At 36.7% G+C, this 71,207-nt stretch overlaps 5 protein-coding genes across 10 annotated transcripts; 3 read left to right on the plus strand and 2 right to left on the minus strand.

Moving 5' to 3' along the window:
• The first annotated feature begins 2,007 nt into the window (after positions 1–2,007).
• mier3b (mesoderm induction early response 1, family member 3 b) lies at positions 2,008–16,441 on the plus strand. Of its 5 annotated transcripts, none has more exons than XM_073816208.1 (13): positions 2,008–2,032; positions 6,902–6,926; positions 7,125–7,270; positions 9,317–9,451; positions 9,592–9,715; positions 10,707–10,780; positions 10,897–10,969; positions 11,078–11,217; positions 12,358–12,439; positions 12,522–12,616; positions 12,725–12,852; positions 12,957–13,108; positions 13,248–16,441. In XM_073816208.1, the coding sequence occupies exons 3-13, from the start codon at positions 7,172–7,174 to the stop codon at positions 13,700–13,702; spliced, it is 1,557 nt and encodes a 518-aa protein (XP_073672309.1). In that variant the 5' UTR covers positions 2,008–2,032; positions 6,902–6,926; positions 7,125–7,171; the 3' UTR covers positions 13,703–16,441. The 5 variants fall into 5 exon arrangements, with proteins under 5 accessions (XP_073672309.1, XP_065102731.1, XP_065102732.1 ...); XM_065246659.1 differs by lacking the exon at positions 2,008–2,032 and adding an exon at positions 6,126–6,155; XM_065246660.1 differs by lacking the exon at positions 2,008–2,032 and adding an exon at positions 6,140–6,155 and having other exon boundaries at positions 7,096–7,270.
• Positions 16,406–19,081, minus strand: kgd4 (alpha-ketoglutarate dehydrogenase subunit 4). 2 transcript variants are annotated; one of them, XM_065246664.1, is made up of 5 exons: positions 19,001–19,081; positions 18,426–18,569; positions 18,012–18,075; positions 17,650–17,855; positions 16,406–16,815 (listed from the first exon to the last, which is right to left on the minus strand). In XM_065246664.1, the coding sequence occupies exons 2-5, from the start codon at positions 18,474–18,476 to the stop codon at positions 16,798–16,800; spliced, it is 339 nt and encodes a 112-aa protein (XP_065102736.1). In that variant the 5' UTR covers positions 18,477–18,569; positions 19,001–19,081; the 3' UTR covers positions 16,406–16,797. The 2 variants fall into 2 exon arrangements, with proteins under 2 accessions (XP_065102736.1, XP_065102735.1); XM_065246663.1 differs by having other exon boundaries at positions 18,426–18,488; positions 19,001–19,075.
• On the plus strand, positions 19,081–21,809 carry cenph (centromere protein H). The gene is made up of 10 exons (XM_065246662.2): positions 19,081–19,212; positions 19,662–19,781; positions 20,315–20,370; positions 20,464–20,497; positions 20,576–20,644; positions 20,723–20,779; positions 20,856–20,919; positions 21,043–21,094; positions 21,345–21,502; positions 21,591–21,809. Exons 2-10 carry the CDS (start codon positions 19,672–19,674, stop codon positions 21,675–21,677), a joined length of 687 nt encoding a protein of 228 aa, XP_065102734.1. The 5' UTR covers positions 19,081–19,212; positions 19,662–19,671; the 3' UTR covers positions 21,678–21,809.
• Positions 21,810–21,930: 121 nt separating this feature from the next.
• On the minus strand, positions 21,931–29,579 carry pola2 (polymerase (DNA directed), alpha 2). The gene is made up of 19 exons (XM_065246657.1): positions 29,456–29,579; positions 29,117–29,240; positions 28,685–28,809; positions 28,402–28,487; positions 27,336–27,393; positions 26,503–26,612; positions 25,844–26,037; positions 25,679–25,767; positions 25,446–25,598; positions 25,278–25,340; positions 25,129–25,183; positions 24,923–25,047; positions 24,794–24,832; positions 24,631–24,704; positions 24,422–24,530; positions 23,212–23,318; positions 22,498–22,554; positions 22,247–22,373; positions 21,931–22,162 (listed from the first exon to the last, which is right to left on the minus strand). Exons 2-19 carry the CDS (start codon positions 29,196–29,198, stop codon positions 22,010–22,012), a joined length of 1,806 nt encoding a protein of 601 aa, XP_065102729.1. The 5' UTR covers positions 29,199–29,240; positions 29,456–29,579; the 3' UTR covers positions 21,931–22,009.
• Positions 29,580–30,036: 457 nt separating this feature from the next.
• On the plus strand, positions 30,037–36,181 carry dimt1l (DIM1 dimethyladenosine transferase 1-like (S. cerevisiae)). Its single transcript, XM_065246665.1, has 12 exons — positions 30,037–30,205; positions 30,414–30,487; positions 30,629–30,715; positions 30,808–30,869; positions 30,958–31,051; positions 31,132–31,181; positions 31,920–32,043; positions 33,857–33,949; positions 34,330–34,394; positions 34,485–34,548; positions 34,726–34,832; positions 34,927–36,181. Exons 1-12 carry the CDS (start codon positions 30,148–30,150, stop codon positions 34,967–34,969), a joined length of 921 nt encoding a protein of 306 aa, XP_065102737.1. The 5' UTR covers positions 30,037–30,147; the 3' UTR covers positions 34,970–36,181.
• Positions 36,182–71,207: the final 35,026 nt, after the last annotated feature.

Genomic DNA, 71,207 nt, shown 5'->3' on the forward strand with positions numbered 1-71,207 from the left:
TAAATGAAGTGAATAAATAGAAATGTTCATTTACTTTTTTCTATGTACTGTTGACTCTTCTCAATTATTACGATTTTTTTATGAAACCTTATTTTCTATGGTGGACTTTCATGGTGAAAAAACAACTAAACATTTTGACCAGTGTTGCTCACACGATGACAAAAATACTTTATATTTTGGTGCCCTTGGCCAAATTACTGACAAGATAACTAGGTTTTGAAGCATGAATTAAATGTTTTGGGTGTGTAACTTCATTTTGCAGACATGCAATTAAGTTCTGAAGTTCCAGCAAACAGTTGTGAAATTTGCACTCAGTTTAGAGAATAATAAGACTGTTGCGAAAAATGTGCCAAAGCAATTGAGAAAAACTGTATTGGCCACCGGGCCACGGTGGGTGTCCCAGGCCAGTGAGGATGCAATGTAACTATGTGTGCTGCCATATCTGAGAATGGTGTGGCCACTCACATTCCCAGTCTTGGCCTATACTATACACAGAAGCTCCTCATATTCTTGGACCGCCTTCATTTTGATTTGATCCCTCAAAATAAGAAAGGTCTCATAGGGCCTCACCTACCACAATATGTCATTGCATGGGACAATGTGAATTTTCACTGTGGCCCTGTCATCAGGGCCTGGTTCACTACTCATCCAAGGATGGTCATGGTGTTCCTACCACCTTATTCTCATTTTCTCATCCTTATTGAGGAGTTTTTCTTTGCTTGGAGGTGAAGATATATGAGCATCAGGCTCAAGATCAGAGGTCCCTGCTCCATGCAATGAACACTGTGTGTGAGGATATTACAGGAGATCATTGTAGGGGAGGGTTGCGACATGCACGCTGTTTCTTCCCTCATTGCATCAGAAGGGAGAATAATACGCTGTGATGTGTTGATGAGAATCTGTGGCCAGATAGACAGCACCGTGTGGATGGCTAGGAGGGTGAGGATGGTGGCCAGTAGAGGAAGGATGAGTACAGCGACCAGTGAAGAAAAATGTAGGCTGCATATAATTTTCATTTTTGTGTGTATTTATATTACAGTATATTATGCTGTATTTATTTTCTATGAGTGCAATGTGTAATGTCAAATCTTTGAGGCTACTCTACCCTAAAATACTATGTTCATTTTTTTTTTTTTCAATTTTATACACAATTGTATTCTGTTAGCTAGACAAAAAACAGCACAAGACAAGACTGAAAGGTAGACATAAGGGATATTTCAATGGTCCTCTGCCATAGTGACAAAACATCTAAACATTTCGACTTGCAGTGCTTACACAATGCCAAAGGGATGAAGCATTTTGGGGGCACTGACTGTTTAAATGAGAAGGAAATTTAGTTTTGACACATGAGTGAACTGTTTTGGAAGAGGTATGAGCTTTTGCAGGTGAACCATGGTGTTGTGCCGAACCATCCAGGTTATTTTGACAAAAGCACCAAGAGTGTTGAGAACGTCCGTCTGTTTCAAGAAATGAGCCAAAGCAGTTGAGAAGGATATTTGCCATTTTTGTGGCACTGACGCTTTATATGGGAAAGGAATTTAGTTTTGAAGCATGAGTGAACAGTTTTGGGAAATATATGAGCTTTTGCAAGCAAGCTATAGTGTTGAGCTGAACTGTAAGACTGTTTTGCCAAATGATCTTAGAGTTTTGAGAATGTAATTTCTGTTTCAAGAAATGAGCCAAACCAATGGAGAAAAACTGTAATAATCATTAATGCATGCATAACATTGCGAAAAGTTAATAAGATCACCAAACTATCGGTACCGGCAGATATCAGTCTGAATAATCGGATATTGGTGGAAAATTTACTCTTGTAATAATGCAATATTCAGTATATACTGTACATTCAATACACGTTTGTGGTTTATATAGTTATTTTGATTTTTTACAAAGCAATTCAAAAGAAAAATTACTGATGAAGACTTTTCAGTGAGTCTGATGTCATATGTGACACTTGACGTGTGAAGATAACCTCTGCTGAGGTCACCAAACACTGGGCAAAATGTCCTGGGACACCAAGGTCCAAGCTCAGGTCAGTGTAATACATTACAGCAGGACTTCCTGGCTTCCTCATAGAGGAGACTTTTGAGCACAATGGTGTTAAACAGATCCAATACCCAGCTCTGTACCCAATGGATGCATTTCGTGACTGAATCTGAATCTTCCATGTAAGACATGACATCTCAATATTGTCATTTTTAAAGCCTTATTAAATTACAATTGACATGATTTGGCTTTTGGTTCATGTTTGTTAGTTTGGAAACCATATGTATGCCAGCACAAAATATAAACAAATACTAAGAGAGGAAATGGGCAACACAACTAGCAATTAGTGTCTAAACCTGGTGAAAGAATCTTGTTGCTAAAACAGAGACCTCCTGTTTCTCACGGATAAGGGAGGGCATGGTCTATATTTAGCGCGTCTGACGTAAAATTGCATTGTTTTATTTTAAGCAGATATGTAGATACAACGACAGAGACTTGATTATTGTGATATCCTCATCGTTTGATGTAGATTTGCTACTTATGTTGTGTGAAAACTTTGCTTTCCACACAGCTTTGAACATGGATGATGCCTTGCCAATATACGTGTCCAAGCATAAAATTAAAACGTTTTAGTTTAGTAGAAATATTTAGTTTTTTTACATGCATTTTTGTCATTGATTTTTCTTTAAAAAATTACATTGTTTTGGCAGAGTTAAAATTATTTTCGACTACTGTAAAGGACATAAACCCAGTATAACTCAGTGGTTGAGCATTGCATTAGTAGCACAAGAGATCATGGGTTCAAACTCAGAAAAAACACATAGGCCTACTGATTTACAAAATGCATATCTTGTAATGCACTCCAAGTCAGTTTGGATAAAACCATCTGCCAAATGCATGCATGTAAATGTAAGCCTTTATCCAGATTATGTAGTATGCATGTTAAAAGGATCCATAACATTTTCTCTTTATAGATATTTGGGTCTAATTACATGTTATGGCTCTCATTCATATTGCAAGAGCAATGTTATTCTGTTATGCACGAATGAAGGATATATCTGCATCAGGTGTGCATGACCTTGTACAACTACAGTCTGGTACTGACGTCAGTACAGAACACAACACAATAACATGTCAAGTCAGTTCCTGTGAGCTGAGGGTCACATCCACAGATCACATAAAAATAATAACCAAACCAAGCACAGAAAAAAATTGACAATATTATGGGAGTGATTTTTAAATCCTTAAACAAAATGAAAGGGAAACAGATGAATACATGAGTCGGTTAATGAACAACCTACAGAAACATGAATTTACAAATACATAAACTGCTTTTTATGGAGAACATATAATAATATGTAAACAAATAAATGTTTGCTTCATGTGCAGTGTAATGTTTGTGTAATGTTTACTACTGCCACCCTGTGGTATATTTCTGTAAGTAGACTTTCATGAATTACAGCAGTGCATTGTTTTTATGTAGTCCAACAGCCCCATCAGTAGGACACAGTTCCCAATTATGGAAACCACACCAAAATATCATACTAGATATTATCAATAAGATTGGACATTATTACAATGAATCTTTGTATGAATTAAAATTTCTAGTGTTTTGATTAACTTACATTTGAAGCAGGTCTCATTTTTAGGGGGTCATTGCAGTATCAATGGTAAAATAGCTTAAAGGTATCGTTCTTTCTGTGTTTTTGAAGCTTTGATTGTGTTTACAGAGTGCAATATAACATGTGTTCATGTTTCACGTGTAAAAAAACGCGGTATTTTTTACACAATTTACTTATCTGTATAGCGTTGTTTTCACTGTCCTCAAAACGGTGCTGATGTCTTCCTTATTTTATGAAATCCATCCTTCAGAAATACGTATTGAGTTCTAATTGTGTAGTTTGTTTAGTGTGATGTGATTCGATAGCAGCTTAGTTTGCGTTAGCTTAGCTGGCGACTGACGTAATCCTGTGGGCGGAGTTTAGTAAAAAACTGTTCTACTGACGTCATTAAAGCAGGAAGTAGAGGGCTGTAGTCCAAACCGGCAGTTCGCTGTAGGCTTTGAAAGGTGAATTCTGTTAAAGAAAATATATCGCCTGACAGTGAACTTTGAGCTTTATAATTTTACAGGTATTATTTATGCTATTATAGCAACATAACACACTAACTAGGGTTTAAAATATGGAATCAAGAAGAAAGTGACCTTTAAAAATAGCAAACCTTATATTCATATGAATTAAACATTTTCTTCATGAAAAATTTCAGTAAAATGCATTTTGTGCATGATTTGGTGAAGGATTTTGCATTTGGAAAACACTTTTATTCTTAAACAACTTACAGTTCTGTTCATTCAAAACATATACATGTTTTTAATCACCTAGTAGGCCTAGGTGTGCTCTCTGAGATCTGAACCCATGAACTTTGCATTGTTAGCTCAAATGCTTAAGGGTTACAAGAACAACATTAAAATGTTGCAGACAAGACACCTAAGGGCACCAAACCAAAAATATTTGTTACTCTAAGAGTTTTTCTCAGTCGCTTTGGAGCTTTTCTTAAATCGTTCTTAAAGTTTGGAAAATAATAATTGCATTTCTTAGAACAATTTGTACAAACTGTGCAACATCTAGGATTTCCTGCAAAAGCGTGTAACTTAAAATCCTTAATTCATCTCTCAAAAATAAATGGTTACGTCAGTAAACGTGTGAGTCCCATCAAAATGGCAAGTCCTTGTGTCATTGTTCATGAACAAAACAGTCAACATGTTTAGCCATGTTGTCAATATAACAAGAGTAATTATATGTGTCAGCCTTTTCTGATTTGAACTGTGTACTAATTCACATTTAAACATTTAATTTTCTTCTGTAAACAAATTACATTGTGATACTGGAAAAAAAAGTCAAATTATCCATATAAAATTCAACTTGTTTTTATAATTTATTTATGTCAACTATCAAGGTCAAAACTTAAAATCGTATATTGAATTGACTTGCAAAACCAAGTTGTTTCAACTTTATGCTGCAATTTTTTACAGCTAAAAATTTTCACCTAGTAATGGACATCCTGAGGTACCAGTCTGTCAGGCAGATTTCCCATCTATAATGTCTTATTCAGTGATCTACACTTCACAAATTTATTCCCCTTCATTAGTGAAAATTAAGATTCATTTGACAGCAATTTATCTATTCTGTTCACATTTACAAAAGAAAAAAAATGCTTACAGTAGCAGATAATGACACAAAGGTCAACCATTTTGCATGACGACAAGACTTGTACGATAAACTAATTCCTAAATGTTTTCAGGTGTAAAAATTTTCAACTAAGCAGCTGTAAATAGCAAACAGCAGAAAATTTAGACTCGGTTAGACAAAGTGATTGAAAAATTAATTTCTGATATAAAAAATACTCCAAAACGACTGAGAAAAACTGTAATTCACATTATTCAGGATATCATCAGTATGATTAAAATGTGACATTATTACAATGTATCACTGTGAAAGTACCTTTGTACAGTTTTTAATAATTTACGTTTGCAGCAGGGTCATTGCAGTAGCAATGGGAAAATAGCTTAAGAATAGCAAATCTTGTTTTTAAATGCCCAAAACATTTTTCTCATGAAACATTTTAGTGCAATGCACTTTGATGCAAAGAGTTTTATATATTTGGCAGATGCTTTTATAAAAAAAAAAACATACAGTACATAGGCATACATGTTTGTGTTCCCCAGAATACATCGATCAGTGTGTGTGTGTGTGTTCCCTGGGAATCGAACCCATGTCTTTTTGCATTGCTAACTTGCTAGCAAAATGATTTACCAACTCAGTTACAGGAACAATATGAAATTCTTGCAGTCAGAACCAGAAGTAGTTTAGTTTTAGATTGACAGCTGTTTGATTACAATTACAAGTACACACATACGAGTTTAAATTCATTAACATTGCTATATAACTGCGGAATACAATGCATTAAAACGACTGACAATAAATTTCTTATGTGATTATTAAATAAAACCTATGCAAAAAGTTAAAACGTGTATAATCAGTTCACATTCAAAGCACATATGTGCTTTTTGAATAGCGTGGCAAAATGTTTGCCTCTCCCATTGGTTTGTGAGAACATCCGGGTACTGCACCACAGCAACCTATGAGGCCGAAGATTCCAGTATGGCGGAGGTAAGCTGGCTAGCAGGAAAAACTATCCGATTTTAAATCGCTCGTTTTAACGATTTAGTCGGATTGTATTGGGATTCATTGATACGCTCACGTAAAGCAGAGTCACATATGTATCCACTGAAGGTTTTAGCCAAATACATGCGAAAAAGACGACGGTAGACGGGTTTAAGTGAGCAGTGATCTATTAGGATCGGATAGGCCGCCGAGTCTCATCCCCGTTAGCTCGGAGGAAAAAATAACAAACACGAAATCGTCGTCTGTAATTGATAAATTATTCGATGTAAACGTCGTTTTCACCTTTCTTTATAAGCTGGATTGTGTTGACTATATTAGTGCACATGAATATAGCGATTTGAAGTGCAGTAAAGGTTTGTTTACGGTTTTTGCAATGTTTGTAGATGACAGCATTTGTGTAGAAATGATAGTGATCTGAATTATGTCATTCATATAATTTAGTTAGTTTGTTTATATAAATATGTTTGGCTTATACGTATATATTTGTTGTGATTTTATCACACGTTGGTTGATGTTTGTAAATGCGTCCAGTTATCACTGCATTGGAATTGATGTATATTTGCAGTCCTTTTACTTCCATGTCTACTGCTTTTAATATTTATATGCAACAGATGTGAAATTATGGAGTTTAATTTGTGTCACATGATATTTTAAAACACTATAATATATTTTGCAGCATGTTATAACCCAATGCTATCTTCTTCCCTTTTTATTGCTTTGCATCTGTTTAGGCTTCCTTTGGGAGTTCGAGCCCTGGTAGGTGTCTATTATTTCATTCTTTTTAATGTATATTTTTATAATTTAAAGACTCAAAATGTGCATTACCCAGTGATAAAAGTGTCACATTATTTTTGTAATTGTTGATATGTTTTATTCATGTTTATGTCTGGTGTTTTTAATTTAACTGTTCATAATTCATTCATAGCTTAAAAACTGTCCCATCCCTGTCTGCAGTTGGCTCTTTGTCCTCAGAGGATCATGACTTTGATCCAACAGCAGAGATGTTGATTCATGAGTATGATGATGAAAGAACTTTAGATGAGGAGGAACTTTTGAATGAAGAGAAGAATTTCAGTGCAGAATTGGCAGACTTGGAGAGGGTAAACTACTTTTTGCATTCGTGATAATCCACTTTAGTAGTTGTTAATTTTGGTGCCATGAGAAAATTGTGACCCAGTCTAAAATCAATTTTTATAATATCTTTAATATCGAGTAAGGCCATGTCAAAGATTGAAATCAGCGATAGAAATCAAACTTGGATTCTCCTAATCTCAAAATTCAATTATGAGACTTTAGCCTGGATTTCACAGCAAGGGTCACAAATCACAATTTATTGAATAATAAAACATTCAGGTTTATTGACATTAATTACATGGCTCTTTGAAAAGCTTGACTCTGATTGACCAGTTGGGACATTTGCAGGTTTGTTATTAAGGAAATAATTGTCATTGAGTTATTCGAAAATAAAGCACATTTAAGGTAGTTATGCCGTTACACAGGTGTGCATTATTTTCAAATAATTCAAAGGACCAGAGTAGGAATGCATAATGATTAATCGCATTTAATCTATAGCATAATAAAAGTTTTTGTTTACATCATATATGTATGTATAAATTTAAGAAAAAAATATTTATTAAGTATATTTATGTATAATTAAATTTTTTTAAATTATAAAAATAAATTATTAAATATATATATTATATAAAATAGATAAATAAATATACAAATGTACACATTTCTTAAATATATACATGCATGTGTGTGCATTTATTTGTACGAAGTTATTATACATACACAGTTCACACACATGTATGATGTAAACAAAAACTTTTATTCTGCTATAGATTAATCGCGATTAATCGTTGTGCATCCCTATAACCAGAGTCAATTATTACTCTTATACCACGGTTACCACAGATATTGCTTTGGTGGTTATTTTAAGACATTTGACAGGTTAGGTGTGCGTTTTACAAAAAAATAATGGAGACTTTCTCAACCAATCAGAATAAAGAATTCAACAGCCCAGTGGTATAATCTAGGGATGCTATAAGATCAGAAAAGTGACCAGGTGTAAGGCCCTAGAATGACTATTGGAATATAAAAATTTTTTTTGTTAAATAATGTGAAATAAATATAATAAAATAGGACATTCTGAATGTAACTTATGCAATGGTGAGAGAATTGGCAAAATAATTAGGAAAATAAAAAAATCGGCTGAGATCTTCATTTTATTTGGCTTCGCCCAAGAATTTTCCTTTCGGTGCATCCCTAGTATAATCCAAAATAATAACTGCTCAAAACTAATAATACTCTGTAACCCAGATACTGCAAAAAAATTGAAAGTTACAGTTTAATATTACTCAAAAATTAAATATCAATTTGAGATAGTTCACTTTAAAATGAAAATTCTGTCATCATTTACTCATCCTCATGTTGTTCTAAACCTGTATGATTTTTTTTCTCTGATGAACACAAAAGAAGATATTCTGAGAAATTATAGTAAACACACAGCAGTAAGTGACCATTGACTTCCATAGTAGAAAAAAAATATTTTGGAAGTATTGTGATAAATGACTAAGAAAATGTTTTGATAAATGATGGTAAGCACACAGTTGACAGTACCCATTAAATTCTATCATATTTTCTTATTCCTACTATGGAAGTCTATGGTCACTTACTGCTTTGTGTTTACCATCATTTTTCAAAATATCTTCTTTTGTGTTCATCAGAAAAAAGAAATTCATACAGATTTAGAACAACACGAGGACGAGTAAATGATGACAGAATTTTCTTATGACATTATATTAACAAATGATTAAACCAAATAGTGTTTTTGTGAGTGACATTTGAAGTTGTTATCTTAAAATGGAAAGTAAACTAGTTTTCCTCGCAGAAGGTCTGCATTTTTAAAAATTAGCAAATAAAATATTTCAAATCAATATTTAATGTTCCTTACTTATAAATAGCCATGTAATAATAAGCGTGATAGTGTACAGGCAGCCGGTTGCTATTGTGAATCTTGCGAAAACAACCGGCTGCCTCTACATTACCCTAACTTATTGAAATGTACACATTCTGTACTGTAACCATCTTTGGATGAAGGCTCTATTACTGCCACATGACACATTTTTCTTTAACATGTACAGGAAGGAAACATGCCGATTGAGGAGTTGTTGGCTATGTATCGTTATGAAGCATCAGATAGTACAGGGGCGGGATCTAGCATTGACAGTTCTTCTGTTGAACTAGCAGATGATCTGCCTGACATGACGTTGGATAAGGTAAGCAACATGATTCAGTGCCTAGTGAGATTTTTTGTTCATACTGTTTAATGCAGTTAAGTGGCCATTTTACCGGACATGTTATTTATGTAATATACCGTAGTAAGCTCAATAAAATGACTGATTATCTTCCGATACAGGAGGAGATTGCGAAAGATCTCTTATCAGGAGATTATGAGGAGGAGACCCAGTCTTCTGCTGATGATCTGACCCCTTCTGTTACCTCACATGAAGCCACAGACTTCTTCCCTAGAACACTCAGATGTAAGAAAAACACATTTTCACTGCTTTAATAGTATAAATAGTGTTTATTAAAGGTGCAGTTTGTAAGATATTTGCAGTAAAATATCCAAAAACCACTAGGCCAATATTATACACTTTGTCCAGCTGATTACTATCAATATCTATAATGTTTTCAACTACTTGTAAATCGTGAGAATATTGCCATTCTAAACAGTGACACGGGGCAGTGCAGTCTCCTGTCAATATCCACGTGACCCTTTGTTACCACCTTTACTGACATAAAAACCACAAGACAACAGTGTCGTGGCAAATGCGGAAGTGTGCGTTAGTGCCTGTCGGGCTACGCGCTTGTTTATGGAGTAAGATTACACTTTACCGTCTGCCGCTGGTTGTGTCAGCAAAGACAGCTCCCGTAAGCGTACGGGCCAACCAAACGACCCAAGAAGAGTTTGGGACAAGACGAGAGAAAGAATGAGGATCAATATCGATGTTGCATTATCTGGATGGAGAGAGCTTCGTGACAACATTTAACTAGACAGAGATGCCGATCTTGCTTGTGTTTAACGCGACGGGTGAGTTGTTTTGATTCGTAACCCTTCAAAACTCGTATGCTATAATATCGATTACAAGATTGGTGTGTAGGCTAATCAGTGCATCTTCCCGCGGGTGATATAATGCACATCAAGAGGTATTGTACTGCAATGTAACATTCAATGGTGTCAGGTCAAAATGGTCATTTTCAGACACTTACTAATAGAGTGAAACGCAACATATATAAGACTTGATTACCTTAACCGTCAACGTGATTTCTCGTTCACATCTGATTGATGTGATGGCCATCAACGGTTGAGTTAAAGACTACAAATACCATCATTCCACGCTGCTTCAGAGCTTTATTAATCTATGCCACCTTTAAAAATATATATATATATAAGTGTTAACTTGATTTCAAAGTTCCCATTCAAATTTTCTCAATTGAATCTCTATTTAAAATGTATTGCTATATTTACAGCTAATGTGACCTATGATGGTGATAAAGAATCTGATGGGGAGGATGACGGGGTGAGCAGTGAAGATTCTAGAAAGGTTAGTAGTATCACATTACTTGTATTTACATTTTCCTCATGATACTGTAATAAGGTCCGTTTTTCGTGCATTTTAAATCGAAAACAAGCCAAGACTTTGTTGTTTCTGAAACACAGGAAATAATGGTTGGGTCCCAGTATCAAGCAGAAGTACCTGAAGGGCTCAGCTACTATAATGATGATGAAAAGGGTGAGCGTCTTATTTAAATGGATAAGTTTGACTTTTAAACTGAAATTGAAGCACTGGATTCTCTGTAAAAGTCACAGATTTTAACGTGTGTGTTTGTTGGGTTTAAAGTGTATGAGGATGAAGATCAGCTGCTGTGGTGTCCTGGTGTGCTCTCGGAATGTAAAGTGAGAAACTACCTCAGAGAGGCCATGTCAACAGATGGAAACATGGATGACTACACATCTGACCACATACAAGATAATGAAGAGGTCTCCAAGCACTCTATTATTAATAGAATAAAGAGCACCTATTTTCCGATTCACGATTTTAAATTTCCTTTGGTGTGTAAGTGTGTATTAGTACATGTTAACGATATGTAAAAGGTTATCGTCTCCATCGTAAATCTCTTTTATTGGACTACAACAAACACACGGATTGTAGGCAACAGTTTACTTCCTGGGATTGGTGATGTAGACAAGACCGACATTCTCATAATTCCTCCCGCTTTGGAATCCTTTAAAGGGATAGTTCGGCCAAAAATTATATTAAACCCATGATTTACTCACCCAGCCGCCATCTTAGTCTCGTCCGCATTCAGGATGAGAGCTTACGCAGCCTACGGAGGCTACTCTACTGCTGCTCTGTGCCCCCGCCTTCCGAATTTGTCATACGTCACTAAGAAAAGTGCGTAGACTACATTAATACTCTCTCCTGATTACAGAGGAGTCTAAGATGGCAGCGCTACCAGAAGGTAGTTATTTACGTTAATAAAGTTTTTTAAATATGGATATTTCTACAACAACACCGCGCGGATTACCCTCAGAAGACCTTTGTTTATCATCCTAGAGCCGTTTGGATTTAATTTGTGAAGGATGGACGCACTTTTTTTGGACTTGAAGGTCGTGGACCCCGTAACATTACATTTATTCAACTGAAAGATCTAAAACATTTTCTAAAATATCCGAAAATGTGTTTGTCTGAAAAACGATTGACATATGCAACTCGGACAGCTTGGGGGTGAGTAAATCATGGGTTTAATATCATTTTTGGCCGAACTATCCCTTTAAGTTAACTCCTGTTAGCCACCAAATCTTTCAAACATGGTAAGGAGCGTCACATTTTTGGCTGACGTCAGAGGTATTTAGGCCAATCACAAACTACAGATTAGCTGGCCAAATCTTTTCAAATCAGTGCATTTCAGGAAGAGAGTGAAAATGTATGGTTTGTGGAAAATAATTTGTTTTTTTAACCATAAACCACGCGAACACATTGTATTATACCAAATACAAAAATAACATTGTTTTTAGCAATGAAATAGGTGCTCTTTAATATTAAAAAATATTTTGACTGTATGCAATCTGCTTTAATGTTTACTTACATTAAAATAACCTGCTTCTTGTCTTTTTCAGGCCTTGTTTGAGCTGTTAAAATGCGATTATGACACTTGTGAGGCGCTTGCGCGACACCGCAGAAATGTGAGGATGTCGAAAGGTGAGAAGTCGTCCTGAGTTCGCTTGAAGTTTGTTGGACCTGTAATAGCTAAATGTTGACTCTGTTTTCTACTATTTGATAGAAGAGTCACCACCATGGTCAGAAGACGAATGCAGAAACTTTGAACATGCGCTGCAGATTTATGAGAAAAACTTTCATCTTATTCAGAGACATAAGGCAAGTAAAATGTATTTGATGTTGAAAAAATTTAATTGTGATTCATATTGTAATACATGGTGTAGATAATGTACGCTATTCTCATGACTTTGTTTTCGTCTGTTTCAGGTTCAGACACGGACTGTTGCAGAATGTGTGGCTTTTTATTACATGTGGAAAAAATCTGAACGGTTTGACGACTTTGCTCAACAGAACCGATTTGGCAAGAAGAAGTACAGTAGTTACCCGGGTGTGACGTAAGTCGATGCAGTGCTGTTATCAGGATCCACCTTTGTGTCTTTTTTTGAATTATTTATGTTGTTGTGGCTGTTGAGTGAAGGTGTCTTGACTTTGTCTACAGAGACCTGATGGATCGGCTGGTGGATGAAGCGGAGGGTCTTGCAATGGACAGTTCGTCCTCTGTGTGTTTAGGTGGAGCTGGAGGAAGAATCGAGGGCTCAGCAGAGCAACAGCTAGGACTGCTTAACTCCATCACTGCCAGCGATCTCACAGGTGAACTCACCACAAAAATCTGTTTTTGGCTTGAAAATATAAAGGCTTGTTGAGCTTTGTTGTAAATACAGAAATCTTTCTTAATTTAATGCAAAGTATTAATATGTATTAGAAATACTCATCCCTTTATTTTTTGTAGCCCTTAGTAACAGTGTAGCAACCGTGTGCAACGGTCCTGCAGACGTGAGCTGTTTGGACACATCTTACTTCTCCCCTCTGGAGAGTTTACACAGAGGATCCCTAAACCACGATGAACAGATGAGCTACGTCACCACAAACGGAGACGGCAGCTGTTTTAACGTGTTAGATTCTGCCTTCTACCGCTCTGACCTGAGCCAGATGAGCGTGTGCGGCACCAAAGACTGCGAACGGCCCTCCAAGAGGCTCAAGATGGGCCTCGCCGAGTCCTTTATTAACGATGTGTCAGTTTCGAACCTGGCCATGGAGTTCGAGGGCAGACGAACGCATCGCATCACGGGAACAACAATGGCGGTGTCGGTCACAGACTTCGGCAGTATAGGGGGCAGCGACCCCAACGGTTTCATAAGCTCTCACTCACGACATCACCAGCACACCGCACTTCAGTCCGACTGACTTCCTTTTGCCATTCAAATCTACAGTCACCCGCTCACTGACTATTAGTGTTTTTTTTATTATAAAATATATGAATATACTTTTTGGTCGTTTTTTGTTTTCGTAATATGACATCAGTGATGTCTTTATTGTACAGAGCTAAGAAATCTTGATTTCTCAAGAGTTTAAATAGCCATTTATTTTTCTGGTTTTCAGATATTTAATATTTTTTCGTCTACGATGATATACAGTCAAACCTAAATGCTGGAGCAGAGAGTTGTGGACTCGTACTGTAGTCATCTCAACGCCTGCATCTTACAAGATTTACTGTCCTGCAAAAAAAGTCGCTGCAGCTAGAACTGCATTCTTTTTTTGTTGTCGTTTTAAGAGTTTCCATGTATGCGTGTCTGTTTCTGAATTGGTACTTTTTCAGTGTTTACAAAACTAGAGAATGACTAATCCTTGGGAAATGTAGCATTTTGTATATCAGAAACCTGGTTTTTATTAATTGAAATGAACAAAGAGTACATACTAAAAACAAAGAGCACTTCTGGCCGCTGTGGCGTTTTCATGTATAAACCCTGCATGGCCGTTGTTCGTAAACCCTTAATGTTTTTGCAGTTTGAGTTAGGTTTAAGCTTTCTGAACTTCCAAAAAACTTTTTGTTTTTGGGTTTGATCAGATAAAAGAACAACAGGGCAAAACCCTTAGTATTATATTAGATTTTGCAGAAAGGGGCTTGATTATTTTGGATTTTGTCTCAATATTGTTCTCAAATTTTAAGTAACAACTTGGTGAACAAAGATTGAATCTTTCTGAGGTGATCATTGTTGAAAACCTGTTAGGGGGGTTGATAAGTCCTCTATAGATTGATGCTTGTTGGTTAACTATTAGGACTAAAAACCATGAGTTAGATGGTGCTATCGAGTCAGTATTAGCATAAATGAATTAATAATTGTACGTATGAAACTGTGAAGTCCCCCTGGAGGATGTAAAGCTGTTTAAATTCTATTCATTACTAATCGCAGGTGATTTTTGCAGATGCGAGTGAAAACTGTCAGACTTTGCTGGTGCTTTTAACAAGCTTCAGTGCAGATTAAACCAGTGTTAATGCTTTTTAGCTATGCATTATGTATATTTGGTAGCTGCCAGGGGTAGTGAGAAAACTTAATTGAGCTAATTCGTAAATCACTCGTTCGTTTTTCTTTGTTAAGTTTACTTTTCCCCTAATTTTGCCAAGTTTATTAATAGTCTTGTATGCATTAAGTAGATTGGACTCTTGTTTGACCTTTGCGATATTACAAGTTGATTATTATTTCATGCCAAAAAATTGATCTGCTGCTCAGCGCTCAAGTCTCAAAACCGAGTCCCTTCTGCTCTTTGCATGCAAAAATCGAATAGAATTCATTTGTAAATGCCCTGAGCTTGATTAGTGCAAAAATGATGGAAAAATATTATGGCAATAATTTGTAGATATGTAAAGATTGTTCAAAGTTGTTTTTTACTGAAAAAATGTTTGTTGCCTTTTGTTTACTGCATTAAGAGACATCAAAAGCATGCATGCCATTGGCGATTGTTTGCAAAAATACCAATACGTTGTATTTTCGAGATGCGTTGAGAAATCATTTTGTGTGGCACATCCTTTTGGACACCCTCATTTAAAACTTTAGTTTTCTGTCCACAAGTAGAAAGGTTTGCTGTGTCGAGTTTAACCTTAATACTTTATGGCTGCTATCAGTAATGTGAAGAGTATATTGAATGCACTGCAGTTGCAATTATAAGTTAAAGATTGAGTCTTATGTATCTATATAGTTATAAAAATACATGGTAAGAGTACTAGCATGTTTGAAACTGCGATGACATTAATTGGAATGGATCCATGAATATCATTATTCATTGACTGGGTTAGAGAGCACTACAGAGATCCCCGTCAGTATTCATTACGGTCATAATGCAGATTATGTTCTTTAAACAACACCAGAGAACACAACAATGTAGTACTTGGTGCTCGTATAAACGAAATTCTTTTTTATTTTTGTATTTTGTAAGTGTCTGTGTTCCTATTATTCTGTATAGCTATTAGTACTTTTATAAGTGACATGGTGAACTGCACATTTATGTTAGTTCATGTTTGCTGAGGTACAGATGGAAATGTAAAGGCAAACTAAAAGATCAGATTATACAGGTTGTTTTGGCCTATAGAAGTAACATTTTGCATTTTTAAAAATTGATATAAAAATTTGGTAAAGTGTTCTCAGTGGTTTTGGGTGTGTGTGTGTTGTATTTAATTGAGAAATTTAAATGAAATAGAGGTTTTACATTCAAACAGGAAATTTATGACCAACAAATTCTATAAATGTAAATCCATATATTACAGACAATCATAACATTTATCTCAAACAGATATCTTTATTGTTTATAAAATGTACATATAATTGTATTGCTTTTGCTTTGCTTTCTTTTGTATTTTTGTTATACATTATCAAGCTCTGGAAACATGACATTTGTGGTAATTCGGGGCAATTAAATGCTTTCTTGTTGACGTGGCCCATTTCACTTTACTATGTTTATTTGTTCCTTTCCTCTTATATGATTTATGGGCAGGAACCATGGTTTTCTTGAGCTTTTTGTATGGCATTTTGTTTCTTAATGTTTGTATCTTACGCAATGTAATTTCGTCTCGTTTGTATGTCAATGCTGAAAAGCAACAAAACTGACAACACATTTTCAAAAATTAGTAAATATTTTAATTGTTCAGATCTACAATACTTGCAGTGATTCATTTCTATCAGCATGGATTACTGGCTTTGATTTTTGTGCTTCATATACAGAATGGGTAATATGAAATGCAAGAGAAAACTACAAAAAGGTGAACAGTGGTGTATATTTAAATGGCAAAGCTCCATGTTGAAAATATAAAGCACCTCAATAAGTAAAACAACCAGTTGGGCTGTGCAATTATGTTAAATAATAATCTTTTTACAATACAATAGCTAAACATCTTTAATTTAATTAGTTTATTTGATGTGTTGTATAACATTGGTTTTGACACATTGCTTCTTATTATAAAGGAAGTTTCCAATAAGTATGCTGACTGAAAAAAAAACAGACCGCTGTTACTCTGGTCCACCACGCTGTAAGAGAAAAAAAGTTATTTAAGTTATTGTATACAAATTGTGTTTATGTTCTTAACATAAAAATATTATGAAATAGGTCTACATCCTTATAAGCCCCACAAGTTACAGAGAATAAATGATCAATTGTGACCTTGGACAACAAAACTTTAAAGGAACAGTATGTAAGAAATGTATATCAATTAATCATAAAATGGCCCTGACATGTCACTAGACATTAAGCAATCATTTTCATTTCAAATACTTATATCACTGACAACAGTGGTCCGGGAGAGGATATTGTCATTTAAAAAGAGGAGTTGCAGCCATCGACTTATGTTAATGTTGTCATTTTGTGTATTAGCCACCAGTTTTGTGATTGCTGTACCAGTTTTGGCCACAATCCTACATACTGTTTCTTTAAGTCGCATGCGTATATTTGTAGAAATAGCCAACAATACATTTTATGAGTCAAAATTATACATTTTTCTTTTATGCCAAAAATCAGTAGCATATTATGTAAAGATCATCTTACATAAAGATATTTAGTAAATTTCTTACTGTAAATATATCAAAATACTATTTTTGGATGCCATTGCTAAGGACTTCGTATAGACAACTTTAGAGGCGATTTTCTCAATATTTAGATTTTTTGCACCCTCAGATTCCAGATTTTCTAAGTCTTATCTCTTCCAAATATTGTCCTATCCTAACAAAACCATCAATGGAAAGCTTATTTATTCAACTTTCAGATTAACATTTCAATCTGACTGGTTTTGTGTTATCCTTTATATGTCAGGTGTAAATTCATAGCTCTGATCTTTCCATTTGTGATAAGCAAAAACAAACACTAACCTGGATATAATCCATTTCTTCTAACGCAAGGGTTCGTCTGCGATATTTCTGGGGAAGCTCTTTAACTACAGAAATACTATCAGGGGTTCCTAGCGGTCGGCTTATGGGTCCTGGTGGTCTGGATGGAGGTGATATTGAAGCTGCTGATGGTGGTGCAGATGAGATCTGTGGTATAGTAGCTGCAAGCACTTTCATAGCCTCTTGAACTGAAATTACAATAATAAAAAAAAATGAACTTACCGGTAAGATTAAAAGTAGCGAACTGCTACTAAGCCTGCTTGCAAAGCAGTGTACCAGAAGTAAATAAAATCACAAAATAATTTAGTAGGTACTGTATATCAACTCAACATATTTTTACTGACCATTTGGCCTAGGAATGCCCATTCTATCTGGAAACTTTATTAAAGGTGTATGAGGTCGCACAACCTGCAAATGAAATAAACTTTGTTAGTAAACTTTGTACACAAAAGATTTATTCATCAGAATAAAACACATTTTGAATATTCAAAGAAATGCATTTTACTGTATAATTAAATACGGATTAATCTAATGCTGACATGACATGGGTTTACAAAAAAATAAAATAAAGAAAGAGCTGTAAGAGAACTTGGTGTGTCCACAAGGACAAGCAACACATCAGTTGATTTAATGCGTCAGGCATAGAAACAATACGCATGAGAAAACTTTCCGCCATGTATGCAATAAAGGTGACAACAGTTTTAAAAGTGATATTAAAGGAACGAGATGTCAAAACCAGACAATCTACGGATATTTACCTGCACGACCCGACTGGCAGCTGCCATCTTGCCACTCACTTTGCTTCCCATGACACCCGAGCACTTCCGGTTAAGAAACACAAACACGCCCACAAATCAGTACATTAACCAGCACACCAGAGGACGCTGTTGACATTACCTTAACTTAAAAGGACAAACGAAACCAGCAAATGCTTTTAGACTTGGCAAAATGTTCGGGCATGCAGGTACAATTATAAGGGTTAATTACATTAACATATATCATATTAAAATACAGTAGTATTCAGTCTTAGTATTTAATCCCGAAAACAGTGTGAGTCTGGTGCAGAAAGCTTCCACATTAGTCGCTGATCAAGCGTACTGAATGAACTTGACATTGGCGTACATACATACGCGAATTCATGAAGGATGAATTAGATATTACTTTAGAAAAACTATCCCCTATAACAATAAGGTTAAAGCAGTCACTCCATAAACATTATAGTTCTGCCTTTAACAATTACGCTATAATGAACATCTATAAAGTCAAATTCACCTATAAAGACAATAAATATTCGTTCTTACCAACAGCATTCTATTTTGCTATGTAATATTACCTTATTTTCCCATTTTGACCTCCGAAACACAGACTCTCAATGTACTGATAGTGGGCGTGGTTTCATGAATCTAAGTGTCACGTGACTGTCGCGTTGACTCGCGTAACCTCGCGACTTCCTGGCGGCAGTTTCAGAGCTTCTAGACGAGACGTTTGAATCGCAAACATTATATCACAACTAAACATTTATAAACAAAAAATCACAAGCTCAAGGTAAGTCAAACGAGTTCTTTACCGTAGTTTATATAGAGATGAATGCATTAACTGCACAGTCACTTCTGCGAACGGTCGTGGTGTTTTGAAATTTACTCCACAGTTCGTTTGGGATTTCAGAGAAATTTTTAAAATATTATGTTATTAGATTTAAATACATATTTTGTCAATTGTGCACAACAATCACGAAATCAAACGTGTTGTCAGTGTTATGGAATTGAACGTTTGTTTATTATCAGTTCTGATTAGAAAACGTCATTACCTATAAACACATACAAAAACATACGTATAAGAACAATGTTAAATGTTTTTAGCTTTTTAAATATATTAGGATCTTTCAGACCCAAACAGAACATTTATGAGTAAACGAGTACAGTAGATATTAAAAAAATAAAAAATATATATATATATCACATATGGATAAAAGTACTTGTGTTTTTGCTGCACAGACACACAAAGATGAGTTCAGATAATGACGGGCTTTCTTCAGATGTTGATCCTGTGGCAACAACTAGCAACCAACCAGAACCATCAGCTATTGAGGGGGTGACACCCACACGTTTATTAAAGTAAATTACCATCCTTTCTGTATTTATGTGTGTATAGACCCTTTTACAGCTCACGTGATCAAATAGCCTGCGCGCGCATTTGGGCAACAGAAGTGGTGTTATTCCCCATTGGTTCTAACGTGGTAGCAACTCAGAAAGTTTATTAAAACGGTTTCTCAACATCAAAATGTCCAGTTGTTGCGTTTGGTTGCACTAATATAATATACTAATATACGTATATATGTATCTGTCAACTTTATTTTTGGCCATCTGCTAACGTCTTTTATCCACTCCACTATAGTACACGGATCTGGTAGCTGTGTTAAAAATGTTGATAAAGTCAACTTTTTTAAAATAACTTACTGTTTGTGTTGCTTCACTGTTGATTCTTACGATACTTCCGTTGCCTAAATGCGCGCGCATACGCTGCCACGTCATCATTGTGTACAAACAGTAAAAGGGTCTATACAATTTCCCTCTTACATGGATCCATGGACAGAGAATTTGCATTGTAATATTATTTACCTGTTTCATGTGTTGCTTTTTTCCTTAAGAATGAAAGAAATAATGGAAAACCAATGTTTTGAGATGAATGTTAAAGTCAGCATGGGTAAGCTCCTATTTGTCTGTGTTGAAACAGAACACTTGTTGACATTAACCACTGCATGTTTACCTGATACTAACTGTAGCTTCTTATACTTAGGAAGACACAAGGGATCATGTGAAGATGCAGATCTGTAAGTACTTGGATGTGCATGCGCATGCTGTAATGGTTGAGTTATGATCTAACTTTGTTTTCTTTCAACCATTTACAGATCCAAATATGAAAGTGAAATAGAGCAGGCAAGGCTCTCACACTTCAATAAAACACTGGTATTAAACAGGTAACCACCATCCAGTAATCCTGTGAATCTTTGTTATTGTCTATTTCCTTACTTTAAAAATGTTTGTCTGTGTTCAAGAATGCAGATTTGGAATGCCGTCATTGACAAGATCATTCAGAATGACGAAGATGCTCAGTAAGTGAAGGCTTATGCGTTACATTTATGTTTCAAATCTGATATACTCCCAGTAATATGACATTTTGTCAAATAGGCCACTGAAGGCATTGACTGATGAGAACACAGAGCTATGTGAACAGACCCTGAAGATTTTAAAGGTGGGATATTCACTACTCTGCCATAAAGCATACTTGAGAATGTTGTCTTACATTTTTAAATACCTCACTAAGTAACATGTATAGCCATTATACTAATTTAACACAACTTATGCCCTTTTTCAGGAAACACGAGAACTTCAGGACCAGATTATAGATCTCCAAAAGGAAAGACTTGGTACACACTGTTTTGGGATGTTGAAATAATTGTAACTTTGGAGCAGTGAAAAAAATGCAGGACAATCTCAAACCTAGAATTTGAATTAAACAATATACTATATAAACTATATAATGTAGTGCTGTTGGTTAGTAGCCTTATTTTTCTGAGGTTTAATGAAACAGAATTTATGATAACGAATTTTAAAACTAATGCAGGAATGCATAGTATTCTTAGTATGCTAATAAACTGTACTTCATCCGTATCTTAGAACTTAAAGGACAGATAAAGAAAAAAATGCAAGAGATAAACGAGTGGAAACAGGTGAAGGAGAATCAAGGAGAAGTACAGCAGAGAGCCAAAGAACGAGCTGAAGCTGTGCTGGAGAAGTATCAGAAGGTCACCACCATTTTACAAAATGTGCTGCGGGTATGTGCCTTCTCAAAGCTTGGGTATTAGCGACCTCATGCATTTAAAATCAAGTTTGTTTGTCATAAAACAACTTGCATGTTTTCAGGGAATTATACTTGCCAGTAAAGTGAACTGGAGAGATGACCCTAAATTAAAAGACATCGCGATGGGACTGGAAAACATACCTAACTGAAGAGGACCTATTTCAACAGTTCTCCTGTCATTGTAAATACTGTGTGTATAATGTCAATATGGGATAAAACTTGCTGTTTATTGTTCCAAGGTCATTCAAAAATGTTCATTGTTGTTTTCTGGGCATTTTTTATTTGTCTAATAAAGTTTTGTTTTATGAACTTGAGAATGATAAACTGAGTTTAAGGTGGTGTTTAGGTAACATGGTAACTGGACATGCTTTGATTTACAAAGAAATTTATTTTCTAGGCATGTCAAGTGAAAATATTTAATACAGATATAAAAATACAAACATGTTTTCAAAAGCAGTAATTCAGTAAGACAGGTACACTATCATATTTTCACCACCTGTCCAGCTATACACGGGCTCACTCTTTTGCCGTCCACCGGCACAGGGTTCGGCTGAATGAGCAATCGCCCGTAAGTCCCGCCCACTTGTCCTTTAGTAAGGCGACCAGGATTGACACATACACAGCCGGTCACGTCCTAAAAGAAAAAGTAGAGAATTATTAGCACTATAGTTTCTTTGATAGTGATATTAGGTACTTTTCTAAAATATGATTCATTCACCTTGATGAAATAACGCAGTTCAGAAGGAACAATAAGGACATCGGGTGTGAGGGGCATTTGTCCGAACTGTTGAAACTTCTCATAATCCATGTTAACCTCCTCCGCAGGAGGATAGAGTGGATAGTAGCTAAAAAAAAAATAAAGAAAGCCTTGAAATATGTAATTGTACGTCTCATAAGCAGTAGAGAGGATACTGCCAATGTCTGGTAATATCTTTTATTAAATATCAGATACAAATAGTTTCCACTAACCTTCTCTGAGTCAATATGTGTTTCATGATCCGTGAGAAACGTTCAGTGCCTGTGCCACTGTAAAAAAAATAATAATAATAATTTTTAAGTTATGCCTTTATTGGGACAAGATAGTGAAGAGCTGATGTGAAATTGTTGGACTGAGAAAGAGGATCAGGATTGGCAAAGGAGCTTTGAGAAACTAACTCCGGTCTAGCCTAATTTTTAAACACTTGTTGGTTTAAGTCGCTGTAAAGTCAGATAATAAATTAGTTCAGAGTTTGTCACACCAAAGAAAAATGTGTTATTAACCACCAAACCAAATGTGAATGATTACCAAAACACCCAAGTAAATAAAATAAGTTATTAAAATCTTGAAAAATTAGGCAGCATTTGCTCTCAAACGATGGGAAAGCTGCCGTCTCTCAACTTTTAAATACTGCTACAACTTGAACGGATGCTTGCAATTGTGTTAGTGGCTCAAGTGCGTCAACGTTCCACTATTTTAGGGCTGCCTAAAAAAAATCCTCAACTTAGAAATAGTGTAAAACACTTTAACAATCTAACTCTGTAATTCAGTACTACAGTGTAGTGATCCTCATACGGGGCACCAATTATTCCTACATAGTTACAGTCTTTATGGCGTGTTTTAGCAATACATTTCTAACAGTTATAATGTGTTTAGAAACTATTATCAAGTTTTAGTTTACAGGGACAATCAGTGAGTGAAATTACCTGCTTATCTCTTCAGCTCCCATATGAAACAGAATATCAGTAGAGGTCAAGCCAATGGTCACATTACCAATCAGGAGTGTGCAGGGGTCAGGAGCTAAAGTCACCCGCTTAAGATCAGAAACAAAGATTAGGAAAAGTTTAGATAAACTGATTTAAACTTTTACTACAAGCACCAAGTTCTTCATGACGTTTATGATTGTCACATAAAAAGATGTAAAAATATGAGTTAGGCCAACCAATTTAATCCAAAACAATTGGCATTAAGCTTCATAAGCCTTACCCCCCAGTCACATTAGCTACAAGAGACAGAGACAGAGCGACAGGCTACCATTCATTTCCAATGGGAGTGGCCGTTTGCCAGCGACAAGCGACGAGCTCGCCGCTGGGCGAGCAAGGCGGGGCCAAAATAGACAAGCAGGCTATTTTATGCAAATAATTTGATGCGACAAAGCGACTGCCAATCGGGGTGAAGGAGCAGCTTGACGTAGGGTCTGTGGTCGAGTCTGAGAAAATAATTCAAGATGGCGGAAAATGCGTATTTATGTATATATCTGATAAGTTTGGCATTTTTTCTCGTATATTATGTTACTTTTATCGAGAAATAAATACTTTTAAATCCAAAAACACCGTTCTTGTAACTTAACAATACCTCTAAAGTGACTTTTGATATCACTTTTCGAAACTAGCCAAGGAATGCCCATCAAGCGAGTGCGTGTCGCTCGGTGTCACTCACTTTTGAAGCTAATGTGACTGTAGGGTTAGGGGGTGTATACACCAAAGCTTTTACGCCCTCGCCCATGTTCTCAATTGTTTACAATGGAAGCTCTGCGTTTTTCAAATAAGCGTTTTTTCCACGCTAAAAGCCGGCCCCAACTCTAAGCGCCGAGAGTTGAAAGAGATTTAACTTTGGGTGAAAAGCTCCACTCATCAATGTCAGTTCTCACACGCCCATCCAATCACAGTGGAGGAGGGGCAGGACAAGTATCACAACAACCAACCGGCTCACAGCTCATGTATCACAGCTACCAAAGCGCTCGGCTCAAGAAAGCTGGCGCGTCCTCCAGGCGTTATCAGCAGCGTAATAAAGCTTTGGTGTGTCCTGCCCCTCAAAGTTTAAACAAAATCCCAAAGCCTACAATGACTAGTCTTCTGCTGTGGATTTAAGTATTTTATTTTGCAGTGTCTTTGAATTGTGAATGTAATACTGCACCGTTGCCTCGTCCTTGCTGAGGTTGGGGATGCTGAATGGTGGTTGAGGATAAATGTAGTGGTGATGAACATCCCTCTGAGATGGCACAAACAAGAGTCTGCATCCAGTTCTAAAAAATAATCCATGTGTTAATAAAAGGTAAGTAGTTATGCAGCATAATTATACCCTTGCGAATAACTCATTAAAGGTTGAAGAAAAATAAAACACACCCTTTGGTTCCTTCCACGATGCTGTCCACACATCTTTTGAAGATTACTTCAAAGGTTTCTGTCACTTGGTTTTTCTGTTTGACAAATCAACATCCAGTTTATACATGGAGTGATCAAGTATGATAATATTTATGATAACGAAAACTTTTAAAACCTGGTTTACCTCGATCTGCTCATGCTTGGAATCAACAAAAGGCCCAAACTACGAAGGATAAAGTAAGACATTTTTAGCTAAATGCATCAAAATATCTTATTTAAAAAGTCACGTGGTCCCTGTTTATGTTGTACCCACCAGAATGCAAACATCAGGCCGATCTTTGTTGATGATAGTAATGAGATCGATCAAAGGATCATAGCTCAGACTGTCAGAGGGAGTATATGGTCCACAAGACATCATCACCATTATTGGCTCAGACACTGGCAAAGAAAAAAAGAGAAAATTTACAAAACCATTGAAATCACACTAGTCATGCATTTGGTAAGAACTTGTGAACATACCTTCATCCATTTCCTGTTTCACTTCAGGAGGAGAATAAAATGGCATAGAAATACCCTGGAGAAGAAACAAATTGTTTATTAGAAAGTAAACACACATTTCATACTGTATGTCAAGTTTGATCTTGAACTCCCCAGTCAATGAGAGATACCTCGTATAATTTGGTGGCGACAAACTTTTGTCCAGATGTGTTCATGCCTTCCATAGCAACTACCTAACAGAGAAGGATCAACATCGAGTAACAGGGGCATTGAAAAGTGCACTTATAATTCAAGCAAAACAAAGTAAGTATCATTTACTTTGTCGCATTGTTTCTCACCTGTCCCGGGAAGAGTGAAAACTCTTTAAGTTCAGACAGATCCACTGGCACCTGTCTGCCCCCCTGTTCCTGCCCCGCCTCCAGTAGAACCGACTGGGCATTAAGCTTTCCATTACTGTCACAACACACCTGGCCCAGCACTGTGATACTATCCTGTATGACAGAACATGAGAGATATCACAACCAGCCACAATATACACAAACAAAAAACTCTCAGTGATCCCGGCTTGTACCTGAACAGGTAATGACACCGGAGAGAATTCCTCTATGTTAAAATGAGTCCGCAATTCCTCACCCAGTTCTTCAATTTTCCCAGTCAGAACTACAGACGAGATACAAAGGACACAATGTGACATTTGCAAACTACATGCCTGTTGGAGTCAAGAATGCAGACATACCATCTCTTATATCTCTCAGTCTCTGAAACATGTATTTGTAGTTGCTGGTAAGTGAATCGTCTCTCCCCTCCAGCATCTCCACCTTCACGTCGCTCTGACCTTTACCCGTCCATCGAGGACCCTGCACAACTCCAAATGACGCGACCACCTCTCCTCGGCCCCCACGCATGCCGTATTTCTGAGAGGGGGTTGCACTACACAAAATATTGCAACTTAATTAGACTAAAACATATTATGCTTTTATATTACCAGAGACATGACAACCTGTGTGACCGTGAACCACAAAACCAGTCTAAAGTCGCACAAGTATTTTCGTAGCAATGTCTAACAATACATTGTATGGGTCAAAACTATTGATTTTTATTTTATACCAAAAATCATTAGGGTATTAAGTAAAGATCGTGTTCCATGAAGATATTTTGTAAAAATCCTTCCATAAATATCTCAAAACTTTATTTTTGAGAGTGGATGCACTTGCTAATGACTTCAGTGATTCTCTCAATATTTAGATTTTTGCACCCTCAGATTCTAGATTTTTAATAGAAGTAAATTTTGTCCTATCCTAACAAACCATACATCAATGGAAAACTAATTTATTATAAATCTCAATTTTAAAAAATTGACCCTTATGACCAAATGCTAGTAAAATAAATGCTTACCTTGGAGAGAAGCTGGCAGGTGACAGCATTAGACTGGGACTAGCCAGGCGGGCCACACCCCTTTTGGACTGAGGATGTTCTGGAGTGGTCAGCGCTCGCTTCTGAGATCCCTGCAGCCACATATGGATGAAAACTTGAATATTCACATTTATGCTTCTTATGCTTTATTACCTATGCAATTTCAAAGACATTTTTACTGAGTTTTACAATTAAGAAAGTCTGACTAAATTAAATAATAATGGGGTGGTTAAATTCCCATACAGGGTTTAGATTAAGCCAAGACTAGGCCTTAGCTATTTGAGCACATTTACATAGTTTTTACAAACATACCTTACCAAAAACATAACTGCCGTGCGTCTTGAGACAAAACAATGGCACTGATATATTTTAAGATATGTCGGTGAAAGCTGCTTTCAGTCAAGACAACCCAAACCAACATTTTAGTCTTGAACTATTTTATTATTATTATTACCTTTATTTAACCAGAAAGAAAACTCATTGAGATTAAAAATCTCTTTTCCAAGAGCGTTCTGGCCAAGACAGGCAGCAGCACAAATTAACAAGGTTACAGACATAACAACATGAAACATGTAACATAAAACATAGTACAATAAATAGTAAATTACAAGGTTATAAAATATCCAAAGTTTCATATATATATTATCTCATGCGATAAACAACAGCAAGGATCATTCCAACTAACTAGACTTAAGCCCGTACGGGAAACCGTCCCAGTGACATTTAAGAGCAAAGCTATAATTTGTATCAGTATGTAATGTATCTGTCTATTTCCAGCGAGTCTCTCTTTATGAATCTGTCTCTAGTTTTCTCACCTTAGCAGGTGTTGAGTAGGAATCAAGCAAGTTTTCCTCTTCTTCTTCTGCTTTGATTCTGCAAAACTGTTAAGAAACTCACATAGCAGAAGATCTATGGAAAAAAATCACTGTGCACCTTTGGTCAAAAATCTTACAATAAATTAAACGGGACATTCCACAAGACTTTTTTTAAGATGTCAAATAAGTCTTTGGTGACCCCAGAGTACAAAAGTTTTAGCTCAAAATATCATATAGATAATTTATTATAGCATGTTAATATTGACACTTTGTAGGTGTGCTGTACTCAATGTGTCCTTTTAAATGCAAATGAGCGGATCTCTTCACTAAATGGCAGTGCCGTGGTTGGATAGTGCAGATTAACTCTTTCACCGCCAGCGTTTTTAAAAAAAGTTGCCAGCCAGCGCCAGCGTTTTTTATGATTTTCACAAAAGTTTAATGTCTTCCAGAAAATGTTCTCCTTCAAATATATAAACATACAATATACCAAATGAAAGAACAGACCCTCTGCTTTCAAACAAAAAAAACCGTTTCATCCTACCTTCAGTAGTTCTTTTGTAATCAGCTTTTGAATATGGGTAGGTTTCTGCAAAAACACCACATTTTGAGCAAAAAGCAGAGATAATTCAATTTTTGTGACGGACTTTTCATAGAGATCCCATTCAGAGCGATCTTTAAAACAGACACGGACATGCAGCAGCTTGCCATAGGGCAATACTTCCAGGTTTAAAAAGTTGCGGATGTGGATAATAGCGGTATTGCGGAAAGACGGAAAAACTCGTCATTGGCGGGGAAGCGTTTTCTCTTAATTGACGAGATATCTCGTCAATGGCGGGGAAAGAGTTAAGGGGCGGTATTATCCCCTACTGACATCACAGAGGGCTATTTTTTCAGATGCTTGCAGAGAATGGTTTACCAAAACTAAGTTACTGGGTTGATCTTTTTCTCATTTTCTAGGTCGATAGAAGCACTGGGGACCCAATTTAAGCACTTAAACATGGAAAAGTCAGATTTTCATGATATGTCCCCTTTAATAATTTGCTGTTGGAGGGAATTGAAAGGATACAGTTCCTGGATTGAGTTTATATCTCTGGTCCTGTTAATCTGACTTGCTTTTGATGAGCCTTTAGGCTTTTTCTTCTTGTTGAGTATCTGTGGGAAGAACATAAGCAGTCAAAGTAGGGTAATCCTACATTTTGTGATTTACAGTTTTCTCCTATATAGATGATGAGACATCATACTGGATTTCACAGATAGGGTCACACATATTCACTAGATTAAATAATGCCATGGATAACCAGTATAGGGAGGCAGCATGTTCTGCACAGCATTTGTAAAGTTGTACTTACTTCATATTCAAACTGTTCCAGGTTATCAATAGTGAGCGGCATCTGTTTTTTGGAGGAGCTATATGCAAACCATTCAAATACGATCTCATCCCCCTTCAGCCTGTGACACAAACACTGCTCCAACACTACAAGAGACAAAAGAATAATATTACAACTTGTGACCCCCGAAAGACAACAGTAAACATACATACTTTATCAATACTGTTTAAAAACATCAGATCTCAAGAAGCTGCTTGATAAAATGCCAAGAAGACATATCTGCAAATTCTCGGCCAAGGTGGCATTCAATGAGTTTATGTTACTATTATTTTACATTGTCTAACAAAATAGCGTAAAGTTAAACATAAATATCTACTATAATCATAACAATGTGGATATGGGTATACGCATCGCGGGAAAATTTTATAAAATAACAACGTAACATTTCCTTACTTTTGTCCAAAGTTTCATTGGTGAACGCGATGTTGAAAGTGTCCAGTTCAGATTTGATCTCGTCCACACTGACTGGTGCCATTGTTATTGTTTCCTTAGTTGTTTACACGTCAAATTAGAAAATCTTTACATTGAGAACAAAAAGACCATGTAGAGATCAAAAACCACAGATTTTTTTCTTGCCAAATGTAACAGAAAACATTTTGAAGACGTCAAATAAATGTCGCTATCTGCAAAATGCATTATAAACAAAATACTGTGTAAAGAATCAAATATGTTAAACATATATATATCCTTACAAATACATACTAAAGATAATATAATAACATATTAACTTACCTTACAGATCAACGCCGAAAAACAGCTGTCATATTCTTCACTAGCCTTTACCTCAGATTCGGATTGCCGCGAAAAATCACCCGCAAAACAGCAATGAAAGATCACTTCCGGTTTCTGATTGATTACGTCAGCAAAGACTATAGAGATAAACAAGACACCACGGTGCGATTACAACAAATGGGGAAAAGTGAACGAAGTCCCGCCTTTTACTTAAAAGAGCCAATCGTTAATCTTTAAAGACAACAGATTCCCTGGGAGGAGCGTGGCTGTGAAAATCTGCGCATGCGCGATAGCTAGAGCAACTTGAGAGTCATGAGAGTAAAAACATAACTTATGGTACAATTTAAGTCATGTTTAATAGTTGATTGGAAGTATGTTGTTATATTGTGGCATTAGTCAGTGATTTTAGAACTATATGTCTTCTCCCATTCAAGTAGATAGGACTTGGTTTTATATGACTGAAATAGCTGCCCGGAGTCATTGCAAATATGACTGCCGAGTGCGGAGACTTCCCTTAAAGGGACGTTGTCTCCGGTGCGATAGAGGGTGCTAGTGGCTAAACTTCATCCCGATCAGCTGACAGGAACCCGCATCTCCTTCTGTAGTAGTTTACACACGTGCTTGATACATTAGCGGTGTGTTGATATTTGCTCAGAATTTAGTGCTTGAAATTTCAGGTAACAGCTGACAAAATGCCGAAAGTTAAAGCCGAGAAAAAATCCCGACAGCACCAGGAAGTAAAGAGTCAAGGTGGGCTTTGTATATATATTTTTAGCGGACGGTAGCTCACGCTATCACGAGCTAGTCGATCCATTTAAATCCATTTGGTTGTTGACATGTTTAGTTTCATATGTTGGGATATGATGTAAAGATACCAAACGTTGTATGTTTTGGGTTCATGTGTACTTTTTGGGCATACCTCACGATAGCAACATGTTTTTTTATTTATTTATTGCAGGTATTATGTTCAATACTGGCATTGGTCAGCATATTTTGAAGAACCCTTTAGTTGTCAATGGCATCATAGAGAAGGTAAGTGATGTTAAAATGAGCAATGACGTTTTTTTTGGGAAATAAATTCATTTTTGGGCAGTGACAGCTGTGCTGTATCACAATGTCAACAAGTTACAACATCATGTTTCCTTTGTATTGATTTATAATTGTCTTTTCTAGGCTGCACTACGACCAACAGATGTGGTTTTGGAAGTTGGTCCTGGAACTGGTAACATGACTGTTAAACTTCTAGAGAAAGCCAAGAAAGTAAGTGTCAAGTTGTATTGATTTATATTACTGATGTTTAAGTATTGATTCAACCAAGCATAACTTATCTTCCTTTATTGTGTAATTCAAAGGTAGTTGCTTGTGAATTGGACACCAGGCTTGTTGCAGAGCTTCAAAAAAGAGTACAGTGCACGTAAGTGTTTTTCTTGATTTTATTGCATTGTCAGAAGCATCAACCTGAGCACATTTTTTAAATAAATAAATGATTGCTGTCTTCACAGTCCGATGCAGCACAAGCTTCAGATCCTCATAGGGGATGTGCTCAAGACAGAGCTCCCATTTTTTGACGTCTGCGTGGCTAACTTGCCTTATCAGGTATTGGTTAAGAGATTTGTGTGTTGACCATTGCTTGTTCTAGATCAATTGTGTTTACACTCTTTTTTTTCTCCATCTAGATATCGTCCCCTTTTGTGTTCAAGTTGTTACTTCACAGGCCATTTTTTAGGTAAGAATCTAATAAATCCTTTTATAATTAGAAATGCACCGTTTTTATATTTTTCTGCCGATAGGTGATTATTCAGACTGATAACTGCCATACCGATAGTTTGGTGGTTATATTAACTTGCATTAACTAAATTCTGAAAATTACATTTTTTGTGAATGTTATTAATTTCATATAATGACCATTAATATTGAACATTAAACTAGTGATGTTTTGTTTAAATTTTCTATACATAAATTTTCTATACATTGCATTTTCCTGTGCTCTTTTGATTGACAGCATATATATTGGTCATGACTATCGGCTGTTTTTAAACTATCGGCTGATAAGGGCTCGTTGTGCGTAGGTCCTAGGGCGTAGCTTTTCTTTCTGTCTGACTGCTGTGTGCGGGGCTGCAGACTGCACACACGTTGGTGCCGTTTACATTCGGATCCAGTCGGGTAAAAAAATGCCATTGCGTCGGACTCGGGTCTTATTGTCTTGGGGTTGTGTCGGGTCTTTCTTTTAAAAATATTATTTAAGCATGACGGGTTCGGGTATAAAGTGATTCGGGTCATTTCGGGTCGGGTACATTCAAAGCCGAGACTTGTGTCAGAGGTCTTCACGGGTCCAAAGAAATTTCATTAAAACTTCATTAAAAAACACTTAATACACTTTACAGTAGTGAGAGTAGCATTTCCGACAGTAAAAAAGCTACATCAGGTATTTGGACCATGTCTGATATTTGGATTATTTCTGTAGGTGTGCTGTGCTGATGTTTCAGCGGGAGTTCGCCATGCGTTTGGTTGCTAAACCTGGTGACAAACTCTACTGCAGACTTTCCATTAACACACAACTTTTGGCCCGGGTGGATCATCTCATGAAGGTATGGAGAGATCTACACCAGCTGATCTTATCCTTTTGGCTGCTATTGGTGGCATCTCAGGTAGGGATGCTTAACGATTAATCACGATTAATCTATAGCAGAATTAAAGTTTTTGTTAACATCATATATGTGTGTAAACTGTGTATAATAAATATGTTTATATAAATATGAACACATGCATGTATAATTTTAAGAAGAAAAAAATATGTATATATTAAGTATTTATATTTATATATAATATAAATTATACATATACAAATGTATATACACATGTTAACATTTCTTAAATATATACATGCATGTGTGTGCATTTATTTATACAAAGTTATACATCACACACATATATGATGTAAACAAAAACTTTTATTCTGCTATAAATTTATTGCAATTAATTGTTAAGCATCCCTAATCTCAGGTGCTTTATGTTGCCATAGAACAGTGCTTCCCAATCCTGGTCCTCGAGCACCCCTCCTTATTTAAAACACCTAATTCAACTCATCAGCCTCCTTCCAAAATGGTTAACACGTCTCCCTAACAAGCATCTAAAACTTTCTGGGAAGGGGTGCTCGAGGACCAGGATTGGGAAGCTATGGCATAGAACAGGGGTGGGGAACCCTGGTCCTGGAGAGCCACTGCATTCAGGTGTGTTTGATTAGGGTTGGAACTAGGGCTGGGCAAAAAAAATCGATTTTTCTATTAATCGTTTTTTTAAAACGTGGTCGATTAAAAATAGATTCTCAAAGAGCAGAATCGATTTTTTGCATATTTATTTCCGCAAACATTGACCGAAGGAATGGAAGCATTTTAGATTTCGCAAGCAAGACGTGTTGTGGCTTTTAATTTCTTTTTATTAATTACCCACTTGTAAACTGCTGTTCACTGTTCTTTTTTATTAATAAAGTATGTGTATTAAATCTATATTCATGGAGTTGAATCGAGAATCGAGTATTAAAACCTACCTGAGAACTGGAATCGAAAATTTAATCGAGAATCGGAATCGAATCGATTTGATAGCTTGTGAATCGAAATCGAATCGATCTGGAACATCTGAATCGATACCCAGCCCTAGTTGGAACTAAACTCTGCAGGACAGTGGCCCTCCAGGACCCAGGGTTCCCCACTCCTGGCATAGAAGAACCATTTTTGGCATAATGGTTCTTTGAGGAACCAAAAATTGTTCTTTTGGCATTGCTGTGAAGTACTTCTTAACTCTTTCCCCGCCATTGACGAGTTATCTCGTCAATACGCAATACCGCTATTATCCACCAGGTGGCGCACTTCTACAACTTAAAAAACCTGGAAGTATCGCAAACAGTTGTATGTCTGTGTAAGTTTTGAGGATTGCTCTGCATCTGATCTCAATCAAAAGTCCTTTACAAAAATGTAATTTTCTCAACTTTTGGTTTAAAATTTGATTTGGTGTTTTTTGAAGAAACTACCCATATTTGAGAGGTAATAAAAAGAGAACTAATGAAAGTAGGATGAAACGTTTTTTTTTTTTTTTTTTTTTAAGCAGAGGGTCTGTTCTTTTATTTAATATATTGTATGTTTATATATTTAAAGAAGAGCATTTTCTGGGAGGCATTAAACGTTTGTGAAAGAAACATGAAAAAATACTGGCGAGGAAAAAGTTAATTGCCTTTATCTTTAAGAGTGTATATATTTAGTACCTGTATTTTCATTTTATTAAGTTTGTTTTTAAGTTGTGAATGTTGCACAAGTATGGTTGATTTCTCAGGTTTGTGTAGAAGTTGTATAGTTTCTATTTTATAGAATCTATTCTATGTTGAGTCATTGAATTGTGTTTATGAAGGTGGGCAAGAACAATTTCAGACCACCTCCAAAAGTAGAGTCCAGCGTGGTGAGGATCGAGCCGAAAAACCCTCCACCCCCAATAAACTTTCAGGTAAATGTTGCTTAAAGGGATCGTTCACCCTAAAATTCAAATTCTGTCATAATTTACTCACCCTCAAGTTATTTCATACATATAAAAATTTTTTTGTTTTGCTGAATACAAATGAAGATATTTTGAAGAATGTTTGTAACCAAGCAGATCTGGGGCACCATCGACTTCTATAGGAGGAAAAAAATATTATGGAAGTGAATGGTGCCCCAGATCTGTTTGGTCATTAACATCATTTTTCAATATATCTTCAGCAAAACAAAAAAATGTATACAGGTTTGTTTGTAACAACTTGATGATGAGTAAATAATGATAGAATTTTAATTTGGTAGTGATTTGCTATCATTGCAAACCTGTAACCTTATTTTTTTTTACATTTATAGGAATGGGACGGTCTTGTCAGAATTGCATTTGTTAGAAAGAACAAAACACTCAGTGCTGCCTTCAAGTAAGACATCTTTCATTGGATTTCTTGTAGAACTAACAGTCATAGATTCAAGTAGCTGCTAATTAATGGGCTGTATTTTGTTTGTCTCAGGTCCACTGCTGTTGAGCAACTTTTGGAAAAGAACTACAGAATCCACTGCTCAGTGCACAACATAGTGAGTCTGCTATATGAACATTACTTTGATAGAAATCAATTTGTTGACCAATTCAAAGTTTTAGCAACTTGAAAATGCTAATTCACATCTGCGTTAAGAACTGAAATGCTTTGTTGTATCTGTTTTTTGAAAGGGAATCGATTTGGAGTTTATTAAAAAGCCTTAACTTTTTTGCAGGAAGTGGCAAAGGACTTCAACATTGCACAGAAAATTGACAGCGTTCTCCAAGAGTCCAAGTTCAGTGAAAAGAGGGCACGTTCTATGGATATAGATGATTTCATGCTGTAAGTTTTTACACAATTCTTCATTTAATGCTTGAAATGTATTGTTTTCAGCACTGGGTTAAGTGTCTTTTCTTGAATTCACATTTCATGGTAGGCTTCTTCACGCTTTCAACTCTGCCGGGATACACTTCTCCTAAAAGAGCCACTGAGTTGACAGGAAGTGATGTCACGGTCTTCTCATATCCTGATCAATGTTTTCAGAATTGAATGAGTTTTTCAATGGCTAGATAATGGGACACTTAATAACAAAGGCTTTGAATGTTTTATGTGCCTTTCCCGAATGGGAAAATGTTTGGAGACTGATGATGACTGCCAAGTGGAGTTCATGGCAGGGTCTGAAGAGGACATTGATTTTTAAAGGGATGTTATGACCTTTTATTTATTCGCTCTCTGGTTGTGAGTGCACTTGAGTTTGTAGTAGCCAAAAATAGAAATCTTCCACTTCATTTATCTCAGCACAACGTTGACGCCAGGCTCCTGCCAACTGTGTGCAACTCAGTACTGGACTGACCAAGTGTGAAAGAAACCTTATATATAGATATAACCAGCATAACTACAGTTAATGTAACTGTATTTTGATATGTAAATATAAAATGACAATTAATAATTATGAAATGTGTGTATGTGACTGACCTATTGGATTAAAGTGCAGTGGCGGCTCATGAGTGCTCATCCGAGGGGCTCAAATTCAAAATACGTGTTTGGAGTGTCATGTGTGTTGCTTGTGTTTTCAAAATATGTGTTTGTTGCATCATGTGAACCATGTGCATCACATGTTTTGTCAAAATAAGTGCCTGCTGCACACGCGTGAAAACTTTTTATGATAAAAGAGACGATCACGTTCACAAAATACACGCAAGACACTCCCTTAACAGTAAACGCTGATTATGCGAGTATCTGGCAAACGCGAGCTTCTCTTTTATCATTAACCCTTTAGACGCGTCTGCAGCAGGCACTTATTTTGAGAAGACACGTGATGCACATAGGATCACTTGATGCCCCAAACACATTTTGAAATTACGAACCACACACATTATGGGATACATACTTGTTGTGACGAACTACACATCGTGTGCCCTCGACAAAAGAAGTCACCGGCCACCACTGTTAAAATGTGTTTAAAAATCAGTCTGGTTCTGAATTTAGGTTTAGATAAATAAGCAAGTAAATCTGCATGATTCTGTGCACCCATCAACTGTTTAGAACCAGATGACTAGATTATTTAATTCAAACTAAAAACTCAAAACAGGTGAAACATTGTCATTTAATCTTAGCCTTTTGCTTTTTCAGTGTGCAAGTCTGATCTGATCATCCGGTAGTTTTATTCACATAAAATAATATTAAACCAATATTCTTATTTTTTATTTTGAAAATGAAAACAGATGTCCAAACAGGTTTGTTGCCATTACTCTGTTCACCACTAGATGGCACTCAAGTATCGTTACATACTGTAAATTTTAATACCTTCTTTCTTACCGTTTGTCTGTCTATTATTTTTCTTCCTTTCTGTTTTTTTTCCTTCTTTTTTTCTTTCTTGCTTGTAAAATAACAGCTAAATCCAGCCTAACCTGTACATGCTGGGATGTTTTAACCTGTGGTTTGGTCAAAACTGCTCAACTGCTGGGTTAAAATGAAGCTAGATTAAGCTGGTCTACCCAGCCTGGTTAAGTTCACTGGTTTACATGTGGTCTATAAAACCAGCAGTTATTGCTGGTAAACCAGCTAAAACCGGTCAACCAGCTTAATCTGTTTTTCTTGCTGTATTTCAGCAAGGCTGTAGACAAAGATGGAGATTTATTTGAATGTTCTCATCTCATGAACTTCTAGAAATTGACTTTCAACACTTCCAGAATTAAATTTTTAAATATGATGCATAATGCATGAAATTACGAAGCACAAATCGTCATTTAAGTTTGACATTTCCAGTGATAAATGTCACCTGAACAGGTGTATCTTCAGTCACAGGATGTCCTGCAGCGCAACTGAGTCTGTTTTGCATTGCACCTGCTCATTTGAAGAGAACCCGGTTTTACCGTTACACAGTGTTTCCATTTATCTTGTAAGAGGTGTAGCTCAACTGTATAAGATGTTTACGAAGTGTTACAGGAAATAGTTCAACGCACAAATGCTATAGCTATTACGGACCTTCTGGTTTTGCACTTGCATCCTAAGGTCATGGTTAAAATAATTAATGGAGCTTTAGGTGTGAATCGCTTTTATGCTGCCCAGAAACTGTCCTAGTTTTCCAGTACCCAGGTTTTTGCCAGTCGCTGAGCCTCAGGCCTGCTGATAGGATTAAGATTAGAAATTCAAATGTCTTTCTTTGAAGTAAACCGAGAAAGAGAGCTTTCGAGTCCGGGACCCTGAGGACATGCCAGCCGAGTCGACACATTGATCTTGAGAAACGTGTTTGACTTGGAGATTCGTTTATTTATCTTCTGTATCTGTTCACTTGGGGCAGATACTGATTCTGTTGATCACTGTAATACTTTGAATTATTAGATGTCATGGGAAATGTATGACCTGGGTCAAACATCACTCATCGCAGGATTTATGTCAACGGCTACACTTTCTCGTAATGGATCGCAATTTACTTCAGATATCGCGGCTATAAAAACCGTGTAATAGTCAGTGTGAATTTACCTATCATCTTACAAGAGGAGATGTACCTCTCTGACCCCTCTGATCTTCATGTTTAGTTCACTTCTTTGCATGCCCAGATGAAGCCTGGCAATTCTGATTGGTCGGTTGCAGCAGACCTCGACAGAGTCCTATAAATGCCCAATGTAGTATTTAGCTCCTGTCAGGGTCAATGGTGCATGACCGGACTTAATGACCCCTGAACATTGATGCCACGATAAAAGCCTGTCTTAAATCTTTTAACAGGACACAGACAGGAGACTCCATCATGTGAGTCTTTACCAGCGACAAGGTCATGGTAATGTCTGTTACACGCTGAATCTGTTCATCAAAATTTGTTTGTGAATTTGTAATATTTCGATATCTTTAGGGAAAAATTATTTAGCAAGGCAGCTTTCAAGATAAGAAGCGCTTTAAAAGCAGCCATTACGTTTTATTATAGTAAAAATGTAGTAAACATGGGTTTTGGCGTAGTGATTACCATTGGGGAAGGGAGGTTTCATTCCGATCTATAATCTGAAAGATAAATAAGCTTTCCATTGATGTATGGTTTGGTAGCATAGAACAATATTATGATACAATTATTTGAAAATCTAGAATCTAAATATTGAAAAAATGTGGCTTTATTAAGTGCAAAAATGTTCTAGTTTAAAGGAAAACACTACTGTTTTTCAATATTTTACTTAGTGTTGTTTTTGGCAGCCTGTTTTCATTTTAGTTTTAGTCTAGTCTTTGTGTCAAGCTGTCATTTTAGTTTTTATTAGTTTTAGTCATGTCATACTCTTTTTAGTCTAGTCAAGTTTTAGTCGACTAAAATTCTTGCCATTTTAGTCTTATTTTAGTCAGACTTATCCATTACTATTTTAGTCTAGTTTTAGTCGACGAAAACTGATGACATTTTAGTCTAGTTTTAGTCAGTGAAATTGTATTTAGTCTCTTTTTAGTAATGCAATTCTATTTAACCCATATAGTATAATGACCTAATAGTATTATAGACAAAACAATATTTTCTTTTAGCCAAACCCATTTCAAACAAAAGTTATATTATTGTTACCTTATAGACCCAAGAATACATCCATTCCAGACATGGAAGATGCTCTGATTTGAATAGATATTTATTTTACTATCCTCTGAGTGAGTGACTTGACTGTTCGTAGGAGTCTACATAAAAGTCTACATAATCAAAACAAAAGTAGTCTAAGCAAACACACACGCACGCACGCACGCACGCACGCACGCACACACACACACACACACACACACACAAGGTCAAATGGGTCACACACAACTATAGTATGTGTGAGAATAGAAATATGCTATTGTTAACATTTATAATTGTATTTTGACAGCAGCACAAACTACAATCATACATATGTAATTATATATTATTATAGTTTATATTTCTGCATCTGTACGTTACCACCAGTGTACCTTATGGACTTTGGCTTAATCTAATGTTACAAAGCTGATCTTAAATGTCAGTATAAAATTAAATCCAAGCAATTTTGGAGAATTACTAAATGTTTTTCTTGTAAGTAAATTAAAAGTCAGCTTTAAGAAAACATCAGATGTCTATTAAGAAAAGCAAAGTTGGTATGTATGGTTATGTTCTCAACACTACAGGTGTTTGATTGATTTAATATTCAGCGAAGTAACGTTATGTTTTGTTTATTTAAATAATAAATAAGTGTAGTTATTAAGCATATACAAAACAACGAATGTCTTTAGCATAGATATATTTACAATGTTTCAAAACGCAACGCAGCACAATGTCATTTAAACAACTGTTACATGATATAAATTTGTACATTGTTATACTGGTGGTGTCAGCAATCAAAGCTATAGATTTTAACAGGCTTGTTGAACTGACCTGAAAGTGATGCACTGGATTTATTTTGGACTTTTCTTTTACATTTGGAGCCAGAATGCTGCATCTTCCCGGTCGGAATCGCCGCGCGGCTACAGCTTTTCTCATGTATGGAAGCATTTTGTGCAGCATTTAGTGGAAATGTGTTTATCTTCAACAGCGACTGCCATGAAGAGTCGTGTCCGTAAAAGGGAGAGGATCTTAGGTGCACGAGCAAGGCTTGTGGACCAACTCCGCTTCACCTCTGTAACCGCCCCCGTTCTCCGCTTTCCGCATTTCTCGCGGTTGCCGCGTACACTGTTTGAAATGCCCATAAACGTGCAAATGGAGGCGTATGATATCAAAGCATCGCGAGAGCAGACTGCTCCGAATGCTTTCTACTCACTCTCGCGGTACTTTCATGTTTTGATTGATCTACGCAGCGCCAACAACACACGTGATCACCTGCAGTCAGGTGGTGGGGGCGCGGAGATGCTGAGATGGGTAAAAGACGAAATAACGTTATTACATTTCGTCTCGTCTCGTTTTGGTCAACGAAAATGAAGAGACATTTTAGCTTATTTTTATTTTGTAAACCACTTTTAGTCTCGTTTTTATTCGTCAACAATATTGCATTATACATTTTATTATAGTCATCGTCACATGACCAGCATTTTCGTTACGTCTCGTCTCGTTTTCGTCACGTGAAAAAGGTTCGTTGACGACTATATTTCGTCATACTTTTCGTTGACGAAAGCAACACTAATTTTACTATGTTCTTACCTCAGATTGGATGAATTAGTACATGCCTATCTTTATTTAATGCACGCACTTATCCTTTGTACAGCGCATCGTGAAAGCGTTAGCATTTAGCCTAGCCCCATTCATTCCTTAGGATCCAAACAGGGATGAATTTAGAAGCCACCAAACACTCCCATGTTTCCCCTATTTAAAAACTGTTACATGAGTATGGTGGCACAGAATAAAATGTGGTGAGTTTTTAAGTGGATAAAAAAATGAGAACTATATTGTATGGCTGAAGAGCATTTAGTTTAAAGAACTTTGACCTCGGGCACAGTAATAATGACATAAGTTTGAGAGAGAGGGGGAGTAGTCAGGAGTGATGATGTTACTGCGCGCTGAGGTCGAAGTGCTGCAAACTAAGTGTTCTTTCGCCATACAATATAGTTCTCATTTTTTATGAGAAGTGTTTCGAAGTGTTTGGTGGTTTCTAAATTCATCCCTGTTTGGATCCTAAGGAATGAATGGGGCTAGGCTAAATGCTAACACATTCACGACACGCTGTACAAAGATTAAGTGCACGAATTGAAAATAGATAGGTATGTATTAATTAGTCTAAGTTAAAGTAAGAACATAGTAAATATTGAAAAACTGGTGTTTTCCTTTAAAATTCCATTTACAACCCTAGGATTTGCCATGAATAATAATGTTGAGCTCTGCTCTGTTTGACTGTTTCACAGAGCTGTTCCATTCAGTAGCTTTATGTGTGTGTAAACACTCTGAGGCTATTTTGGGGATTTCCGCCTGGATTTGGCCTACCCAATTTCAAAAGCTTCCCATACCCACATGCAGAGGTGCACATACAAAAGTTTGATATCATTTTACAGAAAACCCTTTGAAATTACATAAAACACTGTTGAAAGTGCTAAACATGGTTGTATGTGATATCAGTCCTCTAATAAACACAAAAATAAATAGGCGCTTTTTGATGTTTTCTCCCTAAAGTCTGTATTTAAAAGTGTATAACTCTGGCCCTGAGTGGTAACGAAACCTGCAGACAGTTTTGTTTGATTCCAGCCAATGTCAGCTTACAGGGAAAAATAATGTATTTCTCTATCATAATAAATGCAAAAGTTATTCTACTCCAATTGCAGGGAGGAATAATACCCTTTTTGTATTCAATTTCCACTTAAAAATATTTGAAGTGTCCCCATAACCACATACAGTGGAATAAATGCAATATCTTTATATCATTTAGCAGAAAACCCTTTGAAGTTATAAAAAGCTGCTGTTTGAGACAAATATTGTTATTTAGGTTGTTTTTCATATGATGAAACACCAAATTTTCATTTTTTATGTTGTAAACAGTGTTTTGAAAGTAGATAACTCTGGCTCTGTGTGCTCTTGCAGACTGCAGACAGTTCTGGGGTGTGTTTCTCAAAAGCATTGTTGCTAACCTGTTAGGCACAGAGAGGCTGTTTACACTTGGCATTAACATGCGTTTTCGTCGATCGGATCACAAGTGGACGACGTTAATGCCAGGTGTAAACGGTGTTCAAAAAGTTTTGAACGCGTTCACTTTCGACCATTTTCAACCACATTCAGAGGTAGTCGAAACCACTTTCGATCGGATCGCTTTGGAGTTGCAGAACGCAAATGTGGTTGAATGTGTTCGAACAGCCACACGCAACCGCCTTCTCTTCGCCCATTTATCTAATCTGAGGTATTAAACACAAGTTTTACGTCTTTATTTACTTCTGGCGTGAACATATGGTGAACAGCACTATTTTTAGTAGCGCTGTTCTCCGTAGTTTCGTTTTGAAAGCGTGTGAAAGTTGCGCGATCATATTTCATCAATTGCGCTGAAAATTCAGAGAAAGCTCCAACATATAAACGTACAAAACACTGTGCAGCATGTATACTTTCTAAACAAGCAGCGGACTCCGACATAATATTATTTTGCGTCCATATAAACTTACAATTACTCCCGCTCGCGTTTGAATGATAAATATAAGTGATGCATATCTGCAGAAATGAGAGCTTCTAAGCTTTCAAACAGTATATCATATGTGGTACTAGGTCCATGACAGAATATTAAAAATTAAAGGAATGTTTTATATTAAGTCATAATAAATAATTTTGGACCCGGGAAAGAGTCCACAGGGTTAAACAAGTTATGTATGAGCCTGTATCAGATGAAGATATAGTGCTAACACGCAATCACAACTTCGTTTTTAGCATTGTAACAACATTGTAATTAATGTGTAATTTAAGCTTGGGGTGCACATCTCGACTGTAACATCACAGTTGGTGTTATGTTGAGATTGGCCTGTTTTCCAGCTGTCTTTTACATGCACGAGGTTTACATAAGAAAGAGGAAACAATTGTGTTTGAGACTCACAATATGTCAATACCATGTTCACAACTCTTATTATTCATCTATGCCTAGCTAAATACAGTTTTACATTCTATGGCTACAAATATACATGTGCAACTTAGTCCAGGGTCACAAATGTAAATGCTTTTTATATTATTCTCCTGCTAATGTGATCTCAAACAGGCCGCTGAATTAATGATGCCCTTCTGACAGGTTTTCGCACCACAAAAGCAAACACACGGTTCCCCACATTCCATAAACCTGGAACTGTCTTCTCTGCATAAATTTTCTTTCTCACCTCCTTTAAACTTGAAAACGTGCAGCCAGACAGGCTATATGTTGAGGTATTCAGTGGAACATGGCACAGGACCGTAGCTGGGGTCTGACCCGGGCCCCCTGTCGGATATTGATGTCTGCAGATGTTCACGCACAGAAAGGGCAGCCTCTTGCTCCTGATAAATCATATTAGGGGGGATTCACACTGCATTATTGATGGTCCGCAGGGAGGGATGAGAAGGAGCTTACCCGAGCGAGAAAGAGAGAGAGAAAATGCTGTTCAGCCTTTTCAGCTGCCCAAGGTTAGCCGGTCTGGTGCAGACACCAGTTAAGAGACCCTGACAGGTGTGTGTGTGAGAGAGAGAGAGAGACAGTAAGAGATTTTCCCCATGGGAGAAAATGATCTGGAGCTTTTCAGAGCCAGCCTTGCTGTGACAGGCCTCTCCACAGCAACCTGTCAGGACAGCCTCTTTCAAGCAGGTTTGAGGGATGTCATGGGGCTGTGGCATGGCGGTCTCCTAAAGGGGGAGGGTGCGAGATTTCCTACACTCGCCCGGCTGATTTTAACAGCCGTGGATTTTATGAGGCCGTGAACCTCAATCAGTAAGAATGCACACCGCAGGTTTTCCACTGCATGCATTGTGAATTTTCACAATTTAATTTAAAGAAGGACATATGGCCGTGTTTGGGAAATCATATCAACTTTTTCTTGCAGTGTACGGTATGTGTACTTTGCATGTGTATGCAAATGTTTCTATGTGCAGAATACCCCAAAGACCTGATACAATTGTGCCAAAGTGTGCCGTATACAACAGAACATACTGCATACTATATCCTATACTGCAGTATGCCAGAGTTGAACTTCTGCAGTATTTGCTGTGTTGATGAATGAACTGGTAGCAATCATAGCCACAATCTTGATCTTATTAACACTGTAGCAAGTTCTTTTTCAAAGACACCCTGGTAAAAATGAAGTATGATTTGAATGTACTAAAATATACTTGAATAGCAGCAAGTACACTCTAAGAAAGGATGGCAGGGTATTTCAAAAATGTTCGGTTACAGGGACGTGATACTGCGTTTCCGTGTGGATGAACGGCCGAACCGCGTAAAAAAGTCACGGTTATAAAAATACCCATGTCTGTGTGGACAAGGTCTAAATCACACATAACACCCCATTCATAGCCAGCGGCCAGCAGTAGTATTAGTCTGGCGATAGTAGCAAAAGTGACCGTTGGGGACCGAATGGGCATGTCCAGTGATGCGAGAAAGTTAAGAAAAGTTTACATTTATGCAAATGATGAGTGAATTTCAGAAGCGACTACCAATAGGAGCGAAGCAGTGGAGTTCACGTCATCCTTCTTTCGTCAGTTACTAGAGTGGACGGTACTAATTTGTTTATGACAACCAGATTTAGAAACGCCTCCTTGAAAGAGACGAGCGACACACAGCGAGAAAGTCGCTGGCTGTCTGAATGGGCGTTATGCCGAAATACTTAATGGTACATTCACATTAAAAGCGTCGCTCGTGTGGCCGGAAGTCGCCAAGCTTCCATTGAAATCGATGAGATTGCCTCGCTATGCTACTAGTTGCTGATAGGACATGTCTGATCGCGTCTTTTGCATTGACTTTGTATGTAATCTACTCGCGCAAATGGTTGATCTCGCGTTTGGTGTGTATGCGCCATTATTTGCGAAACGTATCATTTACGCGAATCACATCATACACTCCGCCAGATGTCTGTCTTAATATGCAATGCATGAAAATAGTAAATTTATTAAGTTTACTTAAACTGTATTTTAGTGCACTTTTTTATTTGGGCATTTTTACAAAAATATGCTAAAATATTTGTTTTCCCCCAAGATTATAACTACTAGTGTACAGTATTATATTTATGTGATGCGTTAAGATCATGCGACAGTTGCCGCATTTTTTTACTTCTAATATTTCACTTTTTTATATATTTTTTTTATTTAAACATACCCTACATCAAGTCAGTATGGGACAAAATCAATATAGTTCACAAAATGTATATTTATTTTCAGAAGAATAAATAAAAGATACTGTAATAAATAGATCTGTCAAGTATTCAGTTAAATCATACATCATATTCATTCTTAAAGTCGCAATGAAATTGAAATGAAAAACTATATATGTATTTTTAATATTGTGGTATTATTAACAAATGACTTATCTGTGAGCTTCATTATTTTTTAAAAATTTGTGTGTGCTCATAATCTTTAATCAAAAATGCAAATCTCCTCCCCTCCTCAAAACGATCTCTCTTCACTTCCGGTCAAAAGTATGGCAGGTGGGCGGGGTCCGGGAGAAGATCGCAGTGATTAGCAATTAGCAACACGACCCAACTTCAAACGATCCAATCAGATCTCGATGGACAAATTCAAATCCAGCCCTGCCTTATTTCATCTCAAAAGCCGTTTCATTCGGATATACGTCACCACGGGGAAAATAAGGCAATCGCTACTTCCGTTTCATGGCGACTTTAAAGGCACACAAGGCAAGTCTGAGTATTATTTCTCTACTAGCTCCCCCTAGTGTCTGGGAGTAAATGCGTTCTATATCTAAGACTATACGAGACTGAAGGACACCGGGTCGGATACAGCGAACTTGCAAGTGGGGTATTCTTCCTACAGACTGTAGGGGCGGGCGAGAGAGTCTTCATTCGTCATGTAATGAGTCATTTAACCATATACCGACTTACGAAGATGATTTATTAACTTAAAAATGCTGCCTTGTGTCCCTTTAACTCTTTCGCCGCCATTGTCAATGAAAGAAAAATGACGAGAATTTACGGCTTTCCGCAATACCGCTATTATACACCAGGTGGCGCACTACCGCAACTCATATAACCTGGAAGTAGCACCTCACGTGAAAGAGAAAGAACTCCGTGTATGTTTTAAAGATCGCTCTGCATCTGGGGCCGGTTGCACGAGATGTGCGTACGTTACAACGTAGCCTAGTTACGACGTAAATGGTTACAACTTACGCACCACTAAATGTTTTTGCGTAGCACCATTAAACTTAGTTTAAACGTAACAATACGTGGTAACTTAATCTTTACGGAAGCCTCTGTCCATGAATAGCGGTCAGAATAGGATGTCAGCCAGATTAAATCACATCGATGCACTCGTAATTGATTACGAACGGTCGCAAGTTCGTCAACGAGTTTTCAAGAACGTTTTTTTTTTGTATCCATCAATTAAAATAAGAATTTCTTCATGACTGAAATTTTCTTCCTGTTTATTTTTTCCTCCATGTGTGGGATAGATATTTTCAATTAAAAGTGTAATGTTTTGAGTTCGATAACGTTTGCTTTAACGTCTTTTTTAACTTTCAGTTTAGGCGAGTCAAGAGTGAGTTTGAAATTACGTACTGTTCAGACTATTTCCTGTTTACCTATTAGAAGGCTTGTGATTGGGTTAAGAAAAATAGACGTCATTCTATGCGACAACGCATTACTTTACGGAGAGCTTAAGACCTACTAGCTACGTTCTGCCTTAAAAAAAAATGGTGCAACCGAATAAAGTTCAGAGTTAGTTATAAACTAGCTAGTAGTTACTAAGCCTTTAGTTTGGACTTTACGTCCCAGTTTAAGTAAGAACTTACGAACGACTGGTGCAACCCTACCCTGATCTCTACGAAAAGTCCTTTACAAAAATGGAATTATCTCAGCTTTTTGCTCAAAAATTGGTGTTTTTGAAGAAACCTACCCATATTTGAGAGGTGCTAAAAAGAGAACTAATGAAGCTAGGTTGAAAGTTTTTGTTGTTTTGTTTGAAAGCAGAGGGTCTGTTCTTTCATTTGATATATATTGTTTGTTAATATATTTAAAGAAGAACTTTTTCTGAAAGGCATTAAACTTTTGTGAAAATCATGAAAAATGCTGGTGCTAGCTGGCAACTAAAAAAAAAAAAAAAAAACGCTGGCGGGGAAAGAATTAACATAACAGCATCTCTTTACTATTTACGTTATCATTCAAAACAATTTACATTTAGGATGATCAGGATTGTGGGTCATGAAAAAGTTATCTCGCTCTCTCTCTCCCTCTCACAGACACACACACGCACGTGCACACACCATGGTTTTGAATGAATTAGCTCCCTCTTTGATGACGAGAAGCTTTGAAAGCTGGTGCTCCAGACGCCCAGCAGCCCCCGGCTGTGGTTAATTCCTGGTGCAGTGCAGGCTGCTTCTGCACATCCAGAGGGGCTCGAGCAGGCGTCTGGGGAGCTGGTGAACGGCACGGAGGATGAGCCTATGCTCTGCCAGCCGAAACAACCCCACTTAACAGCATACAAGTTCTAGAATGTTGTAGCCACAGGAGTTAAATTTGTCTGAGATTGAATTATATGCATTTAATGCATCACTAAAGGTAATAATATCTCCCCTTTGGCAAAGGCAAGGCGATTTTATATTCATATTAATTTTTTTCAAATTCATGATAGGGAATAACGCTCCCACTTTGCACAGCTCAACCAAAACTGGGACACATCTCGTGATCTAGATTTGAGATAATGTTTACAGGGGGTTTATCCAAAAATGAACATTTTGTTATAATTTACTCATCCAAGCCCGTAGAATTTTTTTTTTCTGTTTTCCATTTGCGAGTCTCAGTTCACTTTCATTATATGCATCAATATCCATAATATTTTTTTTATGTTCCAAGAAAAAGAAAGTCAAAAGTAAATGACTTTCATTTTAGGGCTTGCTAAATGTAATGATAACAGTACTACGCCTTTATTGTTATACATTCACTGTACACATTCGCACTCTTAGCAGATAAAGTGCTTGTAAATTAAATAGATTACATATCTCTTTATATTAATCTTCAATAATTGTACACAAGAGTTAAGAGTACTTGATCCAAACATACGCAGACACACAAATGACATATGCAGTAATTTTTCTTTGCTTATAAGCATCACGGCCGTCGTCTCGATAATTGAAAATGCAGGTGTGAAGGAATGTCGGCTCTCGTCTTGAATAACATCATTACACCCACTCTCTGAGAACTGAGTGCCAAGGTCTAAGCTGTTAGTTGCCAATTATGCCTCTTCAGGAGAGCATGTGAAAAGAAGCTCACTCGTCTAATTGACTGTCAGGGTGAGAGCACCGTGTGTACCCGCGGTAAACAGACATGTTGCGGGTCCCACGACTCGCGAGCTGGACAATATTGGAATCTTCTGGCTTTAGTTTTCCAAGTAGGCCTACAAAATTTTGTGTCACCTACTTAGCAAATCATGTTAATCGCTGTGAACCTGAAACTTTTGATCACCCCTGGTGGCTGGCTGCAGTATAGGTCATAAACCCCACTCTCTCAAATTTCACTTCAAATATTTTTTTTCCAAAAATGATTTCTGTTATTTTAGTTATTTCCTATCATGTTGACGTACTTTTAAGGGACACTGTTTTTAAAATATGCTCATTTTCCAGCTCCCCCAGAAATTCTTAAAATTTTGGAATCCATTCAGCTGATCTCTGGGTCTGGCGCTAGCACTTTTAGCATAGCTTAGCATAATCCATTGAATCTGATTAGACCATTAGCATCGCGCTAAAAAATAACCAAAGAGTTTCAATATTTTTCCTATTTAAAACTTGACTTTTCTGTAGTTACATCGTGTACAAAGACCGACAGAAAATTAAAAGTTTTTTTTCTTGGCAGATGTGGCTAGAAACTATACTCTCATTCTGGCGTAATAATCAAGGACTTTGCTGATGTAACATGGCTGCAGCAGGCGTGCTTTGCCCGAAAATATTCCCCTGCCATTAAAAGTAACCAAAAGGGGAATATTTTCGGGCAAAGCCTAATATCACTACGCCTGGTGCAGCCATGTTACATCAGCAAAGTCACTGATTATTACGCCAGTTTGAGAGTATAGTTCCTAGCCATATCTGCCTAGAAAATCACTTTTAATTTTCTGTCGGTCTTAGTACACGATGTAACTACAGAAAAGTCAAGTTTTAAAAAGGAAAAATATTGGTCATTTTTTTGCGCGATGCTAATGGTCTAATCAGATTCAATGGATTGTGCAAAGCTATGCTAAAAGTGCTAGCGCCGGACCCAGAGATCAGCTGGATTCCAAAACAGTAAGAATCAAATGTTTAACTCTAGGGGACCTGAAAAATAAGCATATTTTCCAAAAAAGTGGAATGTCCCTTTAAGTGTTTGTTTTTTTAATTAGTTTATTATTAAAAAGGGGTGTAATGACTTGATTTGTTTTGTTTGATACCGCAGCTCCACCTTACAATCACTCCTGCGCAGACATTGGCTCCAAATGACATTATCTCACATGTTGTCAGCAGGTATTTTTGAGATATTTTGGTAGATACAACAGAAGTCAAGAGACACGTTATATGTCCTCTTTAGGATCTATGGATTGAACCCACAACCTTTGGAACTGCTAACACAATGCTCTACCACTGAGCTACAGGAACGCTTTCTGTTTTAAATGGAAACACCATAGACTGTATAAAATATGAATTTAGTGTCCGTGACGTCACCGATAGGAAAGTTGGCGGAGCCTGCCGTCGCCATCTTGACAGCGTGTCAACGGCGTCCCTAGTGGATAACCAAAAATGGGTGAAGACGCAGAAAGTGGGCGGAGTTGAGGTGCTTGGTTGCTGAAACCACGCCCACCAACGGTAGTGAAACCAGTAGCAATTCACCTGTCACTCAAGTCGCCACGCCCTTAATTATGCAGAAATTTCAGTAAGGAATAATTGACGATGGTCCGTTAAATTATTTGAAAATAATGCACACACAAGGTGGTAATGCTAGTCAATTATTCCGCTTTTATACCACTGTTATCACAGACATTGATTTGGTGGTTATTTTAAGCCATTTGACACGTCAGGTGTGCGATTTTCGAATAAGTTATCCCTCGTTATCACTGTGTGTCGCCCGTCTCTTTCAATGAGGCGTTTAAATCTGCTTGTCATAAACAAATGAGTACCATCCACGCCAGTAACTGACAAGAGAAGGATGACGTGAACTCCACTGCTTCGTTCTCATTGGTAGTCGCTCCCGAAATTCGCTCGGCATTTGCATAAAGTTAAACTTTTCTTAACTTTCTCGCGTCGCTGGACACGCCCATACAGTCGCCAACGGTCACTTTTGCTCGTGTCGCCGGAAGTCGCCCGGTTTCCATTGAAATGAATGAGATCGCGTCGCTCTGCTACTGCTGGTTGTTGGCTGTCTGAATAGGGGGTTATTCATACACATTTCTCAACCATTCAGAATAAAGCATGTAACGGCACCAAGGTATAAGGCTTAATATAATTTAAACAGATGAGTTACCAAAACAAAAAATTCACCCCCTCACAGTTTACATGAAGGGAAAATCGGCTATATAGACCAAAAACACTTTATGTGCCAGGCTGTAAACATTTTTTTTTTTTGCTGTAATGTTGGGCATTTTAACGTGGGGGGTCTATGGGATTGACTCCCTGCAGTTTAAGTCACTTCTGGGTTGGCTTCACAAGACTGCAATTAAACTGCATTTATAATGACGTGCGTTTATTCTGCTTTTTAAATAACTGTAGTTCCCTATAATTGTACATTTGGAATACTTATACAATATGCAAAAATATTCCAATATAACTCGGAGTTTAGTCTCACCGCTAAGGTGACTGCTTCAGTATGACTATTAACAATAAAACTATGACTAATTCTGGGTTGTTTCAACCCATGGTTGGGTCAAATATGTAAATTAACCTAGAAAATGTCCATGAAACCATCTAAAATTCTCCATCAACTATTATTGTAATGATATTATTGTTAACACCAACAAATAATAATATTATGTTTATTCTGAGCTTGCACACTTCAGTTTTAATTTTGATCAGGACTGAATGTTTTATCATTCATCACCTGAGAAATTGCTCTGAAAGAGATCCCAACTATATCGTTCCTCTGTATTTTTATAGTAAGGGTGTAGAGTCCATTCTCTTAAATTTGTAAAACTTTATCTTTACCGTTATAATCTTTAGTGTAAACAAGCCTCAGTTTAGCCTTGCAGTTTGGGCCGGTGTGGTGTTGAAAGGCATGCCAAGTCAAGCAGAGGTGTTTAGTTGCTAATCCTTGTATCCGATTTTTCTTCTGGTTCAGAATGTGAAGGTCAAACTTATGTTGTCAGTTTACTAAGCTGTCTCATTGGCCCATGAGCATGTGTGCGTGGGGAGGATGTTAACCTCGGGCTAATTTCCTCTTGCTTTTTTCTTAATGACACACAGACAGCTGTCACTTCTGAAGGATGTCTGTTTCGCAGGGGATCTTCATTAAGCCACCGCTCAGCCCACGCTCAAGCACGCAAGCAAACACGAAACATGCCGCCGCATGCTGCCGACGTTACTGTCTCTGATCGCTGTGCTATCGGCAGATTCTGTCAGATGTGATTTCCAAAGCTGATTTTTTTCTGGTTGTCATGGGGTTGTTGTTGATCTTTCTCGCCTTTGAACACAACACTGTTCTCTTAAAAACATAGAGGCATAATTTGTAAGATCAGCAAATTTTAGTAACACTCATACCTGATTCCTTTATTTAAGTTTAAACTCAAGAGTTTAACCCCTTATAAGGCTTACTTTGTTGTTTGACATTAATTTTGTGAAAGGGTTGTTCTGTTTTTGTTTGCGAGTGGATTGTGACCACCTCTTTTTAAGCTTTGAAAGGATGCGAACGTGTTATAAATTAACTCCAGATGACTCATCTTGCAGCGTCTATTTAAAACCTCACACTTTCAGAAAAAATGGTCCCTACCTGTCACTGTGGCAGTACCCATTCAAAAAGTACACCTCTGCACCTAAAAAGTATATTTTAATATCTCAGATGTATATACTAGTACAAAAAAGTGTTTATTAGTACCTCAAAGGTACATATTGGTACCACTTGTATACATGGGGTTGTTACAGACAGGTGTATTTCAGTGGTAGGCTGTGAGGAGTTTTTCTACAGTATTTAAATAAAAGCTTACAACATCTTTTAGTATCACTAAGAAAAATCAATATCCAAGTTCAGCAACTTTCTTTTCAATAAAAAATATCAAACTTAAAAATTGTATCTACTTCGCACAATTTATTTACCATATTGACTGGCATTTAAAGCAGTTTTTACTGTTTCCATCAGGTTTATAACGCGTTTAGTAAAATCTATGAAAAAAATTCAATTATGTTTTATTGATCATCAAAACTATCTGGAGGACCTGGCCTTGAATTTATGAGCTGTTGTTGGCAGGATCCTCTCCAGGAAAATCAATGTCACCCCATCTCTTTATCCACGCATCTCCTTCTCATCATCTCTCCACTTTCACCTTTCTCATCCCACTGACACTCACCTGCATTCGAATTCACATTTAAAATTCTGAATTGGGCACTGGGAACGTTCGCTGTGAATGTGTGTGAGGAAAGTCATATTGATTTGTTTTGGTATAGTATCTGTAAACATGTTTTTACTCATTGAAGCTGGATGTACATAAACCGGTCTCAGTCCGAGGAGGGTCTGATGCATGCTACACACAAAACAGGAATCAAGCACTTCTGGAGATGAAATAATCCAATGCTATCTCACAAGAATTCGTACATGTTTTCCGAGTTGGCTAATTCGTATTAATTCATACTACCACATTTGTAGATTTTTGTACGATTTGCCTTGACGTTGGGGTTAGGAGTGGGGTTAAGGGCAGGGTTAGGGTTTTCGTTACTGTTTTTCCATGAGAAACGTATGTTTTTGCACAATTAACTTTGTATGAATTCATACGAATTAGCCAACTCGTAAAACATGTACGAATTCTTGTGAGATCAGGCTGAATAATCACTGGATTGACAGCGGTTTGTTATTGGAATTAAAGCAATAGTTTACTGAAATATATAAATTCTTTCATAATTTACTCACCCTCATGTCACAAATGTGTCAACATGTTATACTTTCCTAAAGCTCCCAAAAGCATATACACTGTAAAAAATGTAAGTAAATTTAAGTATAATCAACTTGGTTTTGCAACCAATTTCAATTTAGATTTTTTATCTTGACTAGTGAAGAATTGCCCGTATGGTCACCCTAGTCACTAATTACTAGTATATGCCAACATGTCGACCACTTAAAATCTCATTGCTTCTTGGGTGGCTTGTTATGAAAAAAAAAGGAACAAAAGTGGTCACTTGGATGGTACATTAGGTGAAAAAGTAGTACACTTCCATACTGTACTTAAAGTGCTTTATGTTCGCAAACTAATTTTACTTAATATACTAAAAATTCATCTTTAGTATTTCTTAAGATGTTCTTAAGATCATCTAAGTGTACTTCACTGTGCTATTTTGAGACACCATAAATATGAACTAAAATGTGCTTTAAATGTATTTAAAAATGTATTTAGGTACCACTTGTAGTAAACTTGAACCCATCTTTGTATGAAAGTTGAGTTCAAGTTTAATGCACGTGTTAACAAAATACATTTTTTAATACAGAGATTGTGGGCCCTATTTTAACGGTCTAAGCGCATTGTCTAAAGCGCACAGTGCAACGTCTAAATGGGCGTGTCCGAACCCACTTTTGCTAATTTAACAACAGGAAAAATGGTTTGTGCGCCGAGCGCATAGTCGAAAAGAGTTGGTCCTATATTTTTAACGAGTTATGGGACATTTTGGGGTAACGTGCAGTAAACCAGTGAGAGTCTCAGCTCGCATCCCCTTTAAAAGCCAGTTGCGCTATGTCTAATTTCTATTTAGATGACGGACTTTGTAAACTGAAAAACTAAGCGGAGGAAGAAGATCCCTAGTTTAAGATTAATGTTAAATAATTGTGTTGTTTTTCACTTGTATTGAAATTTTTATTTTTTTTATTAAAACCTAAATTTTTCTTTTAGTCATGGAAGTAAAAATAGCAGGCTTTTAATTGCTTTAAATGTATGGCTATCCAAAATCATAAACAATTGTTTACAAGTATGTAAGAAAAGGTTTGTACTGTAAAAATACTTTATTTGTAACAAACAGGAGATAAAGAATTTACGAACGGCTCTCCGCTAGGTTCAGCACTTGGACAGCGTCAGTTTGTTTTAAGCATTACTTAAAAATGTTTCTCTTCTCACCATATTCACAGGTACAGAGTCATCATATACAAGAAATCCATGAGGTAGCATTTAAAAACATTTAAAAACAGATGCATTTGTTTAAACCAAAGCATTTATTTACTTACCAGGCTGCAGGTGAAGCAGCTCTTTTTGTCTTCTAACGTTTCATAATTAGTCCTCATTTATGTCCAAGAGACTCAATAATAATCTTTTACATTCAATCCTTTAATCTTTCATATTTAAAGCGTTTTTATGCTGCGCATTCATGTATGTGTTAAGCAAACCCACGTTGTCGTCCCGTTTAGGCGCTTATTACAAATGCGCTCTTTAAATAACAAAAAAACAATGGCGTAGTCTATTTTAGTTGCCTCAAAATAGCAACGCGCCAACAATGCGCCTGAACACACCTCGTTTTCAGACCAGAACGCCCATGGGCGCAAAAGGGGGCGCAAATGCATTTGCTATTTAAACAACGTGGCGCTAAACGATAAAATGATAATTGCGCAGGGTGGAAACTAGCAAAAGACACTTTTGTCGCGCATTGCGCTGCATTGCGCCGGGTGAAAGATAGAGCCCAGTATGTTAAAAGTGAATTTTAGTTCATATTCATGGTGTCTCAAAACAGCACAGTGAAGTACACTTAGATAATCTTAAAACATCTTAAGAAGTACTAAAGATACATTTTTAGTATATTAAGTACAAAATAAGTGTGCGAAAATAAAGCACTTTAAGTACACTATGGAAGTGTACTACTTTTTCACCCCAGATATGTACCTTTAATGTACCAGTATACTTTTATGGTACCGGAGCGTTAATTCAACTTAAAAATATTAGTGTACACAACAACTTTTACAAAATTTTTTGAGTTATTAAGTTGAATTAACTCAAAATTTAAGGCAAACAACTTACTTTTTTAAGATGAACCAACATTTTTTTTTACATTGTACCAAGATGCACCTGTTAGGTACAAACGTGTAAAACGATAAAAAGCTCAATATTAACTGGGTTCTCTCGCAAAAATATTGCTTCACTTCAGAAGACAAATAACCCACTAAAGTCATTTGGATTATTGTGATGTATATGTGCTTTTTGGAGCTTTACCATGTTGACCCACATATAAGAAGTAGGGATGCACCGATATGTTTTTTTTGGGGGGGGGGCGATACCGATTTAAACAGACAACTTCTGGCCGATACCGATGCCGATACCGATATTAAACACGTATATACAATACTATACAGTTGGTCTATTAGCTAGTTTATTTCTGGATCAAATTATTTTAACTGAACATGGATTGGATCTAATTAACATTCAACTGACCAACATAATAAGAGAGGCACAAATTAAGCTAAAACAAATACTGTATAAGAAGGCAGCATGACAACCTTCAAAGGTGGTTTTTGCTATTCAGCATTTATTTTATTAACAACATTAACTCATTTTTTTTTTTTTTTACATATAATGGATTTCTTTATGCAGTTAATTAATAAATAGTCAGTATCTGCCTTTCTCATGCTATTGCCGATATGCCGATGGTTTCAAATTCATCAAAAATCGGCCGATAATTATCGGCGGCCGATACATCGGTGCATCACTAATAAGAAGACAACATAACGGCATTTTTATATAAAATTAAATATAAAAGAGAGGAAGTCATATACATATGAGGTTCATTTTGAGAGAATTTTTGCATTTGGATGAACTTTTCCTTGCTTGGAAGTTCTTTTAAATGTTTGAAAATGTTTTGTTTCTTGGCTTAATGCTTTAATAAAATGGCAGCAACAGCAATATAATGACAGATGCCAATGTTTTTTATTTATTTTTAATAATAATCTGAATAGTCCACCAAGTAATATAATTCATTTCCCTGACGGCTTATCAATTTTTTTGAGTAAGTGGAAATAATGTGTTCGTCTAAGTGTCTAAGACTCAGCACAAACACATCTGCCCTAGTGGAGCTTAAAGATGAACTGGTGGGGATGAGCAGGCAGGTTGGGGCAGATACCGGTTTGTGTGTTAAGTCTCGTTCACAACTTTCCAAGCATAATTGGCTGTGTGTTAATGGCATTAAACCTTTAGGGAGGAAAGCAAAAGAGAAAATGAATGAGAGAGTCAAGTGTGTGTGTTGGAGAGAGTGAGGCCACATAAAAGCCATAACTTTGACATCATCTTTTATCGTTAAGGACAAAACCGGTTCCAGTTAAGCAGATATGCGATTCGAAAATTAATGAGCCATGTTTTTCCCGCCTGGCATTTGAGACAGCCATCACACTGACCTGATCACTCATTGTCTACCTGGTGCTGGCTGGAGGAACTCACATTGAGTTTTGTATCCAGTTTTCGGCTTTGATTCATCGCTGAAATGCCCTTGTTGTAAATGAAGTGAGACGTGCATCAGCATAGCATAAATTTAAAGCTTGTAAAATGTCTCATTCGCAGGTTTATAAAATAAGGCCGCCAGATGGCCGCGGTCATCGCCTTCAAACCTCAACTTACCAGCTTTCCTTCATGAGTAATTAATCTGCCTGTATGTTTTAATGCGGAGACTCAAGTAAACTTCAAATGCCGTTTTCAAACGCAGCCTGTGATGTAAATTTACTGTGAAATAGTAGCCAGGCTTTTAAACTAAATAGCAAGACATGTTCTTCACTTTATTTGGCCAGAAACCAAGATGATAGATAAACCACCTGACTGACATCTAAAATTACAAATCAAAGTTATTTTCAGAGCTGTGAATAATTCTTCACAAATTACCTGGTGCACAATCCCATATTGCATGTAAAAATAACCTGCTGCACGATGTATAAAATAGGACTGTGTCCTTCTTTGTGAGCACAAAAGCAAATCTTATTACTGTTCTTGAACATAAGAAAAGCCATTTAGAGTATTCACAAGAATTAGGATCTCTGCACTTTAGTTAATACATAAAAAATCACAGTTGCCAAGGCAACTATACTGTACCAGTGCTAACAATGTGTGTGTATTACAGATGTATTGTTATTCATCACAATTGCACGTAGTATATGCATATCTATAGCTAAACTAATGGCACATACAGCACAATGGTACTTGTTTGTCAATGGCATTTAGTTTAGGATGTGTATACACTCACCTAAAGGATTATTAGGAACACCTGTTCAATTTCTCATTAATGCAATTATCTAATCAACCAATAACATGGCAGCTGCTTCAATGCATTTAGTGGTGTGGTCCTGGTCAAGACAAACTCCAAACTGAATGTCAGAATGGGAAAGAAAGGTGATTTAAGCCATTTTTTATTGTTGCATGGTTGTTGATGCCAGCTGTACTGGAGTATTTCACAATCTGCTCAGTTACTGGGATTTTCACGCACAACCATTTTTAGGGTTTACAAAGAATGATGTGAAAAGTAAAAAACATTCAGTATGCGGCAGTCCTGTGGAGGAAAATGCATTGTTGATGCTAGAGGTCAGAGGAGAATGGGCCGACTGATTCAAGCTGATAGAAGAGCAACTTTGACTGAAATAACTACTTGTTACAACCGAGGTATGCAGCAAAGCATTTGTGAAGCCACAACACGCACAACCTTGAGGCGGATGGGCTACAACAGCAGAAGACCCCACCGAGTACCACTCATCTCTACTACAAATAGGAAGAAGAGGCTACAATTTGCACAAGCTCACCAAAATTGGACAGTTGAAGACGGAAAAAATGTTGCCTGGTCTGATTAGTCCCCTTAGTGCCAATTGGGCATCATTTAAATGCCACGGCCTACCTTAGCATTGTTTCTGACCATGTCCATCCCTTTATGACCACCATGTATCCATCCTCTGATGGCTACTTCCAGCAGGATAATGCACCATGTCACAAAGCTCGAATCATTTCAAATTGGTTTCTTGAACATGACAGTGAGTTCATTGTACTAAAAAGGCCCCCACAGTCACCGATCTCAACCCAATAGAGCATCCTTGGAATGTGGTGGAACGGGAGCTTCGTGCCCTGGATGTGCATCCCACAAATCTCCATCAACTGCAAGATGCTATCCTATCAATATGCGCCAACATTCGTAAAAAATGCTTTTAGCACCTTGTTGAATCAATGCCATGCAGAATTAAAGCAGTTCTGAAGGCGAAAGGGGTCAAACACACTATTAGTAAGGTGTTCCTAATAATCCTTTAGGTGAGTGTATAGTATTGTTAGCACATACTAGCAAGTATGTATCTGTAGGTGTACTGTTTTTCCAGTGGCACATTCCATATAGTACATGTGTACAATTATATCTGTGGGTAAATGCTGTGTTACAAAAGCAACGTCTGGTACCGCACCTGAAGTCCTTTACCTGTTAATCCCTCTACCATCACTAAGGATTTATACTGGTATGTCGAATGCTCAACTGGATTAACTTCAATTGGCCCTTTTGTGTTTCTTCTTAAACTTTTAAAACCCCAGCAGAACATTTACAGTGAATGTTTAGCTGCGTGCAAGAGGATTATAGCACCACTTAGTCATCCACTTGGCTCATTTTTGTTCCAAAGCTCTGTAATTATTCGGTCATATTGCTCCTATTGAATGTCCTTTGGTGGCCATGTGGTTGGACACAAAAAAACAACATAAATGAAAAACACAGTATGTGATGTAGGCACTGAAAGCTGTCGTGCATCGACACACAATGACGCAGTATATGAGCGCAGCTGGGAAACTTTTAAAGAGATTTTAAAGGTTAACATTCAGTGATACAAATACAACATTTGTATATTTAATACTGACTGTGTAAGGCCATGTCAAAGATCGAAATGAACGTGAAACCAATGAAATCAAACACTGATGCTTCTCATATTTAGATTATGAGACTTTCACCTGGAGACATGGTCACATGTATGTATGTTTCCTAATATTTGTAAGTTGCTATGGATAAAAGCTTCTGCTAAATGCCTAAATGTAAATGTTTTTCTCTTTCAAACTAATGATTCATTGGATTAACTCAATAAAATTGTGGGCAGGATTTCCATCCAGTATGAGTGTGTACCCCTAACTCATAAAAAACTGCTTTACACAATTAAAATATATTGAGTTAGCCCAACTCAATTTAAAGTAAATGGCAATACTCAATTAGTTGCCTCAACTCAATTTAGTGTAGTCTGAATAACTCGATTTAGTGTAGTTTGAATAACTCAATGTAGTGTAGTCTGAATAACTCAATTCTGTTATTTTTTATAATTTGTTTTTATGTCATACTAATTAACATAAGCACATGTTAGCATGCTAATAATAATAACATATGCTACTTTGGATGAGCATGTGAGAAGAGACTGATCTCCAAACAGGCATTAACACAGTTAGTGCTCATTGAGAGAAATACGTCACATCCACAACCTAACCACAAGCGCCACTCTTCTGCACGATGGTAACCAAACAATTTGAAAAAATATAACACAAACGCTTCTAAATCAATAAGATAAATTGACATTAAACACTATTAAGTCTTTCTCTTTACCTAAAAATGCATAAAATAACACAATTAAAAAAATCACTCTCCGAAAGCAGTTGCATGCAAAGCATGCTGGGAAATTATTTTTCCAGAACCCAAACTCAAACTAATTGTGTTAACGCAATTAAAAATAAATCAATAAATTATAGTACATATTCATTTTGTGTTAGACTAATTAAATATATATACTTATTGCTCTTAATGAGGTATTTTAAATTTATTGAACACAATTTTAATGTGTCATTTCTAAGAAGGGCTTGAATAATTTTTTTTGAGTGTGGTTTACGTAAAAAATCTAAATAATTTACTAATAAAGTAGTGATGAGTAAATTATGTTGACACATTGCTCATTTAGGTTTGCCCCAAACTCCATTGATTTTGTGTAAAATATTTTTTAATTATAGATAAACTCCATTGTTGGGTGAAATGTGCACAAACCTTACCACTGGTTTAAATTAACCAGTAAATGTCCATATTTGACCCATTCACGGGTTGAAACACCCCAGCTTTTTCGCATTATACATAACTAGAACATATATAGAATATTATACAACAATAGGAATATTTTCTCTGCAATTTTTGCTGTAACCCCACTTGATGTCCCCTAATGCTCTAACAAGCCACCTGCAATCAAGCTCAATACAGCCTTTTACCCCGTTTTTGTACCGTACTCTGATAAACACACCACTACACAAAGTCACCCTGCTCTGTGAGTCCCTTTATGGCTCCTAATAAAGGCGCTGACACAAATGGCACCATTATTATCTTCTCCTATCTGCAAATTCGAGTCAGCAAGCACCTAAAAATAACTTGCACGCATATTACCACGGATGGAAAATGGCCACGGTCTTTAAATGTGGGCCGAAATGGTAGTACTTTGATAGAAAAGTTATCCAAAGGCTTATTATCTTTTCCTGTTTGTCATTACATAATGACACACACATATATATCAGTGGGGCGCAAATTCAAAATATGTGTTTGGGGTGTCATGTGTGTTGCTCTTGTTTTCAAAATATGTGTTTGTTGCATCATGTTAACCATGTGCATCACGTGTTTTGTCAAATATATATATATATATATATATATATATATATATATATATATATATATATATATACATACATACATACATACATACATACATACATACATACATACATACATACATACATACATACATACATACAGCTACAAACAGTAATGATTGACTTACTGTAATCAAAACAATTATTTGCTTGTAAAGTAATTATGTTATATTGAGTTGTGTTGTATAATATTGAAAAGTGACACATCATTGAGTTTAATGAGTGTAGAAAAGCAGTCTGAAACACATAGCCGTGAATAATTTTTAACCAATAACTAATCAAAATTGCTTTGGCATTTTCTTTTATTTTTAATATTGAGAGATACAGCTTGTTGTTGTTGCTTTTGGTATCTTCAAGTCACTGTCATATCTTGAATGCAGCTTTGTCATAAAACACTTTGGAGTTTAACATCAAAGGAGGCTGGTGGAGCGTGTGTCAGTCCAGACTGAATAGGCAGCACATAATTAAGAGTGCTCATGGGAAAAGAAGAGCAAATTAATCACTGAGAGACTTATCAGCCCTAGGGCACACAGAAGATCTGACGTGTTCCTACAGCTTTCCCTCTTCAGCACTGCAAACAGCACAGGTGGATCTGAGTTAGCCAGGAATAAGTAAGCAACTTCCTGAGCCTCAGCTGGGTCAGGAGGTCTTTCTGTGTGGAGTTTGCATATTACATTTACGCATTTGGCCGACGCTTTTATCTATAAATTGTTTCCAAATTGTCCTTCCCTTACTTGTGTGTGGATTAAGCAGCTTCTCACCATGAAAATATCCATGGATGTTGGAATGGTGTTACAAAATACACTCTAAAAATGCTGGGTTATTCTCAACCCAGTGTTGGGTCAAAAAGGGACAAACCCAACTGCTGGGTTGAAGAGCAACTATCGTCCGATTCACGATTTTACATTTCCTTTGGTGTGTAAGTGTGTATTTGTACAAGTTAACGATATGCAAAAGGTACAAACCACAATGTTAATCTCTTTTCTTACAACAAACACACGGATTGTAGGCAACAGTTTACTTCCTGGGCCTGTTGACGTGGACAAGACCGACATTATCAGAATTCCTCCCGCTTGGACTCAGCCTGTAAATTAACTCCTGTTAGCATTGCATTGTGAGCGAATCTTTCAAACATGGTAAGGATTGTCACATTTCCGGCTGATGTCAGAGGTATTCAGGCCAATGACCATGCACAGATTAGCTGGCCAATCAGGGACACAGAGCTTTTTAAATAGATGAGTTTTGTACAAAATCAATGAGTTTGAGGAAGACAGGTATATCTGGAGCTACAAAAATGTATGGTATTTGGAAAATAATGTGTTTTTTAAACCACAAACCACGCGAATACATTGTATTATACCAAATACACAAAATATCGTTTTAAGCAGTGAAATAGGTGCACTTTAAATGAAGCCAGAAAGTGTTTTAATTAAACCCAACAATGGGTAAAAACCACCTAGCATTTGGGGTTAAAACAACCCAGCATAGGCTATATTACAAACCAACAAGCTTGGTTTGTCCAATTTTTACCCAATGCTGGGTTGAAAATAAATATAATTTTTTTAGTGTGTACAAAAAATCCTTGATTGTTTCAACCCATAGTTGAGTCAAATATGAACCCAACTGTTTAAAAAATCCCAGCTTTTGGGTTGAAATTATCCCGACTGTTGGGTTTGTCCATAATTAAAACAACCCAAATTTTTTTGGGGTGTTAATAAATAAACAAACAAACAATATTGGTAGTTGGTTGCAGGTGATATAGCAAGAGACATTGTTATTCTAAAGCATTTGATTGGATAAAATCTGTAGTGCACACTGAAAAAAAAATATTCATTCAATATACTCAATTTTTTTAAGGTAAGTGGTCGCAATCAATTTATTTAAGCTACATTTAAACAAAAAAATTTGAAAAACAAAAAACTTTTGTTTAAATGTAACTTAATTAAATTGATTGCGATCACTTACCTTAAAAATAATTAGTAAATTGAATGAAAAAAAAAATTCTGTGCATGATGAGTCATAATTATCATTTTTTGTGCTGTTTAATGTGTTTATTTGTAATGAGTTCATTTGGTCTGTGTTTAGAAACACTAGCATGGGCTGCAGATGGCTTAAAAGCTGATTTACATTTACCTAAATGCATTTGGCAGACGCTTTTATCTAAAGTGACTTACAGTGCATTCACACTATACATTTTTTTAGCAGTAAGTGTGTTCCCTTGGAAGTGAACCCACATACTGATTAAATGTAAAGCTTAAATAAACTGTAAAACACATAAAACACACCGGAAGATCAGATAAAAAAACTATATAGCCTAAGTTATACATAAGTTATATCATAAACTATTTAACAACTGTAAGGTATGTGTTATAACACCAGCTATATAGACTATTAGACTACTAAAACTAATCAACGATTTTCAAAGCAAGTGTAAAGCAAACATAACATGTGACAACAGACAGTGAGCAAGAAGTAGAATTGTCTTGTCAAATGTATCCTTTTTTCCCCGACACCCGGCTGAACTGTTTCAACACAGGACAGCCGTCGAGTCTTTAGTCACTGTTCAGTTCTTGATGAATTCTCCTGCTTGAAAAGAGAAACAGTTCATTGTGAGTGAAAAGCTCACACATACTGTTACTTTTACAAATCAATATCGGATTGTTTTTAAGAGCTGTAAATCTTACACCCAGCACTTGTGTTGGACAGAGATGAAGGCTCAATACAGACCGCACACAGTCTACTATGTTCATGCCCCCATTCTTGTGCGTCTGATTCAAGTGTCAGATTGTGACTGATCCCTGCATAGGCGTCTCCGTGCCACTTTTGTCTCTGCTCAATGGAGTGCAAGGCCTACCTCTTAATCATTGATCCAATTAATTTAGGGAACCTCTCTTCTAAACAAAAGGGTCATTGAGAGAAAAAGCTCACACAATTGTGATGACTTCATACTGAGCACGCACTGTGATTGACGTTTGCGCCAAATGTGCTGTAGCGCTTTTGAAGGGTTCAAATTTATGGACTTTAGGGGCTGTGTTCATTAAGATTGCCCGCAGTGGGAGACCTGAGGTTTAAATACCTCATTAGAGTTGCTTTGCGACCTTTGCTAAACCTGCCCCACAAACCTGCTCAATGGTCTCGCTTTTTTTTACTGGTTGCCCACCTGTATTCGACTGAATAAGCAGCGGTAGATCCTTGCACCCGCAGTTGGTTCTCAAACTTAAATATTAACCCATAATTCACTATTGCTATGCTTCAGTTTGCTTCGACTGCAGCCGTGGAGAATTCGACCCAAAAGAGCATTAGCTAAAGGACACCATGCCACACTAATTGTCAATGATGATATGAAATGTAATGGATTACGGAAAGCACTTAAGTATTTAATGATTTATAAGCAGACCATAAACAGAAGGGAACTAAATATCGCTAAACATATTTATGTAATGATTTACTGAAAGCAAGCCACTAGAGCTCAATACATACGTATGAATCTGCTGAGATAATAAGACAAGATTATTGATTGTGTTCATCTTACTGACATATCTGGTTAGAGAGTCAGTTTTGAGAGAAACTCATAGGTTTGTAAAAGCAGTGCAATTCCACAATGGATTTGGTTGTAAAATCTCAAAGCTGTTTTTTTTACTAACACCTTTTTTACCCATTGGATATGACAGGTTTGGAAACTGTGCTTCTAACTAACTGCTTTTGAATTGCATTGATAAACATTTTAGTATAACAGGTTATGTGATTTAAAAAAATGCAATAGATTTACATTAAAGAAACTACATCAAGAGACTAGAATAATCCTATAGGTCACCCATTCCATCTCCATGGCACCCATTGTACACTGTCAGAAAAAATGGTCCCAAGCTGTCACTGCATGGGGCAGTACCATTTAAAAAGGTTCTAATATGTACCATTTAGGTATAGATATACATTTGGTACCACTATGTTCCTCCGAAGAACTCTTTAGGTGCAACAGTGTACTTTTTGAAAGGGTACCACCCAAAGGACGCGAGGGACCATTTTTTGGGACAATTTTTTCCAACAGTATAGAAAATTTAGTTTTAATAGCACACATTTGAATATTAATAGCACCAACTGTATATTACTGTAAAATTTTGAGAATAAAGGTAAGGTTATTTACAGCGATGCCATAGAAAAAAAAAACATTTTTCCCAAAGAAACATTCAGTCAAAGGTTTAAAAGAGCAATTTTTTTCTAACATTTTATAGTCTAAAGAACCTTTTTTCACTAGAAAGAACCTTTTGTGCAACTGAAAGCTTCTATGGATGTTAAAGGTTCTTTATGGACCCATACAGCCGAAAAAGGTTCATCTATACACTTTAAAAAAATTTAAGTTACGTTTTGTTGAAAAAACAAAAAAAAGATTAAAGTGAAATTTTAAAACAATTAACTTAATATTTCAAGCTAATAGAAAAAGCTGTAAAGGGGACATCAAATCTGACCTTTTCCATGTTTTAGTGCTATAATTGGGTCCCCAGTGCTTCTATCAACCTAGAAAATGTGAAAAATAACAACCCAGTAACTTAGTTTTGATAAATCATTCTTTGCAAGCATGTGAAAAAGAGGTAATTGTTGTGTGGCTTCCCTTGTGATGCCAGATGGGGATATTACCGCCCCTTAATCTGCACTATCCAACCACAGCACTGCCATTTAGTGCAGAGATCAACTCATTTGCATTTTAAGGGACACACCCAAAGAGGCACATTTTTGCACACACCTACAAAGTGTCATTTTTAACATGTTATAATAAATTATCTATATGAAATTTTGTGCTAAAACTTTACATACGTACTCTGGGGACACCACCGACTTTTTGACATCTAAAAAAAGTTTTGTGAAATGTCCCCTTTAAGTTTGTTAATAAAATAGCAAGGGTATTATGAGCACGCTCAGTTTGAAGGTATTTAGTATGATGTCATTTTTGGCATTTTTTCCACATCATACTCAAGTGTTGCCCTACTGGTTCTTACATGCATTTTTTACTAAATGCAATAGATGAGAGGATTTTGTTTCATCCGAGTGGAAAAAAAGGATCAAATTTCAAATTTTGTTATTTTTGCCTTTTGGATCCATAAAAAAAATCTTAGATCATGTAACTTTTTGACATACAAAATCTATACACATAATCTTTCAAGTTTTCTAACTTTAAATTGTAAGTTCAGAATGTTTTGAGTAATATCCATAATCTCTTGGTTTAAGTTTAATCCATAGATTGTAATAAAAGTTGGATGTAGTGTCCGTGACGTCACCCAAAGGTTTCTGAAAATCGTTTTCGAGGCCAGTTTTGGCCGCGCATCACTCGCGGATATCTGAAAATGAGTAAAGAAGCGTGACATTGGTAAAGCTGAGATGGCTGGTTGCTGAAACCACGCACGCCTAGCTCGACTCTAGTGACAGGAGTGGCTGCTCAATTGTCACTCAAGTGGCCACACCCTTAATTATGTAGAACTTTAAGGCTTAATATAATTTAAGGATGAGTTACAAAAAAGTTCACCCTCCTCACAGTTGTCATGAAGGGCAAAATTAGCTATACAGACCAAAAACTATTTTTGTACCAATTTTCGAAAGGTTGCAACTCGGTTTAATCAAAGAATAAGAACTGATAATGCATCTAAATAGTTCATCAAAAAGTTATAGTGGTTAAAGCTCTTTTTATCTTATCTGATGTTATTTTGTTATAAATGATAGTTTTCTGTAAAGTTACCATTTAGGTGATCAGTGTTGCTTACAGGACCATTTTTAAGACAATTTTATTTCTCTCCACAATAATGAAGATGCATGTCTGCAATGTGTAATTTTTGTGAAGAATCAAGTTTATTAAATTATTGACAGAGTCAGTCATGAATTATATGCATTTTCTGAGTAATAGTATTATTTAATACGCAATATGAACACCAAAGTAAACGAATATAATAATTTAAGTCCACACAAGCAACTTAAATATATAAGTATTGGTTGACCAACCTCTTGTTCGAGACTTATTAAGAAAAGTTGGTTTAACATAAAACAATATGTTTAGTGGACTTTTATTTATGGTTTGGCAAAACTTCAACCACTAAAGTTGAATAAATTCAAAAAGCTTTGCAGTCAGTTGCTTTTTTAAAGTTTACTCAACTTTTTATTTTTTACAATGTAGCATTGTGAAGCCACTAACATATACAGTTAAAGTCATCTACCATTTTTATAAGCACCATTTTTAAAAAAGATAACAAAAGCAGCAAACTTGGAGAAGAACAAAGTTAAGGCCAGAAATGTTTGAACCCGAGCAAACATCTCAGAGCAATGTTTAGATCACGCAACGTTGGCCATGTGTATTGCCAACAGAATGATTCACTATTTCAATTACACTGCCGCTAGTTCCACGATATCAGTGACAGGGTTTGTAAATATCTAGAAATGCTTCAGGAGGTTTCCAGCATAAAAACTTCAGCAAGTCAGTTTTGTGTATCCCGTCTGTTGTAACTTTTAAGACGGCATGAATTACCTTGAAAGGTGCATAATGTTGTCTTGGGATGTAAAATTGTTTCCTTAAGCGAGGAAATATGCACGGTCCTCATTAATAAATCCAGTTTTATGTCGTGGTTGTTTTTCCTGGCGATGCCCATTTCTGGAATCCATCAGAGAGAACAATATACCCCCCATAAATGGGCTTAATAGGTAAACACACAATAGCTTCAGTGTAAATCTGGCCCCACAGCCCCCTGCCTGCCAGCATCTCTGGGGGAGAGCATTTTCACAATGACCCAGGAGAAAAGCCTTCCCAACCTATTTTCTTTGCCTTCTTATAAAAGTTTGAAATGAATAACTCGCTCCCATCGACTACCGGGGGAACGTACACACACACAGGTGTGCCGGGAAGGACTAGCGGAGACCAGGAGGAGTTTTAATCCCAGCGTCTCGGCTCGCATATTTCAAACGTGATGTAATGGTGAAAGCCAAACATTTTAACATATGGGATCCTATCAGGGCTTAACACTTTCCAGAGCCTCTATGCATATGTGTGTCAGAGTCATATACCAGGACAGACAGCTATGAAATCTTCTCGGAGGATTTTTTTCCCCACTGATGACAAGTACCAGAACTATGCGATGTGAAAGTCTGTGTGTGGATGGCAGGTGTAGGGTCTAGAGAGCAGTAAAGTAGTGTGGAGAAAAAGTTTCTTTCCTCAGTCCATAAATACAGAGGATGATAAATATCACATTTCTGCAGAAAACAAAGGTCTTTCTGGGCTTGTCTGGTGTAGATGTGCTTTGGCACTGTGACTGATTCATGCAGTCAGGTGCCATAGATATTCAGCTGGGTCTGTTCTATTCTTATGAGATTCTCTGCACACTTAAGGCGGGCGTACACGGTGCGATTTTTGCTGTCGTAGGGGCTCGCATGCGATTTTTTTCCTCGGGAGCAAATCGTTCATGCTCGTATGGTCGCGGCTCGCACCGTGTGAGAGGAATTACGAGCCGAGCCGAGCAGGTTACGAGCACCTTACGACCTCCCGATAATTTTTAAACATGTCAAAAAAGTTCGGGAGCTGTCGGTATAAATTCGTAGTGTTGGTGCGGGTGTACGAGACGATCTGGCAAAGCACTTGAATTTGACCAATCAGAATGTACAAAAAGCAGAAGAAGAAAGACAAATGTAGCACTGCCACCTCAAATATTGATGACTACTCTATAGCTGGCTATGTTTCGCGCACACACACACTCCGGTTACCGGACATCATGACAAATATGACAGGTCCTTTCAGTGACGACCTCTTGATCAGCTTATTTGCCTGAAAAAACTTGTCATACGTGTTTTTGTGATGTCGGGTCACAGCTTTGGATGTGTGTGGAAACAGGAGAGAGTGTAGTTGTTTTAGGCTATACCGCTGTTCTGATAAGTGCTACCACAATGCATTAAACGAGGCTTTTTGATATTAAAACTTTTTTGTTTTACTTGTTGATTTTTCTTTACTTGTTAATATGTTTTATCATTATTTAAAATGTAAACATAAAATAAGCCAACTAAATTATGTAATAAATAAATATAAAAATTATTAGACTCCGTGCAGAGACCACTGGTTTAAATAGTACAGGATGTACAAAGAATGTCGCAATTTTTGTGTAATCCAAGCTGTGCCAAAGTTGCTGTAGTTTTATAAATGATTGGATATTAAAAGGGCTGTCGCGACAGAAAAAAGCAACGGAATGTCCATGTTTAATAGGCTAAGATATGCATTTATTGAGACATAAACATGATGATCATATGCGGAGACGATGTTTCCCATCTTATTATGGAGCTTCTGCTTTAACAAGTGAGCTTGTTCGGTATTTTTACACACATATATTTTTTTTACATATTTTCGACCAAAGAAACAAATGATATAGCCCAGTGTAAGTTATATGGTAGCCTTAGCTTGTTTTGAAATGATGAGAACATTTAAATGACTAAAAATGTAGGCTATCTCTGAAACTTTATTTAAATAATGATTAATTTGTTTTCATACTATATTTGTATTGCTATGTATTAATTTACATAGGCCTACTGTGAAAATGCCCTATATTAATATGCAATGCCTTCTGTATGGCATTTATTTTGTGCAGTTACAGGAGCATAAATGCTGCGGTCTCACTTTTACTTCAAGACACCGCATTGACCGAACATTTGCACATAACAAGCCTAGACAGTGTGCTTATATTAAATTAAATTATTTTCGTTTTACAAATTAATATTTGGCTATAGATGTGTTGTCTTAATAATTTAATTATAAAGGGAAAGACGTGTAACGTTAGCTTGCGTTTTACCTCATTGCTCCTCATTCTGCATTTACAAATAAATAAATAGGCCCACTGAATGTGTTTTTTGAACGGTCATATTTATAAAAAAGCAACAATATATGTAACATTAATAATAGCAATATAGATATTTACTTGGCACTAAAAACATGATATATTAAGAACAGAGGCGTCATGCCCATTCAAACTGAGGGGGCACCTGCCCCCTTGGTTTTTTTGAGCCAATGGGTTTTTCATCCAACCTCAAAATCAAATAAGCGTCCATTAATCTGTTATTTGACTTTTAATCTGTTAATATGCACAATATTATACATTCTGTGCTGCATCCTTGTCACTTTTCGGAGATTTTCGCCGTTTTGAGCATGTTACATTACTTTTATTCTGGCGGCAGCTGGCGCTGCAGTCAGAGCGCAGTCGCAGACGTCATCAGTGTCTGGGCGCGCTCACGAGCTCTCTGAAGTTGCTGGCTTGCTGCTGCATTTGGCTATCTGAGGAATTAAAACGTGTTAGAAACGCTCAACATTTCCAAACCCCAGTACGGTAATGTGCAGTTAACCTTCTCTGTGTAGAAAATGTATGGTTTTAAATGTGACCGTCTCAACGTTATATTAGCAGAGATTCATCTTTTTGGCACAACGCCAAAGTTCGCCAAAGTTCACGCGGGCACGGAATCTCACATGCTCACATGAAATAAAATTTAATGCAAAAATCCGTTCCTCTAATAATTTTATCTAAACATATTTTTTAAAATCATTATTGAACATTAAAATCAATCACGTGGCTATAGCTTATGTCATTTTCGTTGTTTATATACTTTATGGATTTAAAATTACATTAATTTTATATGATAATGTAGTTGTTGTGCAAAATGCATTAATGACACAATTAAACAAGCCATTAAGACTTAAATAAATAAAACATGCCGTTTCAGATGTGAATATGATGCAAATGTGTTATTATTCCGATTGAATAGTATATGATATGAAAGTAGTCATCACTTTTATTTTGGAGGTTTTTGCATGAAAGCAGGGGTTTTCAGATTGTTTGAAATGTAAGTGCCATGGAAAAGACTGAAAGCTCTATAATATTTCGTTTGATGTCTGTGTATGCACAAATTTCTGTGAGCTGTTGACACTGTGCCCCCTTAAAAAAAATTGGTGCATGACGCCCCTGATTAAGAAGACGGTAAAACCGCATATGCGCTAGCACGAACAATCACTGCCAGAGAAATTCCTTCACCGCCACAGCAGACCTATATTGCAATTTCGGAATGCATAAATAGAAATACAAAAGAACAGAAATTCCAGGCTGTTTTAATATCTTTACCCTATTCTTTTTGTTTTATTTTTTGTACATTCTGCCACAACGAAAGGTAGCCTACTTCATCCTCACAGGTGTGAAAATGCCTACGTCAGAACTCGTCAAGTCGTACAGTAAAATCTTGTCGTGTGTGACTGCGTCCGAATTATTTTCGTATAAACTCACTCGTGTCGTGTGCGAGAGCTCACGACGTTCCGACCGTCAGAATTCGCACCGTGTACGCCCAGCTTTAAACTCATAACAGAAAAAAAATCTAAATTTAATATCTCAATAGTTTCTGCATGACAGCAATAGGATTAAACGAACAGCAAATGGAGACTTGCTTGAGCAGACCTTCCAAATGTTGATAAAGCATTACATTTAAATGCTTGTATCCAAACCAACTTATTGTGCATTGCGAACCCACAACTTTTCTGCACTGCTAATGCAATGCTCTTCCATTGAGCTGAAGGAACACCTATACCATTGCATTAGCAGTGTAAGGGTTGTGGGTTCGACTATGGAACACACATACTAGGGATGCACAGAATCCAAGATTCGGATTCGGCCGAATACTGGGCTTTTTGACGGGGTTCGGGCGAATCCTTGATTTTTTTCCACCGAACCGGAGCCTATCCTTTTTTTACAGTTAAAATTAAATAAAATGAAAAATACACTGCTGTGGACATTGTTTACTTCATTAATGTGTTTTTAATGGAATAAGGATGCGAGTAGGATTCGGTATTTGGTTTCAGATTCGGTATT

This window comes from Paramisgurnus dabryanus, chromosome 11, assembly GCF_030506205.2.
Source record: "Paramisgurnus dabryanus chromosome 11, PD_genome_1.1, whole genome shotgun sequence".
NCBI lineage: Eukaryota > Metazoa > Chordata > Actinopteri > Cypriniformes > Cobitidae > Paramisgurnus > Paramisgurnus dabryanus.

What these genes read in the sequence shown, in the direction of transcription:
- mier3b (XM_065246659.1), top strand. An exon ending in CTATAATGATGATGAAAAGG is followed by an intron (nt 10,970 to 11,077) that starts GTGAGCGTCTTA and finishes TTGGGTTTAAAG; the next exon opens with TGTATGAGGATGAAGATCAG. An exon ending in AGTAGTTACCCGGGTGTGAC is followed by an intron (nt 12,853 to 12,956) that starts GTAAGTCGATGC and finishes CTTTGTCTACAG; the next exon opens with AGACCTGATGGATCGGCTGG.
- kgd4 (XM_065246664.1), bottom strand. Translation starts at nt 18,476, where the DNA reads ATGGGAAGCAAAGTGAGTGGCAAGATGGCAGCTGCCAGTCGGGTCGTG. An exon ending in CTGCCAGTCGGGTCGTGCAG is followed by an intron (nt 18,076 to 18,425) that starts GTAAATATCCGT and finishes TTTCATTTGCAG; the next exon opens with GTTGTGCGACCTCATACACC. An exon ending in GGGCATTCCTAGGCCAAATG is followed by an intron (nt 17,856 to 18,011) that starts GTCAGTAAAAAT and finishes TTGTAATTTCAG; the next exon opens with TTCAAGAGGCTATGAAAGTG.
- cenph (XM_065246662.2), top strand. Translation starts at nt 19,672, where the DNA reads ATGAGTTCAGATAATGACGGGCTTTCTTCAGATGTTGATCCTGTGGCA. An exon ending in TCATGTGAAGATGCAGATCT is followed by an intron (nt 20,498 to 20,575) that starts GTAAGTACTTGG and finishes AACCATTTACAG; the next exon opens with ATCCAAATATGAAAGTGAAA. An exon ending in TTTTACAAAATGTGCTGCGG is followed by an intron (nt 21,503 to 21,590) that starts GTATGTGCCTTC and finishes GCATGTTTTCAG; the next exon opens with GGAATTATACTTGCCAGTAA.
- pola2 (XM_065246657.1), bottom strand. Translation starts at nt 29,198, where the DNA reads ATGGCACCAGTCAGTGTGGACGAGATCAAATCTGAACTGGACACTTTC. An exon ending in CCTGCCAGCTTCTCTCCAAG is followed by an intron (nt 26,038 to 26,502) that starts GTAAGCATTTAT and finishes TATTTTGTGTAG; the next exon opens with TGCAACCCCCTCTCAGAAAT. An exon ending in ATCGTGGAAGGAACCAAAGG is followed by an intron (nt 24,531 to 24,630) that starts GTGTGTTTTATT and finishes ATTATTTTTTAG; the next exon opens with AACTGGATGCAGACTCTTGT.
- dimt1l (XM_065246665.1), top strand. Translation starts at nt 30,148, where the DNA reads ATGCCGAAAGTTAAAGCCGAGAAAAAATCCCGACAGCACCAGGAAGTA. An exon ending in CCAGGAAGTAAAGAGTCAAG is followed by an intron (nt 30,206 to 30,413) that starts GTGGGCTTTGTA and finishes TATTTATTGCAG; the next exon opens with GTATTATGTTCAATACTGGC. An exon ending in CACCCCCAATAAACTTTCAG is followed by an intron (nt 33,950 to 34,329) that starts GTAAATGTTGCT and finishes TTACATTTATAG; the next exon opens with GAATGGGACGGTCTTGTCAG.